Below are 72,089 nucleotides of genomic sequence, written 5' to 3' on the forward strand. Positions count from 1 at the left end.
ACTACGCTGTGTTAAAGAAGGATGCTTTAACACTGGCTGAGCAAAGGCCAGAAAGTCGTGGCAAGCAACAAACAGCGCTGTCGAAGTTGTGATCCATAGTCAATCCATTTCTTAAACCGAGCAAGGTGATTTATAAGAGCTTGGAGAAAGACGATGGAAGGGGGGAAATAGAGTACGTTAGAAAATACTTCAAATGGAAAAGCGACTGGGAGGGTGCACGCCTGCACATTCGCGACCATCTTGGGCTTTTGAAAGTTTCGTCTCGAGTGGAGTAACACGGCTCTGACAGCAGAGGGCCATCCTGGATCAATGTTGTCAACGTTTACTGCTCGGAGACGTGTTATCCTGACACGCAGCGGGTGCTGACCACTCGCTCTCAACCGCATCAGACCAAGAGGCTGATGCGCACATCTTCAGAAATGAAAGATTATAAACAAGCCACAGTGAGCTGCACTTTATTATTTGTATGATGTGAATCGACAACACCACGGCAACTTGATAAAATTACTTATTTTTTGAAACACTTGATCATTCTCAATGATTGCACTTACAGCAGTTTAACTACTCTACTATCAAATACATGTTAATTTCCCGAGTTCCCAGAGTAAAACATGGATATTGGTTACATTATATATTATCGATAGAAACTTCAGGGAAGTGCATACCGTTTAATTGTTTATGACTTGAGGTTTTGATCGGTACAGTACTACCTGAAAATACTGAAGCCAATCCAAGCGAGTTTGGTTTCTGAACCCAGCACATTGGCATTGAGTTCACATTTGAACCTCATGGCGAGACCCCGGGGTCCCATCAGTCCCCGGCTCTCGCATAAACATAATGTCAACAAAACTTGACTTTTTCACCAATGGATTTGAAGGATGGTGGCAAGTGTTGTCTTTTAAACTATGCCTTTAAAACTGAAAACTACTTACCCGCCGTACCTCTATTTAAATACACTATCGAAAAAAATATTTACACCCCTCTACCAATCATCGTGTTTCTCAGTGTGGATTTGTGAACACGCTTTGTAAACAGTACATCAAATAGTACGCGTTTTCAATGCGCTGTTCATATTGCAACAAGAGTTTATAGCAATGTTCCTCTACAGAGTAGTGGGTTGCCGCTAATCTTATTATTGATACGAACGGTATGTGGGGACTATGGCTTAATCGCAAAAACAAACTTTGCACAGATGCATACGGACAAGAGAAGTATTATCAAACAGGAGGAATAAACGGTGCAACGCATCTCATCTGTTAAATATCTGCAGGTGAAAGGATTGTAATCGATTGATCCTGGCTGCAGACATTGGTAGGTCACATAATAATGAAGAGAGCAATTTCACTGTATTATGCATCCCGTTACGACAAATAAAGGACTTGAGTCGTGTAGGCAGTTTGATCAGCTTTGCATAAGACTTATGATCCTGCCCATACCCGAGCATGGAGTGCATTCGCTAGTTCAGCTCTTCTGCGCATTCGTCCTCACTGTGCTTGGACGACATGACAACAGAATGATCTGCACCAGGTGGGTCGCGGCGTTTATGTGCGCGGTGGGACGGAGTCGGCAAAATTTAATTAATTACGATTTTGACTTCCATTTATTCGGGACCCCGGGGTCCCGCCATAAGGTTAATTTGCCAAATTCCAAAAAAGCCATTGCAAATTGCTAAACTGGGATCGCAGCAGTAGCAATCATCGCCCCCTGCCGGCAGACTAATGCTCCGGGTTACTCTTGCAAATAAAATGTATCCTGGTCTCTTGAGTTCTAACCTGAGTCAACAAAAGCACACCTTGTATTTAAAGTACTGCATCCATCGATAAAACAAACACGCGTGTTAACGTTGCCACGCGTGTAAATGGCTGGAGGGAACGCATTGCAGCAGCCGTGACTGATGCAGGCAATAACGTCCACGCCGCAAGCAGTCTCGTACACACATTCACACCATTGCTGTCGACAATCACTTTCGACACAACAAAAATAAATCACGAGACCGTTTTCACAACGATTGTGCTTCAAGTGACAAGTTCAAGTCCCTGATAATGATGAACCGCGATCCAAGCCTGCAAACCTCGCCCAGGGCGGTATTATCCAATAAACTAAAGGGCCTACGAAAAACGATGTTGACTTTTTTTGTTTGTATGATAAAAAAATGTAACCAAGATATCTTCTTGAATAAATATATTCGAATGGCTGCTCGTTGCAATTTCTTTGGGGTGGTAGAAAATCGGTGACTCGTGAGGCATATTACACCGAAAATAAGTCAAACATCTTTAAGCTTTAATGAAAAAGTAAATCAATATGGCACTCGCCATGCGGTCGTCCTGTCAGGACATTGAAATTGATATTGATGAAAATGAACAGCATTATTATAAAGCTGCGTCATATGATGATAATGATAGTAAAACATTGTTGAACATTTTTCGCTCAATATTTGAAAGTTTACCTTGTTTTTCTTCTCAATCATTTCAAATGAGATCTGCCTATCTGCGGCACACGGCAGACTCCCATCGGATGAGGGCACAGACTAAATAATGAACGTATCAGCAGTAACGACATCTGCCCAGCGGCAGGACCAAAGTAGGCGTGAAACAAGCGAATGACAGCGGCGGTAGTCGTAACATGGGGCAGCAGCAACTGTGGACAGTTATCACTGAAGGCCTAGAAGGACCTTAATCTGGCCCTGACCTATAGCCCCATGTGCACCCTAGGCCACTGCAGACCAAACCCAAACATGTCTCTCAGCCCAAGTCTATGCCGTGCACTGCAACGGAGTTCAACACAACACAACACGATACCGGCACCAGGTCACGGTACAAATCAAGTCCCACCAACCATGTGAGGTTCTTGGCTACAGGGTAGCCACCTGTCTGGGTCTGACCCAGACAGTCCTGGGAATCGACATGTTCGGATTTGAATCGTACCGAGATCTGGTGAAATTATTTGACCTTGGGATCGGTCTCCTGTGGATAATAAGGCAGCAACCCCATCCTTGGATTCCTAACATCCAGTGCTGCCAGCAGTGAACGTGGCTACAAGTCGTAACACTTGAGGTGGTTCTTGAAGAAGAGAGCGCGCACCGTGCGACTGTGGGCGTCCGGCGCTCGGCGGAACTTGTTGTACTTCTGCTGGGATCCGGGCATCTTGGCTGCGTGTCCGATGGAGACGTCGCTGCACGTGGCGACGCGCAGCTTGCCCAGCCCGTCGATAAAAAACTCTGTGAGGGGTTCAAAAAATTAACCCGTAAAAAGAAAGTTTTTCACTATAAATCTTTTATATGCGTGTTCAATGGGCCACAACCCAGCCCACATTGGTCTTTGAAACGGGCGGCTAGAGTCCTCTCGTCCTCTGGCTTGAGATGGCTGCCACCTATGGGTCAGATGATTGTCTGCCACCATTAAGCAATTGGTAATTAAATATAAAAAAAAATTCCTAAAAGGTGTAAAATTTTGTAAAAAAAATTTCACGAAAATACATTGTCACGCACAACGAGTCTGTGTGCAAAATGTCAGCTCGATTGGATCACGGGAAGTGGGTTAAAAAACGACCGAAAGATTTGCACGGTCGTAAGCAAGCAAGCAAGTGAACTTAATATAAATGATTTAATAATAAGTATAACCCGTAAAAACAAAGTTTTTCACTCTAAATCCTTTATATGCGTGGCGGCTAGAGTCCTCTCGTCCTCTGGCTTGAGATAGCTGCCACCTATGGGTCAGATGATTGTCTGCCAGTATTAAGCAATTGGTAATTAAATATTTAATTTGTTTTCCCTAAACAGTGTAAAATTTAGGAAAAAATTTTCACGAACATGAATTGTCTCGCACAACGAGTCTGTGTGCAAAATGTCAGCTCGGTTGGATCACGGGAAGTGGGTTAAAAAACGACCGAAAGATTTGCACGGTCGTAAGCAAGCAAGCAAGCACGCAAGCAAGCAAGCGAACTTAATATAAAGGATTTAAAAATATCACACACTCAGGAAGGAAAAGCACCCAGCAGAGAATTGCGCTATTGCGGGTGCCTGGCCGGGAGTCGCGATTCCCTGAATGGATCGTCGGAATTGTGAAATCGTGGAGTTGAGTTGAGGCTGGCACGGTGCTTCGGTACATGCTGCTGTGTGTGATCCCTATTCAATAAGTTGTAGGTGACTTATAGTAATAGGTTTTTACCCTTTCAACTGGTACAAAACTGACACCTTTATACAAGGCATCATGTTTGCAATAACCACAACACAAGCAGTCAAAATGCAAACAAAAAGAAACAACTCTGATGATGATAATGATATGCACTGTCCTTGAAGTTGATTGGTCCACACCCGAGACAGCTTTCCTTAGAGCCTAGTCTCACATTGACAGCTTTCCTTAAAGCCTACGTTTCACAGTGGATGGGGGTAAATATCCCGTGACGTTATTTGAAGAACAGGAGGCCATTGCGTGCTGGTATCGTGGACCAAGTATGAAATATTACACCGCTAATTAGTGACTGGGGAAGCATCGCATCGTCGCCCGTGGTAACTCCAAAGGAGCCTCCTGAAAAAGCGGCGTTGAAACTGGTAGGGGCCGTCCATAAATGACGTCACGCGATTTTTGACCTGCCCCCCCCCCCCCCCCTTCGTCACACGGCGTCACAAAAAGTCATACCCTCCCTCCAATATGACGTCACAAAGCTCTGCCCCCCCCCCCCCCCCCCGAAAAAAAATAAAAGATGCTTCAATCGCTTTAAACTATTGTCATTGTAGTGCGTATTTAATGTGGCGCTGCACTCTGATGTTGTAGGAGAAACATTTATTAAAAAGTCGATTTAATTAAGTAGAACGTGTTGTCTATATTTATTTAAATTTGCGCATTTTGATGTGACGTCACGTTTCTCACACATCGTCACAAATGTCTGACCCCCCCCCCCCCCTGTAGGTGCGTGACGTCATTTATGGACGGCCCCGTAATCGTGCGGTGGGCGTGCGTGGCGCGGGTGCGGCTGGTACCCGTGTGGCCCACGCGGCTGAACTGGGGGTCGAACCCAACAGCGCGCACGCTCGTGGTGCGAGCCATGAAGAAGTTGACCACGACGTCCACGATGTCGCAGCTGGGGAAGCCGTCCAGCTGCTGGTAGGAGCCCGAGAGGCGGAAGAGGCAGTCGCCCTCCTCGGGGCTGCCCGCCACCACCTTCAGCTTGTGCTGGAACGCGTTGTTGGCGACTTTGCCACCCACCTGGCGCCGGAGAGAGTTTTGCTTTCACGGAGTGCAGAATGATGATCATCTTCTTGGTTCTTTCGGTTAAAGTCACGTAGAATGGAAATAATAAAATAGCAACAATAAAACATAATAAAATATTTTATTTTATTATGTTTTATTATGTTTTATTGTTATTATTCTTTTATTTCCATTATACGTGACTTTACCGAAAGAACCAAGAAGATGAATCCCTGCAGTCACGAAAGCCTTTAACTCGAAATTTAATGATGATCATCTTTATTTAATCCTGCAGGAATGCCGATAAGCCAGGAGGCTCGTTCTCACAGATGTCCAGATGCTGAGCACGGGACCCAAAGGACCGAAACGTCAATCGACCGCTACACTACCGCTCCCCACGTCCAGTATTGGAGCACTCACCCAGTGGTTTACCAACGCACCCCGAGTTCAGTTCCTTGCCAAGGCTGTTATTTTGTTATCAGTGGCAAGTGATATCTGAACCGGTGCTGGATCTCCCTGTACCCAGTGCTGTAAAATCTTAATATTACCCAAGTATAATAATAAGCAAGTTGGCCATGCTGAAGTATTTCTGGAAAAGGCTTTAATGCCATCTTCATTTGATTAACCAGAATTCCACAACTTTCCTTGATTTTACTTCTGTTAACATGCTTACGTCAACGCAAAAGTTATTCAGTAATTTTAAGTGTTTTATGCACCCAGACAGGATATTAAGAGGCTTCAATGCAGCAGGCCTCACCGAGCCTAGGCAGTGGGGCTCAGGGTGGCCCTGGCAGCGCACAGCGTCACACTGCGTCACAGTGTCACACCGTCACACCACGTGACAGCATCACACTGCGTCACAGTGTTGCACAGTGTCATACGGCGTCAAATAGCCTCACACCGTGTCGCACAGCGTCACACCATGTCACAGTGTCACTGCGTCATACCATGTCACAGCGTCACACCATGTCGCACAGTGTCACACAGTGCCATACCGTGTCCCACGGCGTCACACCGCGTCACACAATGTCACACTGTGTCACGCAGCATCACATCACACAGCGTCACACCATGTTACACCGCGTCACACCGTGTCACACCGTGTCACACCGTGTCACACAGAATCATACCGTTTCACACAGCATCAAGCATCACACCTTGCCATACAGTATCACCCCATGTCACACAGCGTCACACCGTGTCACACCATGCCACAGCGTGTTGCACAGCGTCACACTGTGTCACGCAGCATCACTGTGTCACACCGAGTCGCACAGCATTACACCGCGTCGCACAGTATCACATTGTATCACACAGCGTCAAACCGTGTCGCACAGCGTCACACTGTGTCACACTGCGAATATGGAATAGTGGCTCAGCGGCAGTACCACGCACGCCACTCGATTGCGCTGATGATTATTAAGATAACGATTTTTCGCGCGTGGCAATCAAGGCACGAGAGGAAAACTCACGACGTCGAACAGCGTCTTGTCCAGCACCTCCACCATGCGCTCCAAGCTCGTGCCCTCCGTGAACAGGAAGTCATCGTCCACCCACAGCAGGTACTTGGTGGTCACCTGGGAGATCGCCAAGTTCCTCCCGGCGAACCAGCCCTGAGCGGAGCGAGCAGGGGAACACGCGAAGCCATCTGCTGTGTGAGGCCCTCTGGATGGGCTGCAGGCAGTAGAGCGTCACATTGAAGGCGGGGGGGCCTATGGCCCGTGGGTTAATTTTGTACGATCACGCGAGACCTAACATTCTGGCCGTACTGATCGGGTACAAGAGGGCAGTGTTAAGTCAACATTGTGTTTATTTGAGTCCTAGTCTTAGTCCGGTCGATGACGATTTATGCAACTGAGTCAAGTCTCTCGTCTGTTGCTTTAATTTGGTCATTCACTTGCGCAAAAACGTCGGCCACTCTTCGTTCATGAATTTCATTTCGACTACCTGGATCTTATATCCTGATGATTTTTGATGCAGTTTTAAACGAGACGTGCGTACCTGGTCGCTGCTACATCTGGGTGTGAGCATCGTTAGTTACCTTCCCCCGTGTATGAGCTGGAACTGTAATTGGCGTGTTTAACGCTCGCGTGCGCGCGTGACAATTTAATTTGTTTGGATGCATTTGGTGGTGGAGGTTTACATAACACAATTGGACAGGATCATTTCCTAGCCTAACCCAAAAATCTATGATGAATATTGGCCGAGTAAACATATACGTTCCGATAATTTAGTCACGTGACTAGTCACAAGACGCCAGTGCACCGAGGATGACCAACCATGGTAAGTGCCTGCATACGTAAACAAGCACGATCTATGGAGGCAAGCACTTTCAAGGTCGCGACAGTTAGTTACGATTTCGATTTAAAGCTTTCGTGACTGCAGGGATTCATCTTCTTGGTTCTTTCGGTAAAGTCACGTAGAATGGAAATAATAAAATAATAAAAATTAACATAATAAAATAATTCTCACGACGTTTCGGCCACAACGCAAGCAGCCGTCCTCAGGTGAAGAACAGGTCTGTCAGAAAGACAGCGTCTGAATGAACACCACCAGGCTTGGCAGCGTATATATCCCCTCCTTTTGATGCTGCTAATCCTGAATAATGCACGGGCATAAGTAGTACTAATCACATACCTGCATTTCCCATAAATATGCTAAATTCCTCTTGATATGCAAATTCCTTTGTCAAGGCGCTCTTCCCCCTCCAACCCAGCTTAAATATACGCTGCCAAGCCTGGTGGTGTTCATTCAGACGCTGTCTTTCTGACAGACCTGTTCTTCACCTGAGGACGGCTGCTTGCGTTGTGGCCGAAACGTCGTGAGAATTATTTTATTATGTTTTATTTTTATTATAAAAATAAATGGTGAAAGCTCTCAGCCTGCGTCTCCACGTGGATTTCAGAGCCACTGCCCACCTTTCCGAAGGGCATGATGTACTGCTCCACGCGCGGCTCCTGCACCATCTCGGTCTTGTCCGAGTCGTCCGCCACGATGATGGTGACGTTGGGGTAGAATTGGCGGATGCTGCGGATGAGTCCCCTCAGCTTGTCGTAGCGCAGGAAAGTCTTGGTCACCACCGTGACGAGTTTGCCGATGTCACCATCTGGTCGCGCGCGGTCACAATAATAAAGGTCACGACCCCCCGTGCGGCCAGTGCTGTTGGTGAACACCCATTAATGGCGCACGAGTGGCTGGTTTGGCCAGAACCACACCCGGCCACATTTTTCTCCTCGGCGCTGATAATCACAAGTCGCACAAGGTACTCGTTGAAGGCCGAGCCAAACTACGGGGAGGCCCAGGACGCGTTCCGACATCGTTCACGGACGACATTCGCTGTCACCAGGAGTCAGGTCGCCTGCTCCCCACATTTATGACGAAAGTAATTTAAACGCAACGACGAAAACTTCCGAATAGTGAGCACCTACGAAGGCCGGCACGGCACTCAAGGGGGTAGGTGGCCAGAACCACGCCCGGCTGCCTTTGTTTCCTGAGTGGCGACGTTAACACATTGCACGAGATACTCATTTTAGGCCGAGTCAACATATGGGAGGTACCAGGCCCGGTTCAGATGTTCGTCACTGTTGGTGGCCGTGAGCGGGAATAGATCTCGGGTCGCCGGGCTCGTAGCGCAGCGCACCGGATTCACGGCCACTGACAACTCCCGTCAAGTGGTATAACTTTAAAAAAAATCCCATAATGTAATAATATTTAACATTTGTAAGGCACATTTCATCCGTCGGTCCCAATGCGCCATAAGCCACATGGATTTCGGGAAGTACCGTAACTTCAGGATTGTCAGTTCAACAAGGTGAACTTGGTCCACCGAGGCTGGTCCTGATGGTGCCAGTGACTGGGTCTGCCTATGGCTGAGAGTCTTCACGCTCCAACGCCGCTCACCAGCGCCGCCGTCGTAGAGGCGCGGAATCTCCGGGTGCGCCACGCGGATCGGGATCTCTGCTTTGTGGCTCCCACTCCTCATGAGCACTAAGGGAGTGGGACGGGGGGGGGGGGCAGCAATAGGGAAAAGAGTGGAATGGTGGTGTGGAAGAAAAAGGAGGGTGACACCGTGTCGATGCGTTTGTCTCTCCGCGTCTGTCTCTCTGTGCCTGTCTCTTATTTAGCATGGCCTAATCCACTGGGAGCCTCTCTTCAACCCTACTTTACAAATCTTCATTGTAATATTGGACGACGCGATGTGACAAGATTTGAGCCGTTCTGAAATCGCCCAGGACCAGTGGAAGGCCGGTGAGCTTGCTTGTCGGTGGCCGTGGGAACGCGGCATGGGTCTGCACGTGGGATCGTGCTGGACACCGTTACACAATTAAGGGTCACGGTTTCGTTGGTTAATCCACGACCTTTGTTTCGTTTCCGTCGTCCCGTATTGCCCCCTCGTTTGTTCTATCCGCGCTAATGGTCGCATACAATTCTCCCGAATCTGAGGTGATACATTATTGCATGTGCGACGTGACGTACAGTTTCACCGTGGGAGTAACACCATCCCCAGGAGTTCAGTTGAAAGTTTAAAGGTGCGACACGTGTCGAGAGTGAGAGCAAGACGCAAGCTAACGCCGTACCCGTCTCAGGCCGTGCCGGGCAAGTATGCCGTGTTGGTGTAGGTGACCGCTCGCAGCTGCACATTGAGGCTGGGCAGGTGATGGCTGCTGAGCGAGAGGCGTTCCGTCTGCAGTCCCTGCACCTCCACTCCTTCCACCTCGGACACCGTGTCGAACACGCCGCGCTGGGCCCAAAGCGTCACCTGGGCAAAGGGAGTCACGGGGGCGGCACGGCGCAGTGGTGATGCTCAAAAATGTTTATCATCTGAAGGTAAAATTGCCCTCCACCAACCTGTCACTCACCCTGCCCCACGACCTCCACCAACCTGCCACTCACCCTGCCCCAGGACCTCCACCAACCTGTCACTCACCCTGCCCCACTACCTCCACCAACCTGCCACTCACCCTGCCCCACGACCTCCACCAACCTGTCACTCACCCCGCCCCACTACCTCCACCAACCTGTCACTCACCCTGCCCCACTACCTCCACCAACCTGTCACTCACCCCGCCCCACGACCTCCACCAACCTGTCACTCACCCTGCCCCACTACCTCCACCAACCTGTCACTCACCCCGCCCCACGACCTCCACCAACCTGTCACTCACCCTGCCCCACGACCTCCACCAACCTGTCACTCACCCCGCCCCACGACCTCCACCAACCTGTCACTCACCCTGCCCCACGACCCCCACCAACCTGCCACTCACCCCGCCCCACGACCCCCACCAACCTGTCACTCACCCTGCCCCACCACCTCCACCAACCTGCCACTCACCCCGCCCCACGACCTCCACCAACCTGCCACTCACCCTGCCCCACGACCTCCACCAACCTGTCACTCACCCTGCCCCACGACCTCCACCAACCTGCCACTCACCCTGCCCCACGACCTCCACCAACCTGTCACTCACCCTGCCCCACGACCTCCACCAACCTGTCACTCACCCTGCCCCACGACCTCCACCAACCTGCCACTCACCCTGCCCCACGACCTCCACCAACCTGCCACTCACCCTGCCCCACGACCTCCACCAACCTGCCACTCACCCTGCCCCACGACCTCCACCAACCTGTCACTCACCCTGCCCCACGACCTGCACCAACCTGTCACTCACCCTGCCCCACCACCTCCACCAACCTGTCACTCACCCTGCCCCACGACCTCCACCAACCTGCCACTCACCCTGCCCCACGACCTCCACCAACCTGTCACTCACCTTGCCCCACTACCTCCACCAACCTGTCACTCACCCCGCCCCACGACCTCCAACAACCTGTCACTCACCCTGCCCCACGACCTCCACCAACCTGCCACTCACCTTGCCCCACTACCTCCACCAACCTGTCACTCACCCCGCCCCACGACCTCCAACAACCTGTCACTCACCCTGCCCCACGACCTCCACCAACCTGTCACTCACCCTGCCCCACGACCTCCACCAACCTGCCACTCACCCTGCCCCACGACCTCCACCAACCTGTCACTCACCCTGCCCCACGACCTCCACCAACCTGTCACTCACCCTGCCCCACCACCTCCACCAACCTGTCACTCACCCTGCCCCACGACCTCCACCAACCTGCCACTCACCCTGCCCCACGACCTCCACCAACCTGTCACTCACCCTGCCCCACGACCTCCACCAACCTGTCACTCACCCTGCCCCACCACCTCCACCAACCTGTCACTCACCCTGCCCCACGACCTCCAACAACCTGTCACTCACCCTGCCCCACGACCTCCACCAACCTGCCACTCACCCTGCCCCACGACCTCCACCAACCTGTCACTCACCCTGCCCCACTACCTCCACCAACCTGTCACTCACCCTGCCCCACCACCTCCACCAACCTGTCACTCACCCTGCCCCACGACCTCCACCAACCTGCCACTCACCCCTCCCCACTACCTCCACCAACCTGTCACTCACCCTGCCCCACGACCTCCACCAACCTGCCACTCACCCTGCCCCACGACCTCCACCAACCTGCCACTCACCCCTCCCCACTACCTCCACCAACCTGTCACTCACCCCGCCCCACGACCTCCACCAACCTGCCACTCACCCCTCCCCACTACCTCCACCAACCTGTCACTCACCCTGCCCCACGACCTCCACCAACCTGCCACTCACCCTGCCCCACGACCTCCACCAACCTGCCACTCACCCCTCCCCACTAGCTCCACCAACCTGCCACTCACCCCTCCCCACTACCTCCACCAACCTGCCACTCACCCTGCCCCACGACCTCCACCAACCTGCCACTCACCCCGCCCCACGACCTCCACCAACCTGCCACTCACCCTGCCCCACGACCTCCACCAACCTGCCACTCACCCCGCCCCACGACCTCCACCAACCTGTCACTCACCCTGCCCCACGACCCCCACCAACCTGCCACTCACCCTGCCCCACGACCTCCACCAACCTGTCACTCACCCTGCCCCACGACCCCCACCAACCTGCCACTCACCCTGCCCCACTACCTCCACCAACCTGTCACTCACCCCGCCCCACGACCTCCACCAACCTGTCACTCACCCCGCCCCACGACCTCCACCAACCTGTCACTCACCCCGCCCCACGACCCCCACCAACCTGCCACTCACCCCGCCCCACGACCTCCACCAACCTGTCACTCACCCCGCCCCACGACTTCCACCAACCTGTCACTCACCCCGCCCCACGACCTCCACCAACCTGTCACTCACCCTGCCCCACTACCTCCACCAACCTGTCACTCACCCCGCCCCACGACCTCCACCAACCTGTCACTCACCCTGCCCCACCACCTCCACCAACCTGTCACTCATCCTGCCCCACTACCTCCACCAACCTGCCACTCACCCTGCCACACTACCTCCACCAACCTGTCACTCACCCCGCCCCACGACCTCCACCAACCTGTCACTCACCCTGCCCCACTACCTCCACCAACCTGTCACTCACCCCGCCCCACGACTTCCACCAACCTGCCACTCACCCTGCCCCACGACCCCCACCAACCTGCCACTCACCCCGCCCCACGACCTCCACCAACCTGTCACTCACCCCGCCCCACGACCTCCACCAACCTGTCACTCACCCCGCCCCACGACCTCCACCAACCTGTTACTCACCCTGCCCCACGACCCCCACCAACCTGCCACTCACCCTGCCCCACTACCTCCACCAACCTGTCACTCACCCCGCCCCACGACCTCCACCAACCTGTCACTCACCCTGCCCCACCACCTCCACCAACCTGTCACTCATCCTGCCCCACTACCTCCACCAACCTGTCACTCACCCTGCCCCACGACCTCCACCAACCTGCCACTCACCCTGCCCCACTACCTCCACCAACCTGTCACTCACCCTGCCCCACGACCCCCACCAACCTGCCACTCACCCTGCCCCACGACCTCCACCAACCTGCCACTCACCCTGCCCCACGACCTCCACCAACCTGTCACTCACCCTGCCCCACGACCTCCACCAACCTGTCACTCACCCTGCCCCACGACCTCCACCAACCTGTCACTCACCCTGCCCCACTACCTCCACCAACCTGTCACTCACCCCGCCCCACGACCTCCACCAACCTGCCACTCACCCTGCCCCACGACCTCCACCAACCTGCCACTCACCCTGCCTCACGACCCCCACCAACCTGCCACTCACCCTGCCCCACGACCCCCACCAACCTGTCACTCACCCTGCCCCACGACCTCCACCAACCTGTCACTCACCCCGCCCCACGACCTCCACCAACCTGCCACTCACCCTGCCCCACGACCCCCACCAACCTGTCACTCACCCTGCCCCACTACCCCCACCAACCTGCCACTCACCCTGCCCTACGACCCCCACCAACCTGCCACTCACCCTGCCCCACTACCCCCACCAACCTGCCACTCACCCTGCCCCACTACCTCCACCAACCTGTCACTCACCCTGCCCCACTACCCCCACCAACCTGTCACTCACCCTGACCCACTACCCCCACCAACCTGTCACTCACCCGGCCCCACGACACCCACCAACCTGTCACTCACCCTGCCCCACTACCCCCACAAACCTGTCACTCACCCTGCCCCACTACCCCCACCAACCTGTCACTCACCCTGCCCCACGACCCCCACCAACCTGCCACTCACCCTGCCCCACTACCTCCACCAACCTGCCACTCACCCTGCCCCACTACCCCCACCAACCTGTCACTCACCCTGCCCCACTACCTCCACCAACCTGCCACTCACCCTGCCCCACTACCTCCACCAACCTGTCACTCACCCTGCCCCACTACCTCCACCAACCTGTCACTCACCCTGCCCCACTACCCCCACCAACCTGCCACTCACCCTGCCCCACGACCTCCACCAACCTGTCACTCACCCCGCCCCACGACCCCCACCAACCTGCCACTCACCCCGCCCCACGACCTCCACCAACCTGTCACTCACCCTGCCCCACGACCCCCACCAACCTGCCACTCACCCTGCCCCACTACCTCCACCAACCTGTCACTCACCCCGCCCCACGACCTCCACCAACCTGTCACTCACCCCGCCCCACGACCTCCACCAACCTGTCACTCACCCCGCCCCACGACCTCCACCAACCTGTCCACTCACCCCGCCCCACGACCTCCACCAACCTGTCACGCACCCCGCCCCACGACTTCCACCAACCTGTCACTCACCCCGCCCCACGACCTCCACCAACCTGTCACTCACCCTGCCCCACTACCTCCACCAACCTGTCACTCACCCCGCCCACGACCTCCACCAACCTGTCACTCACCCTGCCCCACCACCTCCACCAACCTGTCACTCACCCTGCCCCACTACCTCCACCAACCTGCCACTCACCCTGCCCCACTACCTCCACCAACCTGTCACTCACCCCGCCCCACGACCTCCACCAACCTGTCACTCACCCTGCCCCACTACCTCCACCAACCTGTCACTCACCCCGCCCCACGACTTCCACCAACCTGCCACTCACCCTGCCCCACGACCCCCCACCAACCTGCCACTCACCCCGCCCCACGACCTCCACCAACCTGTCACTCACCCCGCCCCACGACCTCCACCAACCTGTCACTCACCCCGCCCCACGACCTCCACCAACCTGTCACTCACCCTGCCCCACGACCCCCACCAACCTGCCACTCACCCTGCCCCACTACCTCCACCAACCTGTCACTCACCCCGCCCCACGACCTCCACCAACCTGTCACTCACCCTGCCCCACCACCTCCACGAACCTGTCACTCATCCTGCCCCACTACCTCCACCAACCTGTCACTCACCCTGCCCCACGACCTCCACCAACCTGCCACTCACCCTGCCCCACTACCTCCACCAACCTGTCACTCACCCTGCCCCACGACCCCCACCAACCTGCCACTCACCCTGCCCCACGACCTCCACCAACCTGCCACTCACCCTGCCCCACGACCTCCACCAACCTGTCACTCACCCTGCCCCACGACCTCCACCAACCTGTCACTCACCCTGCCCCACGACCTCCACCAACCTGTCACTCACCCTGCCCCACTACCTCCACCAACCTGTCACTCACCCCGCCCCACGACCTCCACCAACCTGCCACTCACCCTGCCCCACGACCTCCACCAACCTGCCACTCACCCTGCCTCACGACCCCCACCAACCTGCCACTCACCCTGCCCCACGACCCCCACCAACCTGTCACTCACCCTGCCCCACGACCTCCACCAACCTGTCACTCACCCCGCCCCACGACCTCCACCAACCTGCCATTCACCCTGCCCCACGACCCCCACCAACCTGCCACTCACCCTGCCCACGACCTCCACCAACCTGCCACTCACCCTGCCCCACGACCCCCACCAACCTGTCACTCACCCTGCCCCACTACCCCCACCAACCTGCCACTCACCCTGCCCTACGACCCCCACCAACCTGCCACTCACCCTGCCCCACTACCCCCACCAACCTGCCACTCACCCTGCCCCACTACCTCCACCAACCTGTCACTCACCCTGCCCCACTACCCCCACCAACCTGTCACTCACCCTGCCCCACTACCCCCACCAACCTGTCACTCACCCGGCCCCACGACACCCACCAACCTGTCACTCACCCTGCCCCACTACCCCCACAAACCTGTCACTCACCCTGCCCCACTACCCCCACCAACCTGTCACTCACCCTGCCCCACGACCCCCACCAACCTGCCACTCACCCTGCCCCACTACCTCCACCAACCTGCCACTCACCCTGCCCCACTACCCCCACCAACCTGTCACTCACCCTGCCCCACTACCTCCACCAACCTGCCACTCACCCTGCCCCACTACCTCCACCAACCTGTCACTCACCCTGCCCCACTACCTCCACCAACCTGTCACTCACCCTGCCCCACTACCCCCACCAACCTGCCACTCACCCTGCCCCACGACCCCCACCAACCTGCCACTCACCCTGCCCCACGACCTCTACCAACCTGTCACTCACCCTGCCCCACGACCTCCACCAACCTGTCACTCACCCTGCCCCACGACCTCCACCAACCTGTCACTCACCCTGCCCCACTACCTCCACCAACCTGTCACTCACCCTGCCCCACGACCTCCACCAACCTGTCACTCACCCTGCCCCACGACCTCCACCAACCTGCCACTCACCCTGCCCCACGACCTCCACCAACCTGCCACTCACCCTGCCCCACGACCTCCACCAACCTGCCACTCACCCCTCCCCACTACCTCCACCAACCTGCCACTCACCCTGCCCCACTACCCCCACCAACCTGCCACTCACCCTGCCCCACTACCCCCACCAACCTGCCACTCACCCTGCCCCACCACCTCCACCAACCTGTCACTCACCCTGCCCCACTACCCCCACCAACCTGTCACTCACCCTGCCCCACTACCTCCACCAACCTGCCACTCACCCTGCCCCACGACCTCCACCAACCTGTCACTCACCCTGCCCCACTACCCCCACCAACCTGCCACTCACCCTGCCCCACGACCCCCACCAACCTGCCACTCACCCTGCCCCACGACCTCCACCAACCTGTCACTCACCCTGCCCCACTACCTCCACCAACCTGCCACTCACCCTGCCCCACGACCTCCACCAACCTGTCACTCACCCTGCCCCACGACCTCCACCAACCTGTCACTCACCCTGCCCCACTACCTCCACCAACCTGTCACTCACCCTGCCCCACGACCTCCACCAACCTGTCACTCACCCTGCCCCACGACCTCCACCAACCTGCCACTCACCCTGCCCCACGACCCCCACCAACCTACCACTCACCCTGCCCCACGACCCCCACCAACCTGTCACTCACCCTGCCCCACTACCTCCACCAACCTGTCACTCACCCTGCCCCACGACCCCCACCAACCTGCCACTCACCCCGCCCCACGACCTCCACCAACCTGTCACTCACCCTGCCCCACTACCTCCACCAACCTGTCACTCACCCTGCCCCACGACCCCCACCAACCTGTCACTCACCCTGCCCCACTACCTCCACCAACCTGCCACTCACCCTGCCCCACGACCCCCACCAACCTGCCACTCACCCCGCCCCACGACCTCCACCAACCTGCCACTCACCCTGCCCCACGACCCCCACCAACCTGCCACTCACCCTGCCCCACGACCTCCACCAACCTGCCACTCACCCCTCCCCACTACCTCCACCAACCTGCCACTCACCCTGCCCCACGACCTCCACCAACCTGTCACTCACCCTGCCCCACTACCCCCACCAACCTGCCACTCACCCTGCCCCACTACCCCCACCAACCTGTCACTCACCCTGCCCCACCACCTCCACCAACCTGCCACTCACCCTGCCCCACCACCTCCACCAACCTGCCACTCACCCCTCCCCACTACCTCCACCAACCTGCCACTCACCCTGCCCCACTACCTCCACCAACCTGCCACTCACCCTGCCCCACTACCCCCACCAACCTGCCACTCACCCTGCCCCACCACCTCCACCAACCTGTCACTCACCCTGCCCCACGACCCCCACCAACCTGCCACTCACCCTGCCCCACTACCTCCACCAACCTGCCACTCACCTTGCCCCACGACCTCCACCAACCTGTCACTCACCCCGCCCCACTACCTCCACCAACCTGTCACTCACCCTGCCCCACTACCTCCACCAACCTGTCACTCACCCCGCCCCACGACCTCCACCAACCTGTCACTCACCCTGCCCCACTACCTCCACCAACCTGTCACTCACCCTGCCCCACCACCTCCACCAACCTGCCACTCACCCCGCCCCACGACCTCCACCAACCTGCCACTCACCCTGCCCCACGACCTCCACCAACCTGCCACTCACCCTGCCCCACGACCTCCACCAACCTGCCACTCACCCTGCCCCACGACCTCCACCAACCTGTCACTCACCCTGCCCCACGACCTCCACCAACCTGTCACTCACCCTGCCCCACGACCTCCACCAACCTGCCACTCACCCCGCCCCACGACCCCCACCAACCTGTCACTCACCCTGCCCCACCACCTCCACCAACCTGTCACTCACCCTGCCCCACGACCTCCACCAACCTGCCACTCACCCTGCCCCACGACCTCCACCAACCTGTCACTCACCCCGCCCCACGACCTCCAACAACCTGCCACTCACCCCGCCCCACGACCTCCACCAACCTGCCACTCACCCTGCCCCACGACCTCCACCAACCTGCCACTCACCCTGCCCCACGACCTCCACCAACCTGCCACTCACCCCGCCCCACGACCTCCACCAACCTGCCACTCACCCTGCCCCACGACCTCCACCAACCTGTCACTCACCCTGCCCCACGACCTCCACCAACCTGCCACTCACCCTGCCCCACGACCTCCACCAACCTGTCACTCACCCTGCCCCACGACCTCCACCAACCTGTCACTCACCCTGCCCCACCACCTCCACCAACCTGTCACTCACCCTGCCCCACGACCTCCAACAACCTGTCACTCACCCTGCCCCACGACCTCCACCAACCTGCCACTCACCCTGCCCCACGACCTCCACCAACCTGTCACTCACCCTGCCCCACTACCTCCACCAACCTGTCACTCACCCTGCCCCACCACCTCCACCAACCTGTCACTCACCCTGCCCCACGACCTCCACCAACCTGTCACTCACCCTGCCCCACGACCTCCACCAACCTGCCACTCACCCTGCCCCACTACCTCCACCAACCTGTCACTCACCCTGCCCCACGACCTCCACCAACCTGCCACTCACCCCTCCCCACTACCTCCACCAACCTGTCACTCACCCTGCCCCACGACCTCCACCAACCTGCCACTCACCCCTCCCCACTACCTCCACCAACCTGTCACTCACCCTGCCCACGACCTCCACCAACCTGCCACTCACCCCTCCCCACTACCTCCACCAACCTGCCACTCACCCTGCCCCACTACCCCCACCGACCTGTCACTCATCCTGCCCCACTACCTCCACCAACCTGCCACTCACCCTGCCCCACTACCTCCACCAACCTGCCACTCACCCTGCCCCACTACCTCCACCAACCTGTCACTCACCCTGCCCCACGACCTCCACCAACCTGCCACTCACCCCTCCCCACTACCTCCACCAACCTGTCACTCACCCTGCCCCACGACCTCCACCAACCTGCCACTCACCCCTCCCCACTACCTCCACCAACCTGTCACTCACCCTGCCCCACGACCTCCACCAACCTGCCACTCACCCCTCCCCACTACCTCCACCAACCTGCCACTCACCCTGCCCCACGACCTCCACCAACCTGCCACTCACCCCTCCCCACTACCTCCACCAACCTGTCACTCACCCTGCCCCACGACCTCCACCAACCTGCCACTCACCCTGCCCCACGACCTCCACCAACCTGCCACTCACCCTGCCCCACGACCTCCACCAACCTGCCACTCACCCTGCCCCACGACCTCCACCAACCTGTCACTCACCCTGCCCCACGACCTCCACCAACCTGCCACTCACCCTGCCCCACGACCTCCACCAACCTGCCACTCACCCTGCCCCACGACCTCCACCAACCTGCCACTCACCCTGCCCACGACCTCCACCAACCTGTCACTCACACTGCCCAACTACCTCCACCAACCTGCCACTCACCCTGCCCACGACCTCCACCAACCTGCCACTCACCCTGCCCCACGACCTCCACCAACCTGTCACTCACACTGCCCAACTACCTCCACCAACCTGCCACTCACCCTGCCCCACGACCCCCACCAACCTGTCACTCACACTGCCCAACTACCTCCACCAACCTGCCACTCACCCTGCCCCACGACCCCCACCAACCTGCCACTCACCCTGCCCCACGACCCCCACCAACCTGTCACTCACACTGCCCAACTACCTCCACCAACCTGCCACTCACCCTGCCCCACGACCCCCACCAACCTGTCACTCACACTGCCCCACTACCTCCACCAACCTGCCACTCACCCTGCCCCACGACCCCCACCAACCTGTCACTCACACTGCCCAACTACTTCCACCAACCTGTCACTCACCCTGCCCCACGACCCCCACCAACCTGTCACTCACACTGCCCAACTACCTCCACCAACCTGTCACTCACCCTGCCCCACGACCCCCACCAACCTGTCACTCACACTGCCCAACTACCTCCACCAACCTGTCACTCACCCTGCCCCACTACCTCCACCAACCTGCCACTCACCCTGCCCTACGACCTCCACCAACCTGTCACTCACCCTGCCCCACGACCTCCACCAACCTGTCACTCACCCTGCCCCACGACCTCCACCAACCTGTCACTCACCCTGCCCCACTACCTCCACCAACCTGCCACTCACCCTGCCCCACGACCTCCACCAACCTGTCACTCACCCTGCCCCACGACCTCCACCAACCTGTCACTCACCCTGCCCCACGACCTCCACCAACCTGCCACTCACCCTGCCCCACGACCTCCACCAACCTGTCACTCACCCTGCCCCACGACCTCCACCAACCTGCCACTCACCCTGCCCCACGACCCCCACCAACCTGCCACTCACCCTGCCCCACTACCTCCACCAACCTGCCACTCACCCTGCCCCACTACCTCCACCAACCTGCCACTCACCCTGCCCCACGACCTCCACCAACCTGTCACTCACCCTGCCCCACTACCCCCACCAACCTGCCACTCACCCTGCCCCACTACCTCCACCAACCTGTCACTCACCCTGCCCCACTACCTCCACCAACCTGCCACTCACCCTGCACCACGACCTCCACCAACCTGCCACTCACCCTGCCCACGACCTCCACCAACCTGCCACTCACCCTGCCCCACTACCCCCACCAACCTGTCACTCACCCTGCCCCACTACCCCCACCAACCTGTCACTCACCCGGCCCCACGACACCCACCAACCTGTCACTCACCCTGCCCCACTACCCCCACAAACCTGTCACTCACCCTGCCCCACTACCCCCCACCAACCTGTCACTCACCCTGCCCCACGACCCCCACCAACCTGTCACTCACCCTGCCCCACGACCCCCACCAACCTGTCACTCACCCTGCCCCACTACCCCCACCAACCTGTCACTCACCCTGCCCCACGACCCCCACCAACCTGTCACTCACCCTGCCCCACTACCCCCACAAACCTGTCACTCACCCTGCCCCACTACCCCCACCAACCTGTCACTCACCCTGCCCCACGACCCCCACCAACCTGTCACTCACCCCGCCCCACGACCTCCACCAACCTGTCACTCACCCTGCCCCACGACCTCCACCAACCTGTCACTCACCCTGCCCCACTACCCCCACCAACCTGCCACTCACCCTGCCCCACTACCTCCACCAACCTGCCACTCACCCTGCCCCACGACCTCCACCAACCTGCCACTCACCCTGCCCCACTACCCCCACCAACCTGCCACTCACCCTGCCCCACTACCCCCACCAACCTGCCACTCACCCTGCCCCACCACCTCCACCAACCTGTCACTCACCCTGCCCCACTACCCCCACCAACCTGTCACTCACCCTGCCCCACTACCTCCACCAACCTGCCACTCACCCTGCCCCACGACCTCCACCAACCTGCCACTCACCCTGCCCCACTACCTCCACCAACCTGCCACTCACCCTGCCCCACGACCCCCACCAACCTGTCACTCACCCTGCCCCACTACCTCCACCAACCTGTCACTCACCCTGCCCCACTACCCCCACCAACCTGCCACTCACCCTGCCCCACGACCCCCACCAACCTGCCACTCACCCTGCCCCACGACCTCCACCAACCTGTCACTCACCCTGCCCCACTACCTCCACCAACCTGCCACTCACCCTGCCCCACGACCTCCACCAACCTGTCACTCACCCTGCCCCACGACCTCCACCAACCTGTCACTCACCCTGCCCCACTACCTCCACCAACCTGTCACTCACCCTGCCCCACGACCTCCACCAACCTGTCACTCACCCTGCCCCACGACCTCCACCAACCTGCCACTCACTCTGCCCCACGACCCCCACCAACCTGCCACTCACCCTGCCCCACGACCCCCACCAACCTGTCACTCACCCTGCCCCACTACCTCCACCAACCTGTCACTCACCCTGCCCCACGACCCGCACCAACCTGCCACTCACCCCGCCCCACGACCTCCACCAACCTGTCACTCACCCTGCCCCACTACCTCCCCCAACCTGTCACTCACCCTGCCCCACGACCCCCACCAACCTGTCACTCACCCTGCCCCACTACCTCCACCAACCTGCCACTCACCCTGCCCCACGACCCCCACCAACCTGCCACTCACCCCGCCCCACGACCTCCACCAACCTGTCACTCACCCTGCCCCACGACCTCCACCAACCTGTCACTCACCCTGCCCCACGACCCCCACCAACCTGTCACTCACCCTGCCCCACGACCTCCACCAACCTGCCACTCACCCTGCCCCACGACCCCCACCAACCTGCCACTCACCCTGCCCCACGACCTCCACCAACCTGCCACTCACCCCTCCCCACTACCTCCACCAACCTGCCACTCACCCTGCCCCACTACCTCCACCAACCTGCCACTCACCCTGCCCCACTACCCCCACCAACCTGCCACTCACCCTGCCCCACGACCTCCACCAACCTGCCACTCACCCCTCCCCACTACCTCCACCAACCTGCCACTCACCCTGCCCCACTACCCCCACCAACCTGCCACTCACCCTGCCCCACTACCTCCACCAACCTGCCACTCACCCTGCCCCACGACCTCCACCAACCTGTCACTCACCCTGCCCCACGACCCCCACCAACCTGCCACTCACCCTGCCCCACCACCTCCACCAACCTGTCACTCACCCTGCCCCACTACCTCCACCAACCTGCCACTCACCCTGCCCCACTACCTCCACCAACCTGCCACTCACCCTGCCCCACGACCTCCACCAACCTGTCACTCACCCTGCCCCACGACCCCCACCAACCTGTCACTCACCCTGCCCCACTACCCCCACCAACCTGCCACTCACCCTGCCCCACCACCTCCACCAACCTGTCACTCACCCTGCCCCACTACCTCCACCAACCTGCCACTCACCCTGCCCCACGACCTCCACCAACCTGCCACTCACCCTGCCCCACCACCTCCACCAACCTGTCACTCACCCTGCCCCACTACCTCCACCAACCTGCCACTCACCCTGCCCCACTACCTCCACCAACCTGCCACTCACCCTGCCCCACCACCTCCACCAACCTGTCACTCACCCTGCCCCACCACCTCCACCAACCTGTCACTCACCCTGCCCCACTACCTCCACCAACCTGCCACTCACCCTGCCCCACTACCTCCACCAACCTGCCACTCACCCTGCCCCACGACCTCCACCAACCTGTCACTCACCCTGCCCCACGACCCCCACCAACCTGTCACTCACCCTGCCCCACTACCCCCACCAACCTGCCACTCACCCTGCCCCACCACCTCCACCAACCTGTCACTCACCCTGCCCCACTACCTCCACCAACCTGCCACTCACCCTGCCCCACTACCTCCACCAACCTGCCACTCACCCTGCCCCACGACCTCCACCAACCTGTCACTCACCCTGCCCCACTACCTCCACCAACCTGCCACTCACCCCTCCCCACTACCCCCACCAACCTGCCACTCACCCTGCCCCACTACCTCCACCAACCTGCCACTCACCCTGCCCCACGACCTCCACCAACCTGTCACTCACCCTGCCCCACGACCCCCACCAACCTGTCACTCACCCTGCCCCACTACCCCCACCAACCTGCCACTCACCCTGCCCCACGACCCCCACCAACCTGCCACTCACCCTGCCCCACGACCTCCACCAACCTGCCACTCACCCTGCCCCATGACCCCCACCAACCTGTCACTCACCCTGCCCCACTACCTCCACCAACCTGCCACTCACCCTGCCCCACGACCTCCACCAACCTGTCACTCACCCTGCCCCACGACCTCCACCAACCTGTCACTCACCCTGCCCCACTACCTCCACCAACCTGTCACTCACCCTGCCCCACGACCTCCACCAACCTGCCACTCACCCTGCCCCACGACCTCCACCAACCTGCCACTCACCCTGCCCCACCACCTCCACCAACCTGCCACTCACCCTGCCCCACGACCTCCACCAACCTGCCACTCACCCTGCCCCACTACCTCCACCAACCTGCCACTCACCCCGCCCCACGACCTCCACCAACCTGTCACTCACCCTGCCCAACGACCTCCACCAACCTGCCACTCACCCTGCCCCACGACCCCCACCAACCTGCCACTCACCCCTCCCCACGACCTCCACCAACCTGTCACTCACCCTGCCCAACGACCTCCACCATGAGGGCCATTAATTAATCTCCCCTTCTTCAGTTTGGGCAGGGATCACCAAAGCATCGCAAACTCCAGAGAGGGAACACGTGGACGACTCACCTCGTACTTGTCTCTGGAGACGGTGTACAGCCCCAGGCCTGCGAGCGAGAGAACCACGTGAGCGGGGTCAGGGCAGGAGGGCGCTGCTGTTGCTGCTGCTGCCGCTGCTGCTGCTGCTACTGCTGCTGCTGCTACTGCTGCTGCTACTACTGCTGCTACTGCTGCTACTGATGCTGCTACTGCTACCGCTGCTGTTGCTGCTGCTGCTACTGCTGCTACTGCTGCCGCCGCTGCTGCTACTGCTGCTGCTACTGCTGCCGCTGCTACTGCTGCTGCTGCTACTACTGCTGCTACTGCTGCTACTGCTACTGCTGCTGCTGCTACTGCTGCTACTGATGCTGCTACTGCTGCTGCTGCTACTGCTGCTGCTGCTACTGATGCTGCTACTGCTACCGCTGCTGTTGCTGCTGCTGCTGCTACTGCTGCTGGTGCTACTGCTGCTACTGCTGCTGCTGCCGCCGCTGCTGCTGCTACTGCTGCTGCTACTGCTGCCGCTGCTGCTACTGCTGCTACTACTGCTGCTGCTACTACTGCTACTGCTGCTGCTTCTGCTACTGCTGCTGCCGCTGCCTCCACACGACCCTCTGACGCCAGTGCCGCCCCGACCTCACCGTCCAGGACCACGTCCTCTCCCCGCTTACACCAATCCAGTTCGACCAGCGTGGTGAAGTATGGTCAAATATCCCCCGTGACCCACCATGGCCTTGGGAAACCCTCATCCAGCAGTGTATTGACTAGGGGGCTGTAGCACATGTACAGATCTGTATGGTTTTCCAGAGTATACTGTCAAGGCGACACGTGCATGTGCCCAGTAAGGGTGTGCACAGTCGTACGCGCTCTGATGACACCGCTGCGATGTCGTTGTCACATCGCACACTGCACGGATGCCAGGGGGTCTTGTTTGAAGTCTACTTGGGGTGACGTTGGCTGGGTTGCCGTCGAGAAATAGCTTCTAAATTTCGATTTAAAGCTTTCGTGACTGCAGGGATTCATCTTCTTGGTTCTTTCGGTAAAGTCACGTAGAAGGGAAATAATAAAATAATAAAAATTTAAATATAATAAAATAATTCTCACGACGTTTCGGTCTGTCGGGAAAACCTGTTCTTCACCTGAGGACGGCTGCTTGCGTTGTGGCCGAAACGTCGTGAGAATTATTTTATTATGTTTTATTTTTATTATTTTATTATTTCACTTCTACGTGACTTTACCGAAAGAACCAAGAAAAAGAGCTTCTATATAGGTCCATGGGCCTTACCCGAAACAAACATCCCACGGAATATTTCATAAACACAAGTGCCGCGTTGTCTCCACAGCGTAATCTGACAATTCATCGAGAGACGAAAACAGTGCACTCGGAACCACACTGATCGTATCGCTGACTGCATCCGTGCGGTTCCAAGCGATGCTGCTGAGTTTGCAGTGCGGCGCCTTGTCGCAAGGCTCAGGGCTCAGGGTGCAGGACTGTGACACAGGCGCTGTCTATCGCAGACGGGTATTGTCTGCCAGAAGGGATTCGCTACTGCGTCTGATCCCAGTTGTTGTAGTTCGTGGGTAAGTTTCAAGTTGCTGATGACGATTGATGCATTGAAGCGCGAAATATATTTCATACTAAGCCAACATTAAAGTTGCCCGGACTTAGTTCAGATGCCACTTGCCATGGGCATGCATGTATGTCATGGCCAACTCAGGTTCAAAGACAATACACTGGCATCACCATGATGATGGTGCTGTTGAAGACGATGACGATGATGACGGTGGTGGTGATAATGACGATGGCAGGGTAATGAGAATGGTGACGATGGAAATGGTGATGGTTTTGATGAAGGTGGTGGTGAAGATGAAGATGGTGGTGGTGATGATGACGATGATGGTGGTAGTAGTGATGATGATGAAGGTGGTGGTGATGAAGGTGGGGCTGGTGGTAGTGATGATGATGGCAGGGTGATGGTGATGACAATGGTGGCTTCCTTGCGACCGCTGGCTATAGGCCAGGGTCCTCTCTTCGTACCGGGGATGAGGATGCTCTGCTGAGGCCGCACCTCCACGCCCCGAGTGGGGTAGGCGAGGGGCGAGTTGGGCTCCGCCACCAGCACCTGGCTCAGCTGGGACTCTCGTCTGACACACGCACAACGAGAGACCAACCCTCTGAGTCTCCACCATCCAACCTACAAATACTTCACCGGCAATCGCAGTACGGTGCTTGGAACCACTTTCGCCGCCGCTGTGAAGCATTGCGTTGTGGCCGAAACGTCGTGAGAATTGTATTTTATTGTGTTTTATTTGTATTATTTTAGTATTTCCCTTCTACGTGACTTTACCGAAAGAACCAAGAAGACAGTTTGCAGAGACCCTGTGCTCAAGGTGGGACATATCATCATCATCATCGCTATTCAAGTTTAGCTTTTTACCCAGAACCTTAGTTGTGTAGCAGAAGAAGAGAAGGAGGAGGATGAGTATCTAGGCAGGGAAGGCAGGCTGAGTGCATAGACTCCTTTCAGGAGGCGTGTGCATTGGTATGTGTGGCCAGCACCAATGGCGTCATTTGGTGCTGCTCAGTGGAGGCTACCCACACTGCTTATTGTTGAACTTCTATCGCAACAATGCGTAGCCAACCGTGCTCATCGGACGCGCGGAGGACAAGCTAAAAACAAAACGCAGTTCTAAAGAAATTCGTTTTCAAATCTAGATTTAAAAGTGCATAACTCCAGTGGTTTCCTAATATCGGAAAAAAGAGCGTTCCAGACGGCCGCAGAAGTGCATCTGAAAGCGCATAAAATCGCGTTTACAGGGAGATTGCCGCATACATTCTGGAATTACGTCTTAATTGAAGAGTAAGGATGGTTAAACTATAAATGGTTCCTATCTTACGGTTCGTTGATGGAATTTATTCTGTGAAAAGTGTGCCGAGGTGAGTAAGCTTTGAAATGTGTAACCATATTTGTTTAGGATGAATAACACCTTCAAATAATACAGTGTATACTCATACCACGGCTTAGCGTGTGTGACACAATGTGTGTCTGTCCGAGTACGTCTGGATTACTCCATTCAAGCCGAGGGTTGGGAAACTGTCAAACAACTCTTCTTCTGAATGGAATATGAATGGGGCACAGCACCGTAGTGGCGAGGTATGGTAAGCCGCCTATTACTTCGATTGTGTGGACTCCCTCCCCGTGGTGGTGGTGGTGCGGCATTCCACCCCCACGCAGTGGGCTCCTCTTGCCTCATCACGTGGTTGTCACGGTCTCGAACATGTAAGGGGCCGTCCATAAATTACGTCACGCGATTTTGGACGATTTTTGACCCCCCCCCACCGTCGTCACATGGTGTCACACAAAGTCAGACCCCCCCTCAAATATGACGTCACAAAGCACTGCCCCCCCCCCTCCAAAAATATAAAACATGCTTCAAATCACTTTAAACTATTGTCATTGTAGTGCGTATTTAATGTGGCGCTGCACTCTGATGTTTATTAAAAAAGTCTATTTAATTAAGTAGAACGTGTTGTCTATATTTATTTAAAGTTGCGCATTTTTACGTGACGTCACATTTCCCACCCCCCCCCCCTCGTCACACATCGTCACAAATGTCTGACCCCCCCCGCCCCCCAGGTGCGTGACGTCATTTATGGACGGCCCCTAACGCCGTAGGGGCGCAGCTTCGTCTTTACAAAACGCAGCCACTGCTTCTCCGTGGCACCTCTTTGTAAAAAATATTGAAAGGTTGTCCCTTGAATTCGGCAACAAGTATTCTTGAGTTGACTGGTTTGTATCCTAATAAAGATGTTTTTTTGCTCTGGAACTTATATGAATTCTACTCCTCCAATCTGCTGATTTTATTCTCCGAACCAAATTAATTCACCTTCGCCTATCTCCCCTGCACCCGTCCATCTAATTTCTGAAAGTCCTAAAAGATCATACCTTTCTATTTCTCTCATGAGTAACTCTTAACTGCCCTGTTGCTCGGAACATTATAACATTCCATGTCCCTACTGTGATTTATTATGTTGTCATTTTGGGCTTGTGCTCGCTGTGCCGGTTGTGCTAGTTACCCGGTTGGGCAATTGGAAACACGGACCTTGTTGACCCGAGCGACGTACGAGCCAGTATTTTGTTGCTATGTTTGTCATTGCATAGGATTTCGTCTGTGTTTTTTCTTTATGGCCAAAGTATCAGCACCCATTCCCCCGACCCTCCTCCGTTATCCAGGCTTGATGCTGGCTCAAGTACCCACTGGCTTGTGGAGCCCCGAGGCGGAGAGAGGTTTTACGATATTTTTAATTATACTGACCTCGTGGGCAGTCGAGTGGCGCTGCCGAAATCCACAACAATAAATTGCCCGTCCCCACGAGTTCCTCAATGGCCGTGTCTGTGTGTGTCTCCGCGTCTCTGTTGGTGTCTCTGTGTCGGTACAAATTAACGTCTGTCTCCCGAACACAGATTCCAATTTCCGTATTGACTGGGCCAAACCCGAACATGCGGCAATCCTCGGGTGGCGGGTGGGATGCGTGAGCGGGTGTTGCAGTTGTGATCCGAGTTCGATTCCGAGTCTTCAGCACACCACCCGACCCCCACTGCCCCCCACCCCTTACCTAACCCGAATGGGAACCCTACACAGAACAGCAAGTAGAATACATCTTCTTGGTTCTTTCGGTAAAGTCACGTAGAAGGAAAAAAAATAATAAAATAATAATAAATAATAATAAAAACATAATAATAAAATTCTCGCGACGTTTCGGCCACAACGCAAGCAGCCGTCCTCAGGTGAAGAACAGGTCTGTCGGTAAGACAGCGTCTGAAATAATAATAAAAAATAAAAAATAATAAAAATAAAACAGAATAAAAAAAATGTTTTATTATTATTTTATTATTTTCCTTCTACGTGACTTTACCGAAAGAACCAAGAAGATGAATCCCTGCATTCTCGAAAGCTTTAAATCGAAATGTAGCAAGTAGGATGATAGTTGCTGCTGAAGCACAGGCCGCGGCTGACCTCTGCAGGAACTCCTGGAACTGGAGATGGCGTCGCAGTCTGATGACCTCGAGCTCCGCGGGCGGATAGTCGGTGTGCAGTTGCAGCGCGTTCCGTCTCTCGCACACGCACGAGTTGCCGGACGAGGACCGCAGCAGCCTGCAGGACACCGCGGGCACGCGCGTGGTGTGCTTTAAAGAAGACGTGGGGAATACTTTGTGCAGTTGATGTGCGTGAAAGACCCGAGGCTCACGGGGCCACGATCCCTGAACCGCGTCCTCTGCACGATCCATGGTAGCAGCAGATGTAGCTCTACCAGAGGTCGCAACCGGGTACCCGATACCCGTACCTTACCCGATACCCGGCTACCCGTACCCGGATGGGTACGGGTACGGGTAGCCGTTTGCGACCCTGGTGCGGCCGGGTACGGGTACGGGTAGGCCGTGAGTCACTGGTGAGTAACCGTTTGTCACTCATTTCGGGTAGGGTACGGGTACGGGTAAGGAACGGATACCCGTACCCGGCCGGGTACGGGTACGGGTACCCATTTGCGACCCTGGTTCGGCCGGGTACGGGTACGGGTAAGGAATCAAAACCCGTTTGCGACCTCTGAGCTCTACTCGGTGATGGTGTTGACGATGTACAGATGGGAGATTAAAAACTTTCTGGCAGTGTGCGGCGACTGTGGTCACCACCAGATGCAGAACCATGAAACAGATAACGTAAATTCAATGTCCCGATGTACAAACACAAAGGAATCAGCATTACAGCAATGCACCACTCCGATGTCCCTGACGCAATCACCTGGCTTAACCACATCAATGTAAAATCACAGTTGCTGCTCTACATCGACATCAGTCATAACAAGAAGAAGACAATGAGTACAATCAATCATCCTGCGGTTTATGACTCTGGTCATACCACAGGCCCCCCTACAGCTCCTTTCGGATGGGTGGTGGGGCAGTGAACTACAGCGATTCACCGCTAAGGAGGACATTGAACTGCGTCCGAAGATTAGGGCTGTGAGCCATATTTGTTATGGGTTGGGCCACATCGAAGTTAGGCATAAAAGTGTCGCGTGACTCAGTCAAATAATAATCAAGACATTGATCTGTATGTGTGTCTCAAACATCTGTAGGGTACTTCCCAACGAGGTAGCAAGCTGAAATTTGGGACACAGGTAGCTTTTAGTACACAAACAACAGGTCCCCAAATCTCGATTTTAAGTGCCCCATAAGCATGTTTGTACCTCGCGTCATTCAGAAACCGTTTGTTTGATAGAGTGTTAAAAAAAAAATATCAAAGTGAGAACAATTGTTCTATCTGTTATTGTTTTTTGAGATATTTAGGATTAAAGAGCTTTTGAACAAAAAAATATGAATTTTATGATGTTCAAATGTGAATAATTCGAAGAAGGTAAAAGTTATACATTTTTTGTTATTTTGCTGAGGATTAGTCAGCCCTCGGGTCAGCTGTCTCGCTGGCTCGAAGTGCTCCAGGATTACCCCTTTGATGTAATCCACAGGAAGGGGACACAACATGGAAATGCGGACGGTTTATCCCGATTGCCGGCAGGCGGCGGGTGTGCTTGCGCCCTGGGCTCTAGCCGTTGCAAGGTCCCAGGGGACGTCGCGGCCCAGTTGGTCGCGTCGGCCGAGGCGGCCACCCCTCCAGGTGCGGCGGTGCCCGCGGATTTCGGCCTTGAACTCCTCCGGGAGGTATGGTCCAGCTTGCAGATGGAGGATTCCTCTCTGCTGAAGCTACGGCGCCGCGTCGGGCGTAAGGCCCGGAGCTCAGCTTCGTCGGCTTCCCCGGCGATCGCCGTGCATGACGGACTCCTCATGCGTTGGGATGCCCAATTGGAACGCTATTGTGTGGTTGTGCCCACTAGCCTGCGTGGTAAATTAACCCGAGCCATTCACGAGAAGCTTATGCACCTTGGCTACCACAAGACCTTATTGACCCTTAAGCGGGACTATTACTGGCCGGGTGTTGAGGGTGACGTGGCACTGATTTTGAAGGGTTGCCACGACTGCGCGCGGAGGAAGGCCCCAGTTGTCCGGGACCGGGCCCCGCTGCAGTCCATCCGGGTTTCTCGTGTTAATGAGCTCGTGGCGCTCGACATTTTGGGGCCATTCCCTGCATCCCAACGGGGCCACAAATACCTCTTGGTGGGCGTTGAGTACCTCACACGTTGGCCCATGGCATGGCCTTTGGTCGATCAGTCGGCCTCTTCTATCAACGAGGCCTTCGTCCAGGGGTACGTGTTTGACAAGGACGTGCCGGAACAATTGTTGACTGACCAGGGGCGGAAGTTCTCGTTTAGGTTGCCCAAGGAGGTGTGTGACCGCCTTGGCACCAAGAAAATCCGCACCTCGCCCTACCACCCCCAGTCAGACGGGATGGTAGAGCGCTTGAACCGCACCCTTACGTCCATGCTGTGCCACTAGGTGAACACGTCCCAGTCAGACTGGGACCTGTTCGTCCCGGGGGTCTTGGCGGCGTATCGGTTGGCCCCTCATGCCTCCACGGGATTTTCGCCTTTTTATTTGATGTACGGTAGGGAACCGGAGCCCTCGGTGCACGTCCAGATGGACGTTGGCTCCTCCAGGAAGGGGTCGGCGGTGCTGGCCCCTTTGAAGGTCGCGCTTGACCGGCTGCGCGAGGCGCGACAGGCGGCTGCCGAGAATTCCGCAAGCCGGCAGGCGGCTAATGAGCGGCTGCCCAAACACCAGGCAGCTGGCCTCCCGTGGGTAGCGGGTCAAAAAGCGTGGCTGCATTGTCCCCAGGTCCCCGTTGGCACATCGGCCAAATTGCATCGCCCTTGGCAGGGCCCCGTGGAGGTTGTGGAGGTCCGCCGGCCGCAATGCGTGGCAGTGGATAGTGCACCCGTCCCGGCTCAAACGTTATGTTCCATCTACCCTGGGGGATCCACCCCCAATTCCGGAGCGGCTGACTGATGATGTATCCGGCGTGCCTGACCGGCCGGGTCTCGTTGACGGAGGTGACGTTCGACCTGTGTGTGCGCCCCCAGGCCCCTCCCGAGTGAGGCCGACAGAGACCCCCCGGTCACCGGAGGCCACGGCGGTGGGCCTGTTGCCCGCTGACGGGCCACCTGCACGGGTGGCGGACGCCGCACGGGGGAGCGGGCCAGCAGCGCATACACGCTCGAGGGGGATGCGGCTCCGGTGATGTTCGGCGCCATCCGGCGGATGAAGCCTTCGGGCTCTATTTGTTTTGTTTTGTTGTTGTTGTGGTTGTTGTTGCTGTTCTGCTTGAGGGGCCGTGCTGCCCTAAGGTTGAGTTGTCTAGCAGCCGGTTTTACCTTCAGGCACACGTACTCTTGATTGTTCGGTCTTCGGTCCGGTGTGGGGCCCCGCTTGCGGGGTGATTGCAGCCGGGTTGGCTGTTTTTTTCTCACGGGGGGGGGGGGGGGGGGGGTGATGTAGAGGAGTAGAGGAGAGTAGTGGCGTCGTGTGCGCTGTCCAGTGCGATGACGTCACGAGACATGGGGTCACGCGCGCTGGACAGTGCACATGACGTCACGTCTCCTAGGGTACTTAAGGGATACTCCATGACGTAAGCGGGGTCACTGTGGGAACGGGTAGAGTAAGAAGGGTGAAGAGGGAACCAGGGGTAGAGAGCGGAATCGAATAGGGAGTCTGGGGAGAAGCCGGTGGTAGCCGTAGAGGTGCTTCTCTCTCCGCTCGGTGGAGTCGGCAGAGTCCACGATCCGACACGAGAGAGAGAGACCGGAGCTAGCCGGCAGGGACCCGGACTCAGAGTAGGACCCCTAGCCCCTGGGAGTTGTGTACCCTGGTGTGCAATATTGTAACAGCTTTAATAAACCCTGGCGGAAGCCCTTAACTTACCTCCGTCTACGAGTACGTCCGTCGGAACTTCTCTACATTATAAAAAAAATAATGGAATCTTTAAATTGAGCAGTTTCCGATGGGTATGTCTTTAAATATAATTAGTTGAATCAAGTCATCAATAGTTTTAGTTTTTTGAAAAAAATAAAATATTTTGGAGTAGTTGTTACTGTATATTCGTAGATAAAAATGTAAAAAATAATATCGGGTTAATTAATATATTAATTGAAATTTTTTTGCCTGTCGAAGACAGGCTTCATGAACTAGTTATATATATTTGGAAAACTATTTGCTGGCTGCTTGGTAACCCCCCCCCCCCCTCCACACCACCTCGGCGCTCAACATGGGACCGAAATCCCCACCCAGGGGGCAGAGGTCGCAACCGGGTACCCGATACCCGTACCCTACCCGATACCCGGCTACCCGTACCCGAGCGGGTACAGGTACCCGTTTGCGACCTTGGTGCGGCCGGGTACGGGTAGACCGTGAGTCACTGGTGAGTAACTGTTTGTCACTCATTTCCCAACGTCTTGTCTCTTCTCACAATTCAAGTTCCTAGAATCAACCCACCCGCGCCTGCAACATGGCTTCATCCCAAAGGTCGCAATCAGGTACCCGATACCCGGCCGGTTACGGGTACCCGTTTGCGACCCTGGTGCGGCCGGGTACGGGTAAGGAATCAAAACCCGTTTGCGACCTCTGCCAGGGGGCATCTCCGCATTCTCGACGAGGGTGCGATGTTCATGACGCATTCGGGCACGCCACGTGGACATCTGTGAAATCAATATTCTGATGCTGTTTATGAACGCTCGGGCAGTGGCGGTGCTTTGAAGTTCGTGGCGTCTCACGCCACTCACCTCTTCGTCTATAAATCAGCGATACACTATTTTATAAAACTAAAAAATTCCATTCAAATCAACGTCACGCATAGCATTCGGGTGATTTTGAAATGTTGAATACGAGGTTGTTTGTTTGTGGAACTGCTTGGATTTTTCACAGCACACATATCCACTTGATCAAAGCCGTGTTGTGGCCTCATCCTGGAAATACGGGACTGGGTGATTATAGAAGAAAGCGGGGGCTATGTAAATGCAAATTATTAAATGACCGAAGATGTATGGTGACGATGCGGTTGATGATGAACTAAGGTGAAATTAAGGATTATAGTGAGTGGTGTTAATGATCAAGGTGCAGGTGATCACACTTTTGAAAACGGCGTTGTTATTATTCGAGATGAGGGATAGTGAAAGGGTGTGTAATGGAATGCATAATGAGGAACTGGTAACAGGGAGTGGTGCCGGAGGAAGAGGTGGCGGGTGAGCCATGTCGAGGCCTCAAAGCACAGCTCAGAAGAATCATTCATGGAGCTCCTTGCATCAAGGAGCTCAATGCACGCTATAAGACAGCAGCATAAACACTAGGCTTGGACAATAACTCATGAAACTAAACACTAATACACGTCTAACTCATATTTAAAACATGCTAAATGCCATTTACTGAATGAGCTAATGTCAAATAAACGCATTAGCGACGCTTTGTGAGAAAGTCTCCAGTCGTGTATCCTGTGGATAATAGACTCGTCCCCACCATCTGACTCTAGAATTGCCGTATTTATCTCAGGGTTTGGAATGGGAGACTTTGCACCTTCTCGGATGCGGACGTGAGCAGAAAATCCACCCTTGATCGGCGTAACATGGTTCACAATGAATAATAATTTAATTTTATATAGCGTCAAACATAATAATAAACAAAGAAATGTCTGAACAATGCTGGCGTTTACCTGTGAGTGGACGTGCAGGTGGAGCAAGCGCAAATACGTCAACTGTGGGCCACAGTTACGAAACACGGCCGCTGCTGAATGGCCTAGGGGGACGCGAGAGCTCAAAGCGGGCGGTCATGTGATGAGGTGTGACCGCATTGTGATGTGGGTGTTGCAAAAGCACCCAACATTTCATGCCTGCACGCAACAGCATCGCACTCGACTTGGTGAAGCAACTGCATGGCCGCTGCTACGCGCCCACGGTACTGCCATTGACAAAGCCTTGACCTTCAATGAAAGGTCTTGTACGCCATCACTATGAACTCCCCGGGCCAATTTAACTGAAAAGGAGGTGCATTGATAATTGTTCTTTTACCCTTTTATTTGGCAACAAAACTGACACCTTTTTTTTACGAGGAGTCATGTTTGCATAGACCACAATACCTGCAGTCATAGTGCAAACAAAACACACAACTCTGATTATGTATGTATGCACTGTCCTTGAAGTTGATTAGTCCACACCCGAGACAGCTTTCCTTAGAGCCCAGTCTCACATGGGTTGGACCAGATGACGCCAAAAGGCGCACAACTCAAAGACAATGCACCATCAGAGTACGAGAGCTCGGGGTAAGCATTTACACCATTGGAACCTCATTTGCCAGCAAAAAATATGATAATTGTTTTTTTACCCTTTTATCTGGCAACAAAACTGACACCTTTTTTACGAGGAGTCATGTTTGCATAGACCACAATACCTGCAGTCATAGTGCAAACAAAAAACATAACTCTGATAATGTATGCACTGTCCTTGAAGTTGATTGGTCCAATCAAATAAAAGGGTAAAAAAACAATTATCATATTTTTTTGCTGGTAAATGAGGTACCAATGGTGAGGAGGTGCATTCTTAAAAAAGCATGCTATATCATGGTTAAATCTTGACTTAAAACTTTCGTGACTGCAGGAATTCATATTCTTTGGGTCTTTCTGTAAAGTCACCTAGATAAAACAAATCTTTGTTGATAGCCAGTGGGTTTGCAGAGTACCTTCGTTTTGGAGAAATCAATTTTGTGTGAGCCCACCGCATTAAAACAATGATCAGCCACGGCTGAGGTATTAGTCCTACCGTACTCTCTGGTTCTTTCGGTAAAGTCACGTAGATAGAAAAAATAATAAAAGACAACGCGACGTTTCGGTCGCAACACAAGCGTCCGTCTTCAGGTGAGAAAATTATCCGCTGTTGTGGTTTTCTATAGGCACTGTCATCATAGATAAAACCACATACAACAACAAAATCCAAGACCTTCACAATGGTGGCTGCTATACCAAAATTAACAGAGACCCTACCAATAGCTTGGCTACTAAAAACAACAAAATCATCACTAATTCGACTTCCCTAATCGAACGCACCAAGCAGCTCTCTCTAAAACCTTCAGCTGCTAGACCACCCAGATTTTACGGCCTTCCAAATATCCATAAAGAGGGTACTCCACTCCGTCCTATCGTATCCACCATCAACTCACCCACTTACACACTGGCACGATTTCTGTCTGAGACTCTGCTTCCCAGATTTGAAGCTTTCGTGACTGCAAGGATTCATATTCTTAGGTTTTTTCGGTAAAGTCACGTAGGTAAAAACATTAAAATTAATTAAAGTAAAATAAAATAACAATCACGACGTTTCGGAGGCAACACAAGTCTCCGTCATCAGGTGGGACCGTCACAGCCAGATTTGCTGCATCAAGATGTAAGGGATTACATCTTGAATCATTGCCTCACTTGATGCAGCAAATCTGGCTGTGACGGTCCCACCTGATGACGGAGACTTGTGTTGCCTCCGAAACGTCGTGATTTTTATATTATTTTACTTTAATTAATTTTAATGTTTTTACCTACGTGACTTTACCGAAAAAAACATAAGAATACTCTGCTTCCCTTCATGGGCAAGACCGCCTCAGCTGTACTTAATTCGGCCCACTTGGTTTCACAAATCAAGGACATATCACTGTCCCCGGAGGATTTGCTTGTCAGTTTCGATGTAGTCTCCCTCTTCACCAAGGTACCTGATTCTATTGCAATCATTGAAGACCTAGTCCAACAGGGATTGGATCCTGATGTTCTTCGTTGGTAAGGCACTGTCTTACCAACACTTACTTCACCTGGAATGGTACTTTCTACACACAGAATGAAGGTACCCCAATGGGCTCTCCCCTATCACCAGTGGTAGCGAACATTTTCAAGGAGAAATTTGAGACAGACGCCATCCAGACATCGACCCGACATCCTTCCTTGTGGAAGAGATACATAGATGACACATTCGTCATCTGGCCTCATTTCTCAACCACATTAATTCCTTACACCCATCTATCAAATTCACCATGGAAGTGGAAAATGATGGCAAACTACCATTCCTGGATGTTTTGATCGAGAAGAGACCTGATGGCTCGTTGGGACACTATGTCTATAGAAAAACCACCCACACGGATTCCTATCTAAAACCTGACTCCCACCACCATCCAGCCCAAGAGAATGCCCTCGTCAAAACACTACACCATAGGGCCCATTGCATTTACGACCAGCACCACCTAGCCAGTGAGCTTGAACACGTATGCCAGGCTCTCAGGAGGAATGGACATTCTGACCGCACACTCCGCAAAGCTGCATCCCCAACCATGGGTAGATAACCATCTGAGGACCCAATCAAAACCATCACCTTACCATACATAGCAGGGGTTGCCAAAAGGATTGCAAAATTTTGAACAAAAACAAGATCCAAGTTCGGTTCAATACAGTACACAAAATCCCTGATTTTATCCCATCAGTGAAGGATGCAATCCGGACTTGCAATGTCCTGGTGTCTATAAGCTGAGTTGTGTCTGCGACAGCAGTTACATTGATGAAACGAAGCGACGTGTCTCAGACCAGATTCGCGAACACAAAACGGATTTGAAACACGGCAGAACCAACACTTCGGAGGTGGCGGATGATTGTTTCAACGCTGTGGACACACACAACATTGATTTCTCCAAGACGAGGGTACTCTGCAAGCCCACTGGCTATCAACAAAGATTTGTTCATGAAGCCATCCAGATATATAGACATAGACACAATTTCAACCGAGAAGATGGGTACAAACTGGGCAATCATTGGAAGGACGTTATTATTCATATTCTTAGGTTTTTTCGGTAAAGTCCCGTTGGTAAAAAAATAAAATTAAACTTCTTAGTTCTTTCGGTAAAGTCACGTAGAAGGGAAGTAATAAAATAATAAAAATAAAACATAATAAAATAAAATAATTCTCACGACGTTTCGGCTACAACGCAAGCAGCCGTCTTCACCTGAAGACGGCTGCTTGCGTTGTAGCCGAAACGTCGTGAGAATTATTTTATTTTATTATGTTTTATTTTCATTATTTTATTACTTCCCTTCTACGTGACTTTACCGAAAGAACTAAGAAGATGAATCCCTGCAGTCACGAAAGCTTTAAATCGAAATAAAATTAAAATTAATAAAAGTAAAATAAAATAAAAAAAATCACGACATTTCGGAGGCAACACAAGCTTCTGTCTTCAGGTGGAACCGTCACAGCACGATAGCTGTATCAAGTAAGAGAAATTCCAAGAAAACAGTCCTTGTATATATATACTGTTTGAGGGTGGGAGGAGCCAAGGTAGGCCCTGGATATTATTATTGTGAGGTTCGGTGAGGCTGAAGCACGCTGTTAGGAATAAGCCTTTGTTGTGTAGACTGGTTGAACTCGGAGGTTCCAAGAGTTGTTAAGGTGATTAACCAGTTGAAGTCATAACTGGCTGTGATGTTTCCAGCCTACCTACCGATATTAGCAGTTATTTTCGACTCTCTGATTTTATATTTACAGGTTCACACTAACAAAGCCGCCGTTTACATTGACATGCTAATTTCTTACATTGACATGCTAATCTCTCTCACTTTAACATCACTATCCCCGCCCACTTCGTTTATGACCCTTGGGTTACACCTATTTAAAACCTTTAAAACAGCCTGCCTCAGCAGCTTTCCCCCTCTTTTTTCACCTGATGAGGATTGCCTGTGTTGTGATCGAAAAGTCGTGATATTTTTATTATTTTTTATTCACTTTATTTTCATTTTTATTTTTATGATTTTATTGTTCTATCTACGTGACTTTACCGAAAGACCAAAATAATATATAATGGTTACTTGAGGAGGGTATTGTCTAATCTGTTGATGGTGGTGTCGCTTTGCAGAAAGAAATAAAAAATCCGTAGCATCGTCGGAAGGCAAGGTGCTAGAGGCGGCAGTGATGTCTGCTGATGTCTGAGTTGGCGAACCGCACATACACCAACAGAGACACAGCAGCTTGAATACAGGTGTAATGAGAGCACCATCGCCTAGATTATCGGGGTGGGCGTACATTACTTATACAGTCCATGCTTATCCACAGTGAGGTTTATATCTGGGGTAAAGGTGAGGGGCGGCTCCACCAGGGAAGCCTCTGGAACGTTCTGGAAGGTTCCAGGAGGGGCGTGGCCAGAGGTGGGGCTTAGCCTTCGGAGGGGGGATATAAGCGGGACACAGGGCAACGCGAGAGGTCGGAGCTGAAGACTGAAGAGGAGCTCGACATCGCTGCTGCCCCGCCATCTCCATATTCTTAGGTTTTTTCGGTAAAGTCACGTAGGTAAAAACATTAATAAGTAAAATAAAATAAAAATCACGACGTTTCGGAGGCAACACAAGCTTCCGTCTTCAGGTGGTACCGTCACAGCCACGACAGCTGTATCAAGTAAATGAGAGATTGCAGGAGCTACCACTCCGTTTATATAATGGTTGGAGAAGGTGGTGGGGCAAGGGCCGCATACTTTTTATTAATATGGTAAGGTGAGGCTTAAGACTAAGAATAGACTGCATAACAAAGGCTGAGCCTTTGTTGTGGAGAGGTGCGGTTTGTGACTCAACCTGTGACAGGGAGACCACCACTAAGCATGGCCACGTGGCAGCTTGTCCTCCAGCCGCTCAACCGCTCCCTAGCGCACCATCAGCCAGCAGCGGTGCGTTGGTGAGCGGGTGAGCGCCACGTGGCGCGGGGCAGCGTAGCCACACGAGGGGTGGACGTCCGTAAAAGAAAGAGACGAAGACAACGTGGCTGTACCGAGCTTTTATTGAGTAAACAACTGAAGTGACTTACCGTGTCAGAGACCACTCGTTACACAGGTGTCGCGATTGACTGTGGGATACACAGGCATGCGGGAGACACGCCCAGCCGCATTTGTCTCCCCAATGATAATGTTTACATTCCATATTAGGAACTAATTTAAGAGTGAGTCGATCTGGGAGAGGCCCGACTGGTTGAAATATTTGCCACTATTGTTAGTCGTGAGTGCAAAATCGAAGTCGGTTTGGAGTGCAGTGCACTAACCACTGCACTCCCAGCTCCCCACATCACCACTACCATCACGTGATAGCCCCCCCCCCACCTCCTGTGCTCCAGCCCCCCATCTCGACAGATTGGGGATGGCTGTAGACAGGCAAATTACGCCCAGCTTCAGATCGTCTCGGTTAGGGTTGGGGGGGGCATTGGAGAAGAGTGAACCGGGTGGGCCACACAGGGACATTTGGTGGCCAGGGCCCATTCCAGGACATGCCCCGAAGCGCCGGCCCTGCAGGGGTAAACAAGAGCCCCCACAAAACAAAATTCCCGTGGAGTGGGAACAGAGGAAGAAGCAATCACGTGACTCACATCTGCGCGTTGGGCTTGAGCCGCTGGCGGACCTGCTCCTCGTCTCCGGCGGGGCGCGCGGCGCCATTCCCTCCGAGCGCACTTCTGTAGACGGTCAAATCGATTCCGACCGTGCTCCACCTCGTCGTGTGCTCTCGCAGGATCGTCATCATGAAGATGAGGACGATGAGCGAGGTGACCACGATGAGCGAGCACACCACGTACTTAAGATACTGCATTCCTTCACACAGAACCGCTGCACACACAACAGCAGTCGCCACGTCAACTCGACCGACGGTGATGGTACCATGCATGCACTCACGTCAGACCGAATCACCTGGAATTCGCCCTCTCGGAAGCCAAGCGGAGGTGATTCTCGTGGATAGTGCAGGTGTAGTGACATATAAAGGGAGGGGCTGCTGGGGGCTCTGGGACCCTGGGTGGCCCAGGCGCTTAAGCCGTTTGGCGCCACCAACGGGGGGGGGGGGGGGGGGGCTGTGTGTGCTCTGTGGGATATCTGGGGGCGCACACTGCCCCACCCCTCGTTGGGGACTAGGCATAAAAGGGGAGCTCCCTGGACGATCAGGGCCAGTCGTAGCTCAAGACCCAAGACCCAAGACCAGCCATCTGAGGACCCTGGGACGCTGTGAGAGCCAGTGGTGGGACTCTGGAACTCCCGACTCTACGACCTTGTGAGGGCGAGTTCCGGAGCGTAGCCAGAGTAGAGTATCTAGGCTGTGTACCTAGGCTGTGTACCTGGGAGTTGTTACAGAGTATCAGGACTGTTGGACTGTTGGAGTGCTGTTGGATCGTAATAAAGAAGTTACCTCTGTAAGTGTCTCCGGAACCCGTTACACAGGCATGTGTGACCACCATGCGATTGTGGTGCCACGGCCGCTGAGCAAGTGCCGCGACTCCCCAAAATGTTGATACTCCGACTGATGCTCCTGCTATTGTGGAGTGACTCATGCAGCCAGCTATGGCTGCAGAGTGTGGTAGTACATGTTGTTTACGTCGTTTATTGTGAAAATTCGGTCACAGTTCCTATGATCACTGTTTCATTGCTTTTATGGCTTTATTTTGGTGATTTTTGAAAAAAAAATCGGTTTGGCCATGTTTGTTTGTTGTAGTACGGAGTTAGACTGATGGCCTTAATCTAAGTTGTCTTGTGGTTGTTGTTGTTTGACTTGCATCCCACTGGGATTTTTGCACACAGCGTTGGTGTACGGTGCTTTTTCTGCAATATTTTGCTTTGGATTTTCTGTTTGCACATAGTCACTTTAAGATGTTTTCTTGTTCATGTATTTTGTTTTTTTGTTTGTTGCTGTTGCACCTGATTCAAGAGCCGAATGGCTCACAGGGCTATACCTAATAAATGAAACTTGAAAACTTGAAAACTTGGCCCACACCCTGAGCACGCACACACAGCGCACACACGGAGTGTCCGGGCGGGGGATCGCCTGGCTCAACGGGGTTTCATCCGAAGCATCCCTAGGAGGAAAGTCCCGCGGTTTCCCGGTGCCAGGAGATTGACCGACCCTCACAGGACAAGTTACATTGCGGTGCCCCTAAATTGGCTTACAATTGTATGGGCGCAGATTCAGTGGGGCAACCGCAATGAGTCATACACGACATCGGGGAGGGGGGCTGGATGAAATATTAAGCGAGCAGAGCAGACCATGAGGTCATGGCAACGCAGCGCCACGACCTCCCCCAGACCAAGTACACATCAGCAGAGTGTGTATTCGCCAGCCGGACGCCCTTCCAGATTAAACGTGTTGAGACAGAAATTAATGAGTACAGGCACATAGACAATAGGTCGCGAAGTAACCGTCACAACGCTCCGTATGACGGAGGGGAAACCAGCGAGAATCACAGGTAGGCGCACGATGGGCCGCGGGGAGATAATGCGACCCCTGGTTTTTGAAGTGAGGGGATTTGAAGTGAGGGGATAATAAGTATAACCCGTAAAAACAAAGTTTTTCACTATAAATCCTTTATATGCGTGGCGGCTAGAGTCCTCTCGTCCTCTGGCTTGAGATGGCTGCCACCTATGGGTCAGATGATTGTCTGCCACCATTAAGCAATTGGTAATTAAATATTTAATTGGTTTTCCCTAAACAGTGTAAAATTTTGGAAAAAAACATTAATTGTCTCGCACAACGAGTCTGTGTGCAAGATGTCAGCTCGATTGGATCACGGGAAGTGGGTTAAAAAACGACCGAAAGATTTGCACGGTCGTACGCAAGCAAGCACGCAAGCACGCAAGCAAGCAAGCAAGCGAACTTAATATAAAGGATTTAAAAAGGGCAACCCGAGGCATTCAAGACAGAACTCTTATTCAACATCTTGATCGCCAAGCCCCCGCTCTCCCTGGTGTCCTGCCTCCTCAAACCACTCGCAGCATCCGTGTGATGCCAGCGAGTGCTGCTACGAGGCAGTGATCTTATTTGTATTTTTGTATTTTAAGATTGCTTAATACGGCTAATTAACATTTTACATTCGAATTTTATAAGGTCTACTTATTCATAATTTTAAAGATTTTAGCCCTTTGGTATTACTTATACTTTGTAACGTTAGTATAGTTAGAGTGTATACCTTTTATATAAGTTAAGATTCCTACTTGTTCCATGTATGCACCGTCCCGCCATAGTGAATTCCTTGTTTGTGCAAACTTACATGGCGATTAAAACCGTTTCTGATTCTGATAAGCAAAGTTTTTTTCGTCATCCTCCCTCCGACTCTCACAGCGTCTGTGCGACGCCGTGAGTACAGCTGCGAGGTATGTGACGGGGCGTGAGTGTTTTTGGGGACTTGGGTAGCAGTTGGCCAGGCTCTGCTCGTAGAATATTCCCTCCGGGCAGTGCGTGGTTTGCGCGGCTGCGTGGGCGGACGCTGCGGCGAGAGTGAGGGCAGAGCAGCAGCAGCACGAGCGCTCGTTGAGATCATCGCCTGCAGGTGTGCGTGCGCGGTCGTGCCGCTGCGTGCCGCGTAGCGTGAGTGGTTGGGGGACGAGGCAGAGTCATCCCGCAGCGCGCGCGTGCGTGCGTTCAGCAGTGGCAATCGAACGCAGGTGTGGCCGTGAGCGTGCCGCTGTCCGCTTCGACGCGGTGGAGGAGAGAGTGGAGGGGCGGACGTCACGCCCCACCTGCCCAGCAAGGGCGGGGGGATGGACGCCGGCACCCCACACTATCAATGGAATGATTTAATCTGACCAGACGAAAACTGGCAAATGTCACAGTATAGTAGTAGGTTTTTTACCCTTTAAACTGGTACAAAACTGACACCTTTATACAAGGCATCATGTTTGCAATAACCGCAACACAAGCAGTCAAAATGCAAACAAAAAGAAACAACTCTGATAATGATATGCACTGTCCTTCAAGTTGATTGGTCCACACCCGAGACAGCTTTAGAGCCTAGTCTCCATTGGTGTTGGACCAGATGACGCCAAAAGGCGTACAACTCAAAAAACATTGCACTATCAGTGTAAATGCTTACCCCGAGCTCTCAATACTCTGATAGTGCACTGTTTTTGAGTTGTACGCCTTTTGGCGTCATCTGGTCCAACACCAATGGAGACTAGGCTCTAAAGCTGTCTCGGGTGTGGACCAATCAACTTCAAGGACAGTGCATATCATTATCATTATCAGAGTTGTTTCTTTTTGTTTGCATTTTGACTGCTTGTGTTGCGGTTATTGCAAACATGATGCCTTGTATAAAGGTGTCAGTTTTGTACCAGTTTAAAGGGTAAAAACCTACTACTATATTTTGCCTCTGGTAAAGGAGGTCTCATAGTGTAAATGTCACAGTCTCAATCATGTCTCTGTCCTACCGGAGACTTGCTCTTCGTTGACGGTTGGCAGGAAAGTGTCTCACTCGATGAACAAGCACAACGAGAATGGGTGAATTACCCAGAAACTGGCTGCTACCAGAGGCGATGGCTGCGAAGAAAATGCAGTGGAGACTGCAGCATTTTGGAAGAACACTGGTTTCGAGACTGACTCGCTGACAGAGAGATTTGCCAACAGATTAATGAATGAATGTCGCAGATCGTTCTAAGGATATCGAGTCTCGATGGAGTACTCCGACTTTACTTAGCGACAGCGTGGCTCAAATTTTCATAAAATGATGGCTGAACATATTGGGAGGCCGATACGACACACACCTCCGATTAGCACGGTTAGCTACGTACGGTGCGAAAGAAGTTTTATATACATACATACAAACACAGTAACCTGTCGCTCTACACCAAACTGTACAATTTAACACCATAGGCTTTCGTGACCAACGTGATTCGTACTTGATTTTTTGGGTCACATAGTGAAAGTGAAATAGCATAACTTATGTGAATATATTAACCTCTATCACTCCTTGCTCCCTTGTGGGTGCACATTAGTGACACCGCAGCCCATAAGACTGGAGAACATTGTCACAATTCTGGCCTCTGACTGATGATGCTGGTTGTGACCATCAGTGTAACGACCGATACCCAATTTTAATTTTGATTTAAAGCTTTCGTGACTGCAAGGATTCATATTCTTGGTTCTTTTGGTAAAGTCACGAAGGAGGGAAACAATGAAATAATAAAAATATAAAACAATAAAATTATCACGACGTCTCGACTGCAATGATTGCTTGTGTTGCAGTCGGAAACGTCGTGAGAATTTTATTTTTTTATACTTTTATTATTTTATTGTTTCCCTTCTACGTGACTTTACCGAAAGAACCAAGAATACGATACCCGATTGTTAAGGGTTGTGACATTGCTCACCACCACCACACCGGCAGTGCTGCTGAAGCTGGAATGAATTGGCACGTTGGTTCACCACGTGATAACTTTATCAATTGGCTGTAAGGTGGAGGGTTTACGGCACGCATTTTATTCACGGGATCTCACTACAAAAAATATAAATATATTTTGGCGTCCTCTGGTCCAACACCGTTTGAGACGAGGCTCAAAAGAAAGCTGTCTCTGGTATAGACCAATCAGTTTCAAAGACAATGCATATATTATCAGAGTATGTTTTTTTGTTGGCATTCTGACCACAAGTATTGTGGTTAATGCAGACATGATTCCTTGTAAACTGTTTCAGTTTGGTGTTTTAACATCTTAACACCTGTCTTGTTGCCAGAAAAAAGGAGGAAAAATATATGATCACTACTGAATCCTGTTTGTATACTTAAAAACGACTTCACCCTCATGAGGTCTCCCCACATCATATTTGTGTATGTGTACGCGTGTATGGATGATGTACAGGATATGTTGTACCTGTTTGTGTCGTGTTCCTCGTTGTTTGCGCCGCCCGTGACAGGCTTCGAGCCGTAATAATCATGAAATTACATTCAGTTGACAGCATTTGAATCCCTTTATCCATAAAAATAAATTCACATATTCTATTCTCGTTTTACCTGTCCATTCTTATCTTGGCACAACAATTACGTACAATTCCATAGATAAGAAATCGCACTGTAAAACCCAGAGCCCTGGATTATTTGTGTGTGTCGGTATCATGATTACAAATTTGCCAAAAATGAAAACGACACCGTAACGTGCTCAAGTTGTATCACACATCGCAACGTCGCGCCCAACTCTGCAACGACTGCAGACCGAATCCCAGCCGCGCCTTCCTTCGTGATGACCGTTTTAGGGGAGAGAATATTCGTCAATACTTGAAGTTCCCCCCCCCCCTCCCCATACGGCTGCCGAGTCATTAATATTCGCAGAGCAGCATCAGGACAAATTTAATTCGTGAGAAATGCAGCAAAGTAAAGTTATTGCGCATTTGTGGTGTGACCAGTGGTGGAAATGTGCCGACACCCGTTCATCTTCCTTGGCCGCGATGTTTTTGCAGACGCTAAACGTCAGGTGTCGTTGCTGCAGGACTGAGAGCGAGTCGCTGTCGTACAGGCAGCGACCTGGCATGGCTGCTCTCAGCTCGAACAGTACCCGGGGGAGGAGGAGGGGAGTTCTCAAGTGGAGTTCAGCGTGGCGGAGTCGGCTGTTAACCACTGGGCGAGTCAGATTCAGACGTCATGGTGTCTACGTATGTTGAACGGAACAAACGATGCTAATCGGACACGTGGCGGAAATACAACAAGTTAAACACAAAAATCAGTTGGAGAAATTCTGTTGTCACGGGGCTGTTTCATTTTGCAATTCACCGTTCACCAACCACGCACGGGTCGAGACATTGTGAAGATTCTGCTTCGCGATTATATTATAGGAGGATGTTTTTTTGTTCTTGCAATACTTTGTTTCGTTTTAACAGTCTCGTTTGTGTTATCTCCTGGGCTGGGCACTTGCGCCACCAAACATTTCAGTGGCACCACGCAAGTTCACTCCGCGTTGGCGTGGTCCGTCACACAACGGCGCTATTGTGCCCAGTATCTCGACAGGAGCTGGCGACCTTATTGATTGTTCCCAACGAACTCTCCCGTGTTTGTACAACTGAGCGCGCTCGTTTTGAACTGAACGTATCGTGAGCGTTCAATTGTTCTTGTTTAACCAGTTTGGAGCTCAGGATAAATGTGTCGCATTCGCGAGTACACAGCGGTGAAGCAAAAAAATACGGTTGATAAAATAGAAATTCACAAGAAATGGAAAACATATTCTTAGGTTTTTTTTTCGGTAAAGTCACGTAGGTAAAACATCAAAATTAATAAAAAATAAATAAAATAAAACAAAAATCACGACGTTTCGGAGGCAACACAAGTCTCCGTCATCAGGTGGAACCGTCACAGCCGGATTAGCTGCATCAAGTGAGGCAATGATTCAAGATGTAATCCCTTAAAAAGCAAGTTGAGGGGGAGGAGAGGGGGGAGCTAATCAGAATGTGGTAGCCAATAAATGGAACGTATCGGGAGGGAGGGGGGCGGAGCTCAAGCTTCAAATCTAGAATAAATGGAAAACACTCGGTGTACGACGACCACAAGTACTGGGCCAGATGGCCAATTCTCACGACAACTGCTTGGCTGTGTGCGTCGCGAGTGTGAGGTTCGATTATAACCGCGGAGACCGAGACCGAGGCAAAACACCTCCTCGCCATATTCCACTTTCCACATATAAGTTTTCTCCATATATATATAAAAGGCAAAGTAGTGAATATGTGTGTCTGTTCAAATTGTTTAGCGTATTTCCCGACATGCAACAAATTGGAAATTTGCCATGTGGGTACTTTCCAGACTGTATACCATGCAAAAATGATAGAAATAGACTTTTGGGTTTTTTGTGGGGTAGGGGAGCTCAATAATGCAAATATTTTTTGCACAGCAAGTGAGCTGTGACGTCAAATCTGTCACGTGACCCGCGCATGTGGAAGCGTAACGCGTTGTAGTGTCGTGATTAGCGCACCGCGCTACGAACCCTGTGACCGAGTTCGATTCCCGCTCACGGCCACCACCACCACCCGTGACGATTATTTGAACCAGTCCTGGGCCTCCCCTAGGTCGACTCAGCCTCAAGCGAGTAACTGGTGTGTTGTGTGAACATGACCACTGGGGAGACAAAGGCGGCCGGGCGTGGTGAATCCAAGTCCCGGGCGAAGCCGGGTAGTACAGCCAGTTAGATATATTTATGCATCCCATCCGCAGAACAGCCTTCTGAGATAATTGGTTTTTTACCCTTCTATCTGGCAACAAAACTGGCACCTTTTTACAAGGAGTCATGTTTGCATAGACCACAATACCTGCAGTCATAATACAAACAAAATACATAACATTGATAATGTGCACTGTCCTTGAAGTTGATTGGTCCACACCCGAGGCAGCTTTCCTTAGAGCCTAGTCTCACATGGGTTGGACCAGATGACGCCAAAAGGCGCGTGTATACATAATTACCCACGTCTTCTTGTTTCTTTCGGTAAAGTCACGTAGAAGGGAAGTAATAAAATAATTTATTATGTTTTATTTTTATTTTTATTATTTTATTACTTCCCTTCTACGTGACTTTACCGAAAGAAACAAGAAGATGAATCCCTGCAGTCACGAAAGCTTTAAATCGAAATTACCCACGTGTTCTTATGTTTAGAAATAACGTCATACTGTAATGTATTCACTTACAACGTAGTAACCCTTAAAAAAAGTTTCATCCGAGTCACTTGCAATCACGATCAATCAGAGGGATTGATTTTTTAAATAGTTTTTTGCAACACAACAAGAGCCCGATACAAAGGCACAAACTGCAAATAGCAGTGGCGGGGGGGGGGGGGCAACTCCATGGACTAAAGCACCAACTCATTACTCCTGGGTCTAAAGATTGAGATGAGATCGGGATGCGGGAGCATCGGTTTTTATATGGGGGAGGGAGCGGGGTATCAAATGTAGTGAAAGCCGACACGCGCCAAGTGGACTCATGCGCAGAAAAAGTCCCACAGGGCGGTGATTTGTGGAGCCATACGCTGAACCCAGCACGTTATTTGCCGATGTGGGTGGGGCAGGCGCCCCATGGGGGAGTAGCTATAGCATATTAACATAAGCGCATAGCCCATAGTTGCTATTGCAGCCACGCGGTACGGCAGGGGACAACGGAACCTGGGGTTAATGGTCCCTGGGATAAACGGAATGTGGGAGACTTGGTTGTAAGTCTGAAATTGGTGTTTCAGCCAAGTCACTCCAAGTTGGTCGCTTGACAATGTGTTTTCTTAATGTACGAGGTTCAATTTGATCGAATAGATGGCGGTCCCCAGCAGAAGTAAGGAAATGGCCGCACACCCAAGCCCGTGGGAACGACCGCTTCTCGCTGGGAGTAATAAAAAAAGTTGATTAACAGGTAGCGGGCGTTTGAGGGAGGTGGGAAGGGGTGAAATGGGAGTGTTGGGGCCAGGTGATTGGCGCTGGCAAATCCCGTACCACTGCTCCCTTGTCGGTAGCAGATCAGGGAGCTCGGGCGCAGAATGGACGGAAACAAGGAAAGAGAGGCACGGGGCATGGACCACAGAGTCTGGAGGGAGAGCTGGAAAGTCGTCATCTGTGGACGAATGTGAAGGTGTGGAGTCCCGTGGGAACTCTCACCACCTTTTGGGTTCTAGTGCCACCGCGCCGTGCACACCACGTCGAGTTACCCCAGCAAGTCTGTCGATGCCTAGCCAAACCCGAGGTGAGAGATTAAACGTTACAAAGTCTGTATTGTCTTTGTCTTCATATTGTGGGTGGTGCATTGTGGGTGTACAAGTGACTAGACAAAGTCCCATCAGTGAGCTCCTCCAGCAGGCAAGGCTGTGTTGGCTGGGTCATGTAGCCCGCATGCGTAGCCTAAACAGCTTTTGTTTGGCTAGATAGAGGGGGATAAATGGGCGCGGCACGGTCTAGAAAAGTGATGGAGTGATGTGGTACAAGAGGATGTGGAGCTGAGTGGACTTGTCGATGACTTGTACCAACAATGTCAAGATCGGCCTCTGTGGAAGAGGCTCATGAAGGATGCTACTGGGCAGTTGGAGGCAGTCGCCCTCCAACAACAATGGAGGAAAGAGGAGCGATGCTCACAACAACGTGTGAAGCACTGGGTGGATGTCACAGTAGGGGATACAGGTGGTACATCGGCCAGTCATCTCAGTTGACCCATGGCACCAGGGTCTGCCCTGGCGGGCATTAGACACTTCACGTGGCCTCAACGTGCACATAGCCTGACACAAGCGCCGTGGTGAAGTCACCGCCACATAGTGGCAAATGGCGGTTGTTGTGATTAGGCAGGTAGCTAACTCATGAGGGAGCTCGGGCCAAACGGGAGGCCCTCAGTTTAGAAACCCTCCCCTGCCGCCAGCGAGGCATGCACAGGGTCTTCACCCTGAGGAGCCGTCTCCCTAAGCCGTGGGAAGGCCGTATAACCTCGGGTGGAGTGTACGTGAGGCAAGGAGCCAACTTTAGGCGTAAGTTTACTTATAGGTACATACACGCATAGAGGCACATACTTAAAGTGACGGTTGCACGGGCGCTTCCGACTCAGCAAATTGGGGTGTGGAGTATTAACCCTTGGGTGAGGTTGGGAGGTGTGGAGTGGTCGCCCAGCCGGGGTGTGGGATGACAAACCGGTGGCGCACTCGGAGGTGAAATGCCCTCCAGGAGGGTGTTGCTTGGAGGAAGGACTGTCGTATACAGGGGACGAGGATACTGAGGAAGAAATAGAGACCTTCCAGAGGTGGACCCATCGAGTTCGCAGCCAGGCCCGGCGACATGGGGTTCCACAGGGTTCAATCCTCGGCCCCCTCTTGTTCTCTCTTTATGTCAATGAATTGGACACTGACCTGGATCATTCCAGGTTAAATCTTTTTGCAGATGACACGATACTGATTACTGCTGGCCGCTCTCCGGATGACGTGATTGCTAAGCTCCAGGGTGATTTCAACAAACTACAACATCAGCTAGTTGCTCTTAAACTAGTCCTGAATACCTCCAAAACCAAGGTGCTATGCTTCTCACCAGGACTAAAGCAGGAAGTTATTTTTCCCCAATTACATTCCTTAAATAATTATCAAATAGAGCAAGTCAAGGTCTATAAGTATCTTGGGGTCATTATTGATTCAAAACTGAAATTTGAAAATCACATTGATTATATTGGTAAAAAGACAAAAATAAAAATTGGTTTTCTGTATCGACACAAGCACCGGTTCCCCCCTATGTTCCGTTTGGAATTGATAAAAGCTACCATACTGCCTCCACTTGATTACTGTGACATTGTGTATAAATCAGCCCCAAGTACTGTACTGAAGAAGCTTGACTCAATGTATCACTCGGCCTTAAGATTTGCATTGAACTGCCCATATAGGACTCACCACTGTGATCTCTACATTGGGTCAAACTTAACATCTCTCAATGTTCTACGGCTTGTGCATCAGATCTTATTTATTCATGATGTACTTCCAAAAAAATCCGCAGATTACCTGCTGGATCTCCTCTCTATTGCCGTACAAATACTGGAGGAAGGGCCTTTGCTATTGATGCCCCCAGGGTCTGGAATGCTATTTTCAATAAACTGCAACTTGAATCACTACCTATGAGATATTCACTGAAAACTGCTCTAGAGGAGTTGTACACCCCTAGCTGCCACTGCAATTTAGTGGCCTAAAATACAATGTTTTGCTCCGGGTGATCGCTGCAAAGTATGCAAAGTATGATCTGTGTTTTGATTTAGTGTGCTGATCTTAAAGGTGCATTGAAAAATGTTGATACTCCGACTGATGCTCCTACTGTTGTGGAGTGGCTCATGCAGCCAGCTATGGCTGCAGGGTTTGGTAGTACATGTTGTTTACGTCGTTTATTGTGAAAATTCGGTCACAGTTCCTATGATCACTGTTTCATTGCTTTTATGGCTTTATTTTGGTGATTTTCGAAAGTTTTTTGGTTTGGCCATGTTTGTTTGTTGTAGTACAGTTAGACTGATGGTCTTAATCTAAGTTGTCTTGTGGTTGTTGTTGTTTGACTTGCATCCCACTGGGATATTTGCACAGGGTTGGTGTACGGTGATTTTTCTGCAATATTTTTCTGTCTTTTCTTGGATTTTCTGTTTGCACATAGTCACTTTAAGATGTTTTCTTGTTCATGTTTTTGTTTTTTGTTGGTTGCGGTTACACCCGATTCAAGAGCCGAATGGCTCACAGGGCTATACCTAATAAATGAACTTTGAACTTTGATGGGAGAGGGTCGCGCGATGTACCCCCTAGGTATGATGGTGCATGAGGGACTGGCAATGGCCTGGAGCTGCCCCGGTCAGGCAGTCGCCATGCCAGCAAGGCCTCAGGTGGAATCGGCCCACCAATTCACCCACACTGCTCGCGTAGACTTCACATCATGTGACATATTAACTCCTCCTGTCTATGCCCAGAGGAAAGTGGGGGATACCCCAAGCGCCCGTCTCCTCCCCCCGACATCCCTGCAAGCGCATCTCCCGATAGGCTCTGTGGGAACGGGACTATCTCTGGCTTCGAACTCTCTGCCTTTAAGCTTGTGGCTTAAACGTGGTGCCATACCACAGCTTCCATAAGGGAGACCTATGATCCCTCCAGTTTGATGGCTTACCCAGCCAAAAGTCAAAGGTCTGCAGTAGTGCATGATGGAGTTTTGCATGCACCATTGGGTTTCAGGCCCCACAGGGTTGTTTCGATTGAGGAGCTGGACTTCATGTCACAGACATTATTAAAGAGGTTCATTGTATCCGAGCAAATCCACCAGGGGTTTTGTCGCTATTAGCGGAGGTCTGGTGAGGAGTCTCAAACCCATCATTTCAGGCGTTATCGGCATTGAATAATGTCTGCACTGTCCCAACTTGCACACAAGGACTCAGGCACAAAAGGGATGGACAAGGGAAGAAGAAGGACAACAACAAAGCCAACAAACTTGAGCCCAACACCGAGCCTGAGAAAAAAAAGTCCTCCACGGACTCCCGGTGAAACCAGAGTACAGCCCTCGAACCGTCCACAGGAGGGGACAACAAAAGAGCAACATTATTGATGACTACTCATTACATATTACCCCCCAAGGGCCGCAAGTCCACCGCCGCAGTTTGCCACTCCAAGAATGCGTGGTCACCATGGCACCAATGTCGCGGTCCCAGCCCGCCCCGCTGGCGCCGTCCGATGGGCCCCCACCTCTGGCCAGAGGTCGCAAACGGGTTTTGATTCCTTACTCGTACCCATACCCTGCCGCACCCGTACCCTACCCGAAATGAGTGACAAACGGCTACTCACCAGTGACTCACGGCCTACCCGTACCCGTACCCGGCCGTACCAGGGTCGCAAACGGCTACCCGTACCCGTACCCGGCCGGGTACGGGTAGCTGGGTATCGGGTAGGGTACGGGTATCGGGTACCCGGTTGCGACCTCTGCCTCTGGCTCACAAATCCATCTCACGTCCCCCTTGGGCCTTGTAGGATTTCCTGAATTATTTTACTTGCCATTGCCTCTCCCGAGGTCATAAAGTCAAGTTTTTTTTCGCTGACAAACTCGTAGCTTAGCCGGGTAGAACGGTTGAGAATGTATCCCCTCTCTCCCCACCCGATCCCTGTACAAAGGCAGAATAAGATCCCCGAATCTGCCGGAGTTAGATCTGGGGTGATGAAGTTATCCTCGATCAGGGCACTTTTTCCTTGAGTTATTGCTGCCTTCAATGCCTCAGAGGCTGAACGACGGGTCGCAAACAAAATCATTGAGGGGGCCAGGTCTTGGGTTGTTCGTCTCAATCAGATCCCTTACATCTCTCTTCCCCACTCAGTAAGAGTGCACAATATACTCTGCCTTGACGAGTTGTAGGTCAGGGAATTACGGGCTTCTTAAAGCAGTGGGTCGATTTTAACTTTCGATTTAAAGCTTTTGTGACTGCAGGGATTCATATTCTTGGATCTTTCGGTAAAGTCACGTAGAAGGGAAATAATAAAATAATAACAATTAAACATAATAACATTCTCACGACGTTTCGGCCACAACACAAGCAGCCGTCTACAGGTGAAGAACAGAGCTGTCGGAAAGACAGCACCCTAATGAAACACTGCTAAGCTTGGCAGCGTATTTTAAGCTGGGTGGGAGGAGCAGAGCGCCTTGACAAAGGAGTTTACATATCAACAGAGGAATTTAGCATATTGACGCTAAAGAACTGCTTCTACCCTACTACCATACAATAAACCGATGTGAAAAAAACTAGGTTTAAACTACATCAATATAATCAATGTACTCAATATACTCTCCAATAAGCTGAGCTATTAACATTATGTAATGGGTATACACTACACTATATAATGGCTACCATATAATAATTGGTTTTTTACCCTTTTATCTGGCAAAAACTGACACCTTTTTTACAAGGAGTCATGTTTGCATTGACCACAATACCTGCAGTCGGAATGCAAACAAAAAACACAACTCTGATAATATATGCACTGTCCTTGAAATTGATTGGTCCACACCCGAGACAGCTTTCCTTAGAGCCTAGTCTCTGGTCCAACACCATGTGAGACTAGGCTCTAAGGAAAGCTGTCTCGGGTGTGGATCAATCAATTTCAAGGACAGTGCATATATTATCAGAGTTGTGTTTTTTGTTTGCATTCCGACTGCAGGTATTGTGGTCAATGCAAACATGACTCCTTGTAAAAAAGGTGTCAGTTTTGTTGCCAGATGAAAGGGTAAAAAACCAATTGTCATATTTTGCTACTGGCAAAGGAGGTTCCAATGACTACCATATAGTGAACCGATAATAAACTAAAATATAAACTACATCAATATAATCAATATAGGAGAGGGCTCCTTGTGGATCATTGCCCTCGGCTCCCTCCGGGAGGTTGTAGGCCTTTAGTTGACACCCCCACCCCTTACCATCCAGTGTATTGTAAGCTTCTTCTAGTCCCAACAGTCTGGCTTCATGTATCTTGACCAGGTCGCCTTACTCCACTTTTGTGGCTTGGAGGGTCATCGTAAGAGATTTCTGTCTCTCCTCTCTCTCCCGGACTAGGCTCAAGTTTTAATCGAGAACCCAAGGCAGGGCTGTGTTTTCCTCTGCCGAGATAACTGTTCAATCTTCTTCAGAACGGTTTGAGGCAGCTCCCTAGCTCCTTCTGGGAGGATTTCTGGTCTCACTTTGACCGGGGCAGGGACGAGGCGGCTCTTGACGGGGGATGATATTAACCTCGACTAACCATAGGCTTCGGTTGCACAAAGAAGGTCTTAGGCCTCGATGGTCAATTATCAACTCAGCTAAATACATTAAAGAAAAATAACTCCCTTTGAGGTCTTGGGACAAAAATAATAAATGAAAAATCTGTAATAAAAAAGAAAGGTAGTGTAATGGGTATACTGGGTTGAAATCTGAAGTAGAGGTTAGAGAGGCCCAGTCAGCGCTCCTTACTCAGCCGCGAAGTTGCCAGTAGTCAGGAAAGTTGCTTGTTAAACCCGAGAATAAGAAACCGCCGATTATCACGGCTGGAATATTTTACTATGTTACACGTGTAGTGACGTAAATGGAGTCACTATGGCGTTTAGCGCCAGCTACTGTCACAAGAGTGGAACTATGCGTCTTGAGCCTCTCTCTGGCATCAGAGTAAGTATGGCATGGAAGCGGGCCCTAGGGGGCATGGTTCTGGTGACGGTCAAAGAGAGGGCAAGTAAGGACGTGACAGTCTGGGTGAACTCGAGAGGGCACGTGACTGGGACAGGGTAGCGAGGGGGCCCAAAGGGGGGCTTGAGGGACACGTAATGCTCGGTCGAGAACCTTCTGGTGAGATCCATAAGGGGGTGTGGCCGAAGGAGGAACGAGGCCACGTGCTCGGGAGCATAAAAGGGAGGTCCCGAGAGCAATCGCGGCTGTCTGCTGGAATGTAACCCTCGGTGCTACGTTTCTTCGGGCTTTGGTCGGCATCGTGGATCAGGCAGTGTGTTGCTGACCTGACATGTTAATGTAGTTAACCTGTTGGGGTCAAGTAACTGTGTACGTTTATGTAAAAACCCTGTTGGGGTGCTGTAATAAACGTGTTGCCTCTAAAGTCAAGTGTGTGCCTCCGTAGAACCCACTACACACGGAATAAGTGATCCCTTAGGAACATCTCTCCAGCCTCTTTCCACTCCGAATAAAAACAACGATTTCAACTTGTAATACTGCGCCATTGCACAGCATCCGCTCGCTCTCGTAGAGAGAGGACGACCCAAAGAGAGAGACAGGTCGATTCAGATGCGCTAGGGGGGAGGCAGCAGCAGCCATATGGTGAGGAGCCGACGATACCAAAAATTTCCCAAACTCTGCGGCCCCCTCTATATATTAAGGTGTTACAGGCCAATGAATGATTGTTTACATGTGGCACCGGGAGAAAACCCAAGCGTGCGAGGGGAAACACTATCCTGTACAGACGGAACAGATGCAGTCCACATTTTTACCGTACTTCATTCTGACGCATTGGGATCTAGGGATGAAATGCGCCTTACACCCGTAATTGATTGTACGACTCATCCTTGAGGCCCACGGGAAGAGAGTTTCACGACATCCGCGTGTGATTCACAAACCCTAGCTGTCGCTGGGTTACAGGCCCCGTGCAGCAACGTAGCCACCACCGCCCGATGGCTCAGCCTCCACATCTGCTTCAGCAATGGAGACGCGAAATTTGACTCGAGAGCCGTTCGTGTTTTGTTCGCGTGAACATGATCTTCTAAACATGCACTGTCGTTTATTTTTTATTGAGTGTTAACTCAATGTCTGAGGTGTTAACTAAGTGTAAATGTAATTCGAAAAAATATTTCTAAATCATGTGATGTCTTTTTTTTATCGTGGTGTATCTGCTGTAGGGATACACAGGTAGGGTAGATGGGGCTGATAGGGATACAGAGAAGGGTTGATCGGGTTTGTACGTGTACAGAGGGGGTAGATGTAGGGGTAAGAGGAGGGTTGATATTGCGATTATGGGTACAGTGAGGTAGATATGACTGGTAGGGTATCTGGGGTTGGTACGGATGCAGAGGGGGGTAGATGGGACTGCAAAAGTTCGGGTACCACTGTTGTTTCGGAAATTCAAAGTGCAGACAAAACTTCTCGTCGGCCACACAGCGCGTCAAGGGCCACGCGGCACGACAAGGGCCACACGCCGCGTCGTATGCGAGGTGTCGACTGCTCGGGCCCGTCCGGCCGTGGCCACTGCCGTGGTCATCACGCAGTGAGAAGCCCTGTGTCACTCGTTCACCTCCCAAGGCGCAGTCGCGTCGGTTTGTGACATTCGCCCGCAAAAGGTCAACCAATTCGCCCGCAAAGATCAACTCAATCACCCGCATAATCGACCTGTAAATACATCGACACTCATACAAAGGCGAATACGCGCATTACAACTCACATTCAGATGCAAATTTGCACGCAAAAAAATACCTTGTGCGGATGAAACATTCCACGTTTAAAGGGACCATCCGATCATTTTTTCAGTGTCAATGAGCGCGCTTGTAATAAAGTAACCAAGCAGACAATTCCCCCCCCCCCCCCCCATGTCTGTACCTGCACGTAAAGAACACAAGTATGTTGCACGTACCATTAGCCACACGGGCTTCTGCGAGTGCAACATTTTTGCAGCATTGGTTCAACGAAAGCAATCTGGTTTCGACATTTAGTGTCTCATTAGCAGTCAGCCTTAGATGAATTAATGCTGGGGAATTACCAGATGCGTATTGGCAAACAGCCTCCTTCTGTTAGATAAGCGCCCTTGTTCGACGTAAATCTCCACGGGGCACAACACAGAATCACGATTATTTTCAAGGCGCCATTGTAACTCGGTGATTATTCGTCGTTATCATTTGTCGCAGCTAAAATGGCGCTCAAATCCCCGCCACGTTCTGTCCAATGGCAGTGAACGGCGAGAGGCGTTCACCCGACACGGCGCGCCCCTTCCCCGCACCTCGCCCCCCCACGGCTTGGTCGGATTGGAGTGTGTTTCGGTGCGCTCGCAATGCGGGGCACGCAGCCGGTTACCGGTTAAAGGTTCAGCACTGCAGCGTGGGTGGGAGGTTTAAGAAACTTGTTTTGTTTTAACTTCTGCGCCGAGAGAATAAATTAACCCGTCGACGTCTGGATTGTCACTCAAGTCCACCGAAGCAACACTCCGCTGTGGCAGCTCCCTGTTTCTTTTCATTTTTTATTTATACTTGTTATTTCATTTTTTATTTATACTTGTAATTAATATCCTAATATATGCAAGACTATGTTGGCATATGATATGTAACAAAGTACGAGAGAATGGCGTCAGGGTGACCGCAATATCTTAATGCTCAAGACACGATGCCGTGTTGCACACGTTGAGATTGCCGCAATATCAGAGGTTCCCATTATACTCTGACGTTGCTGTACCGTGTTTATTAATCGTCGTGCTTCCTTCCAGTACCAATTTAAATGTAACTCAGGAGTTATCCAAACTGCGGTTCCCTTACTGCCAAACGTCTTACTTTTGGCAGCGCGTCGATTGCTGCTGCTGTCACACCTATTTACCCAGTCGAGCCACACTTTTTCAGAAGAGTCCTGCTACGTTGGGTTGTTATTTTAAGATATTTTCAGATAATTCATAAATTCCACGAGTGTCTCAGCTCCTGACGAAGGACAAATATGAGCCTGACCCCATTCCGAAACGTGCAGATAAACTTGTATCATCTTTTCTCATCTCCGGCGAGCGTTTCCTCGTTGCAGAGGCGTTTCGCAGTGTTTTTATAATCGTAACGTCGCCATATCGCGGCGGCCCTCCGTAGCAGAGTGTATCTGTGGCGCTGACCCTGCGTTGGCAGTGGTGCACAAAGCACAACCAAAAACATCAACAACTCACTGTCGTCAATAGCAACACAAACAACACTCTGGCCTAAAAAGGAAACGTACGGTAATTAGCGACGTATCGAGCAATGGCCTTTCTTCACAGGGCAAAAAGAGGTTCAGAGGGAAATACCTCTAAATATGCTACGAAGGGTCATTGCCCAAAACGTCGCTTATATCCGTTTCTTTTTAGGGCCTTTTTGTTACGGACGAATGGTTGACCACTTGGTAGATACCAAGAGTATTCACTGTATGGGTGCGGTAACACGCTATGTGACCACAGCTCACTTCGCTGGTCAGTGCGGGTTAGTGAAGGCGGGGAGCGTAGAAGAACGGTACAACAATGGACGCTGCTGCACTGGCCTCTGCTGCCCGGCAGGTAACGAATATACTTGACAGTGAATTGGCCGAACAGTGCAAAGAATATGAAATGAAGACAATTCACCTCCTTCCCATATCTGCTCCTCCATATTAATTATATTTTATACGTCCGTAGGGAGCGCGTAATTTCAGCAGCACGGGTTAAAAACTATTTTCAATGTCAATCTTAATTTGGAGCTGTCGTGACTGCAGGAATTACTCTTTGGTTCTTTCGGTAAAGTCACGTATAAAGATAAAATAATAAATTAAATAATAGCATACGACGTTTCGATTGCAACACAAGCAATGTGTGTTCTCTCTCTATGTATCTTTGTGATATCTGTCTGCTTATATGTCTGTCTATAGTTTTCTGGTTAGATTTTTGTTGCTATTTCTTTTATACCTGATGATGATTGCTTGTGTTGCAATCGAAACGTCGTATGCTATTATTTAATTTATTATTTTATCTTTATAGGTGACTTTACCGAAAGAACCAAAGAGTAATTTTCAATGTCTCATCAGCAGTCAGGCTCGCTTAAACCAATGCTGGTGAACTGTGGGAAATACAGCTGCTGGCTGTGAAGGTCGCCGAGACAGGAGCACGGGTGGGATGGGAAAAAGCCATGAGCGCCGCCAGAGAGAGAGAGGCATGCAGGGCGCAGGAGGGTGATGATGGCGATGATGCCTTGTCCGAAGGGACGCGCTTCACGAGCGAAAACACGGCGAGGTACGCAGTGGGTGCGTTATTATCAGAGGACGTAATTTATCCACCAGCTGGCATAATTTCGTGGGATTAGACGGAGAGCGTAATTTAACATTTTAAGTCACACACTCGTGTCCTGTTACAGTACTTACTTTCAATACGAACGCTCTCGAAATACCTGTCCCGTCCGTATATTTTTTTTATGCGATCTACCTCCATGTCACTGTGTAAATCCGCGCTGTGGGTGACACGCTGCATTGTTTTACAACTGCCGAATTGGAACAATCGCCGAGCTACAATGTGGAATGGCGGATTTGACATGTTTTTTGCGATAAATAACTTTCCACTTACCCGGTGCAGAAGTTTTATGTTCGCGGGGTTCTTTCGAACACGTTTCAGCGTTTCAGCTCTCCCAGGACTGTCCAGCAGCAGGAATCGGGGACCCCGCAGCAGAATGCAACCGTCGCTATCGTGACTCGCGGTTGCCAGCCTCCCCAGTGTCCCCCACCCACCCAACTCACCCCGTACCAGAGCACCTGCGGACACGCGGGCACACCTGCGTGCCGCTCCTCGGGGGCGGTGCTGCCGTGAAGCTCACCGCCACGGCAACGCCACGGCCACCTCGTGGCGCGTTGCGCCATGCTGATGTGTCACTCTGACCGCGAGTATCATTTTCTCTCGACCACGTAAGCAGCCCATGCGTTCCATTCATGAGAATGACACATGGCGATGCAAGTTCAGTGTCACCTATAAATAGACTACGCCCCGGAGGTGGTTACTTCGAAACAGCTCCTTTAGCAATCGCTCTCCTTGATTGACATCATCTCGAGCATCAGCCCGGACGGGCGCTAATGTCCACGTGGATTTCGAAGCGACACTTTCGCTCGCCTGCAAGGCAATAGGGATCGCCGCTCGCGGCTCTTTCTCCGTCATCGTTGCGCCGCGCGCGTCGCTCCCAGTTCCACTTCACTGCGCTCTTGGCGTCCGCGGCGAATCGCTTCGCTAATTGAGAACGGAGCGATGTTATTCCCTTCACTAAATCTGCTGCACTGACGCTCGAAGTGTGAATACATCACAACACCATTGTCCACTTGTCTTATTTAATGTCAACTGTGATAATTGGTTCTTTACCCTTCTATCTGGCAACAAAACTGACACCTTTTTGCAAGGAGTCATGTTTGCATAGACCGCAATACCCGAGGTGTGGACCTTCAAGGACAGTGCACATTATCAGAGTTATGTTCTTTTGTTTGTATTATGACTGCAGGTATTGCGGTCTATGCAAACATGACTCCTTGCAAAAAGGTGTCAGTTTTGTTGCCAGATAGAAGGGTAAAGAACCAATTATCATATTTTTACTGGCAAATGAGGTCCCCATAGTGTTAATGTCAACTGTATTTAATAATATATTTATACAACTTTATAGATCTTACATGCACCTGGACCTAACTTTCTCGTGTTACACGTCCACCCCGCGTGTTCTTGCTACGGAATTCCTTCAAGAGCCGCAACTCGTTCTCTGCGATGTTGAAGTTTTTTGGCTTTGTTTTATTGCTGCTGCTGCTACTGTGCTCACGAAGCACCACGGATCTCCCGTGTAAAATAGCCGGGTAACTAACTGGTTAAACTCAATCATCCGTGTGACAACATTAAACTTAAATAATGATCATATAATCTTGATTTGAAGCTTTCGTGACTGCAGGAATTCATACTCTTTGGTTCTTTCGTTAAAGTCACGTAGGTAGAAAAACAAAACAAAATAAAAATAATATATCACGTGACTTTACCGAAAGAACCAAAGAGTAATGATCATATATTTATTATTTTAACACTTGTTAAATTGGCTCATACTAAGAGTGTGTGTGGCGTGTCCCTTATTAATGATAATTTTGACCATTATCCATGATCAGTTCATTGCTGGATGAAAGCCCCCTTTCTTGTCCTCGCATATCATCATGCGATGTAACGATTCACCTGCAATCCATGTAAAGTTAAAGATCCCCCGTATAGCCTTAACAGACATTTTGAGCAATTGCTGTTAGCGAGCACCTATGAAGGCCGGCACGGCACACGAGAAAGTGGGTGGCCAGCATCATGCCAGGCCGCCTTTGTCTTCCTAACAGCGATGTTTACACACCGAACCAGATACTCATTTGAGGCTGAGTCGACCTAGAGGAGACCCAGGGCCGGTTCAGGTAACCGTCACTTGTGTTGGCCGTGAGCGGCACTCGGGTTACCGGGTTCGTCGTGCAGCGCGCCAACTACTCCACTAGCGCTCCCTACACCATTATATAGAAACACACACACACATGTATGTACATATGTGTATGCACACATGTACACACACGAGCTGATTTCATCGCTGTATCTCCTGTCTTGGCTGACCCACTTTGCTGACGTCATTCTTCCCCCAGCACGGCCATTGTCGGCCCATCCTTTGACGTGTCCCAACTCGACGGAATTCGGAGATTTGCGCCTCTCCCCACGTTCCCACGCAGCCCACGACAAACTGATTAGACGTCCACGTGCCGCTAATTATCATCGCCGAGTTGAGCGGTCCACAAGCGCAGCAACATATGCAGCAATCGCTCTCCATGTGGTCACCGCGCGGTGGTACGCGCACACAGCCTCCTCCACGCAGCGATGTTCACGGCTTCATCTCACACCTGCTGAATATTCTTCTTGGTTCTTTCGGTAAAGTCACGTAGAAAGGAAATAATACAATAATAAAAATAAAACATTATAAAATAAAATGTATGTATTATTATTTTAAAAAAAAATGTAAATTATTATTTTTATTATTTTATTACTTCCCTTCTACGTGACTTTACCGAAAGAACCAAGAAGATGAATCCCTGCAGTCACGAAAGCTTTAAATCGAAATTCTGCTGAATATTGTTTAGTGTTGTGGTGTTTATCGGTAGAGAGACCGTTGTTTGCTCTACAACGGGAAAATAACATACAGCTGTCCGGGTCCACTCGTCTTTCAAACCTCCTGTATTCGGATAACTAAAATTAGTCTGCTTTTTACGTAATAACACAATGCCAACAATACGTTTTGTAAGGCTTTTTGTATATAGGATTTAAATACCAAGAAGCGCATTCATAGAGGACACATTTAAAAGGGAGCAATTTAAAATTAACAGTGGTCCGTTTTCTTTATTCCTTACTCCCCCATCTCTGGGGTGTGGCTATTTGTTAGCTGTCTTTCAAACTTCTTCCGTAGTTACAATTAAGCTGAATGTTTGGTTGTTAGACGGCTATTTTATTTATACCCCGTGACATAGGACATTGCGTGTGGCCAGTGACCCAGCTAGTTTCAGTAGCAACGGGTGGAAGGAGCCACAACCAGCAGCCAGCCATAACACTCGAGGCATAGATTATTTTTAATATCAGCATGAAATGTTTATCTCATCACTATAATAATCGGCCATGATTGATCCGCTGCTAGCTAAAAGACTCCTCCCAAAAGCTGCCAGCATCTCTCACGTTCCTGAGATGCGACAATCCACCGAGTGGCAGTTGATTTAATCGCTCCATCTCCTCCCAGTCCGCGGTATCACTTGATCACTACCGATCCCGTAGATATCTGCGCTCTCAATTAACTTTAATTGCAAAATAATATATTTGTAATGCGGGCGCGGGCGACCTCCCGGATGTGACGTCACGGAGAGGTGGAGTTAGGTGACGTGGGAGGAAAGGTTAAGGTTCTTAAGGGAGGAGACCGGAAGAGGAAGGCAGAACGAGTGGGACTGGACCAGAGTAAGGCCACGTGGGCAAAGCCAAGGGGTGGCAGCGGCGGCCAGCGGTGGCCAGCTAAGGGAGCAGCCAGCGGAGCTGCGAGAGAAGACAGCGGTGGGGCGGCTGGAGAGAAGGCGGACGAGGAGCTGCGGGGAACACAGCCGGCGAGGCTGTGTGTGAGGGAGAGGCTACGAGAGCGACGAGAGGAGAGAGAGGCTGAGAGAACGACGAGGGGAGAAACTGCAGGAGAGCAGTATCAGTGTCAGTATAGAGTCTTATAGAAGGACAGCCGTGCGGGTTAAGAGAGAAGAACCGAATAAAGGACACCAAGCCAGACATCGTGGTCGAGTCCTTTATTACATTGGTGTCGGAAGTGCAACGGCATGTCGAAACAAGTGAGAAAGAAAAATGTTCCAGCGCCGGCATCGGCTTCTTCGTCGGAAGACGAAGACTTCCCTCCAAACATGGATCCTGCCAGGGTGGTGGAGGAGAGCCCTGCTGAAACGAGTGCGGGGACGGGAGTGGAAGATGTAGCCACAGTGTCAGGGCCGCCGACACCATCAGACGCTGATCGGCGATGGCTGCAGGTGGCTGAGCAACTGGAGACTCTCAAGGACGCCCTGGGCCAATTGTGTCATCTCGTCACCCCAAGCACGGCGACGGAGAGAGCGGAGAGTGCTCCACAGGCCGCCACGGGTTCTTCACTCCCGGCGCCATGGGCCACGCGGCAGGAGGCCGCCATCTTGCGCGTGCCGCGGCGGGAATCCGCCATCTTGACCACGCCGCGATTCGACGCCATTTTGAATTTGCCTCCGGAGGAACCATCGGCGGAGAGCGGAGTGAAGCGAAGTCGGAGTCGCCATCTCACCACGGTCAAGGAATTCGCCATTGGGGGCGACTGGAGCGCTTTCGCCTGCAGATTTTTAGCGGCGGTCCGTTCTGCGAGATGGACCGATGCTGAGGCCTTGGAAGTGTTGCCGACTCTTCTGGACGACGAATCTGTTCGTTTTTTTCGCTCCATTAAGGCCGAGAAGAAGAGGACATTATATGGAGTTTTTCAAGAAATGGCCGACGCCTACGAGCCACCTGACGACGCGCATCGGCGATTCGCTCAACGACAACGAGCGCCCGAGGAGTCGCCTGTGGCGTACAGGGGTGCAGTGCTTGATTTGGCTATGGCCGCGTATCCAGATACAACACCTGACCTGCTCGAGCCTCTCATCTTGGGCAAGATGCTCGAGCTGTCGCGGGATCTTGGGATTCCCATGCCGGTGTGCGGGCATGAGAAGCTCACCTCCCGGGCGGCGGCGAAATGTCTGGATGCACAATTCAACCTACGACGATGGAAACAGGTCACGGCGTGGACAGGGGGGCCCGACGCGGAGGGTGGCGCTCTGGGTTGGGACCCTACGAAGTCGGTATACGTGCCGGATGAGCGGGGCCCTCAGGAGCTGACGGCCGCCTCGGTGCCATGGTCAGGCCGCGGTGGACCGGCCTCTCGTGCTGCACCGCCGATACGCGGGCGGCGCGATGCAAGGCCTGCGCTTCGGCGCAACGACGCCGATTGCTTCCGCTGCGGACGGAAGGGCCACTACGCGAAGGACTGCTGGGCCCGCATCCCGGGTCCGCCACAACAGGAGGCCTCATTACCGGCCAAGCCGCCCAAGGATCCACCGAAACAGGCAAGTCGGCACGCACCAGACACCCGGCAAGGCTTTACACCTCACCCATCACCTTCGTTGTGCGGTCATAGTGTTGTTGTTAAAGAGGGACCTTCGACGGGGCCTTGTCGCTCTGTGACGCAGTGGCGCAAATTGGCACGGAGGGTTGTTGCGGCCGCTACGGGTTCGTCCACCGTGCCGGGGTCTATACAAGGGGTGGACGTGCGCATTTTGGTCGATTCCGGGGCGTCCGCGACTATTATTTCGGATGTCATTTTTCATCTGTTAGGCATCCCACCCGGGGCCGTGCGTCCGGTTTACGGGTCGTGCGTCGCTGCGAACGGGGGTAGTATGGGCATCGTGGGCCAGGTGGACGCTAAAATATCTATTGGGGATGTGTCGGCCTCGGGCGTTGTGTTGATTTCAAGATCCTTGGCAGTTCCCTGTTTATTGGGCACTGATTTTCTGGCTAAGATGCCTATTTTGATCAAAATTAATGAGAATTGTATTGAACTGCCGGGTGGCCGTCAAATTTCGTTTCTGCCGTCGCCCTGGGGGCGACCTGCTTCGGCCGTACAAGTGCAGGCGCTATCCGTGGCATCTGTTGATATTCCACCTGGTTCACAGATGCTTATTCCCCTGCGGTATCGGAAGCCCCTGCCTGGTCGGCTGGGAGCGGTTGGGATCTTGTTGTCACCTTCAGCCTCGATAACGGCCGGATCGGCGCTGGTCGGAGCGCAGACCATCGTCCGGCCAGATCAATTACCGTTTTTGCAGGTGCTCAATGCGGGTACGGAAAATGTCTGTGTCCCAGCCGGCACGGTTGTGGCACATGCCACCACGGCATTTACGGCTCACGATTGTTCGCATAGCCAGGGAGTGGTTGCTGGTGTTTCCGAGCCTGTGGCTTCGGATGACCGCTGGATTGCTAGCTTATGTGACGGAAATTCTTCCCTGTCTGTGGATCAACGGGGTGCGCTTCATAAATTGTTATTGACGTATTCCGATGTGTTCAGCTCCAATGATTTGGATTTGGGACGCACCTCATTGCTTCACCATCACATTGCTACAGGCGACGCTGCCCCTATTCGGTTGAATTCGCACCGAATGAGTCCGGCCGAGCGAGAACACGTTCGGGGGGCAGTGGAGGATATGTTGGCTGCGGATATTATATCGCCGTCGAACAGCCCATGGGGCGCGCCTGTGGTTTTGGTTAAGAAAAAGGATGGCAAATTGCGATTCTGTGTTGACTTTCGAAAATTGAATAAGATATCGGTGGCAGATGCGTATCCCCTGCCGCGTATGGACGACTCCCTCGACGCATTGTCGGGGGCTAAGTATTTCTCTACACTGGACCTCTCTTCGGGATTTTGGCAGCTTCCCCTTGACGAGCCCTCACGGGAGAAGACCGCATTCCGTACGCCGCAGGGGTTGTTTCAATTTAACTGCCTTCCGATGGGGCTGAATGCGGCCCCTGCCACATTTCAAAGGCTCATGGAACTCGTTTTGACGGGGTTGCAGTGGGAGACATGTCTCATATATTTGGACGATATCATCGTCTTCAGCCGCACATTTGATGAACATTTAAGGCGGCTGGAGACGGTGTTCGCGAGGATGCGCTCCGCGAACTTGAAATTTAAACCAAAGAAATGTCACCTACTGCAACGGTCCGTCCGTTATTTGGGGCACATCGTGAGTGCTGAGGGGGTGTCTACGGACCCGGAAAAAACGGCGTGCGTCCGAGATTGGCCGACTCCGGTCACCGTGGGGGATGTACGTCGCTTTCTGGGATTTGCCTCGTATTATCGAAGATTTGTACCGAATTTTGCGACCATCGCGAGGCCCTTGCACCTCCTTACGGGTAAGGGACGTAAGTTTGCGTGGGGACCGCCGGAAGAGGCGGCCTTTCAGAGTCTGCGTAATCTGTTGGCTACCGCCCCAACATTGGATTATCCGGATTTCAATCAACCGTTCATTCTTGATACGGATGCGAGCGACACAGGTATTGGCGCGGTGTTGTCTCAGTCTAAAGGGGGCGTAGAGCGCGTCGTTGCGTATGGTAGCCGGGTCCTGTCGCCCGCGGAAACACGCTACTGTGTCACTCGCAGGGAACTCTTAGCCGTCGTTTTTTTCCTACGTCAGTTTCGACCGTACCTGTACGGCCGTTCCTTTATCGTACGTACGGATCATGCGGCCTTGCAATATGCCCTTAAAATGGATCAACCTTCCGGCCAGCTGTCGCGTTGGTTGGACACGCTGCAAGAATTTTCATTTCAAATTCACCATCGTAAAGGGGTGCGCCATGCGAACGCAGACGCACTTTCTAGGTTGCCGCAGCGCTCCCCTTGCAAATGTGCGTCGGGGACGCAGAGATGTGCGCCCAGCCTACCCCCCCCTCAGCCGGTGGTATTGGCTGTGGAGAAGTCGGATGCTACTGTGGAACCGGGGCCGACTGATGGGGTTTTGAATCTGCCACGGTCTGTTTGGATAAGGGAGCAAATGATGGATGAGTCGTTAGTGTCCTTGCGGAAGCGATCCAAAGTGGAGGTTGGGGGTCCGGTTACGGAGGGTGCGCCGGAAACCGCGGTCCGAGATGGTCTGCTTATGTGGAGGGAAAGTCTCCAGGAACACTGGCGTCTAGTGGTGCCTGCGTCCCTCCGATACGAGTTGATTAGAACTCTCCATTGTGACACGCTATTACATCTGGGTGTGCAGAAGACCTTGTTGACGTTGCAACGTCATTATTTTTGGCACGGCATGTCGACGGATGTCGTGGGGCACGTCCGCGCGTGCCCTGACTGTGCCCGGCGTAAGCCTCCTAAACATCCTTATGTGCCACCCTTACAGTCAATTCGGGTGTCTCGGGTCAATGAATTGGTGGCACTGGACATTTTGGGACCTTTCCCACCTTCGGCGAGGGGTAATAAATATTTGCTGGTCGGGGTTGAGTACCTCTCCCGTTGGCCGATGGCCTGGCCGTTGCCCGATCAATCGGCCGCGGCCATTACCGACGCCTTTTTGTTCGGATATGTTATGGACAAGGGTGCGCCGGAGAGACTCCTTACGGATCAGGGCCGAAATTTTTCTTCGAAATTATTGGCGGAAGTATGCGCGGGCCTAGGGACTAAGAAGGTCCGGACATCCCCATACCATCCGCAAACGGATGGTATGGTTGAGCGGCTAAACCGGACATTGTCTGCCATGCTGTGCCACACGGTGAGTGAGCAACAATCGGATTGGGACCTGCACATCCCGGGGGTGCTTTCGGCGTACAGGATGACTCCTCATGCGGCTACGGGTTATTCGCCATTTTACCTTATGTATGGTCGGGAAAACGTGCCGCCAATGGATGTGCAGATGGGAACCGGTGTGAGGGGACCTTGTAAACCGCTTCCTGACTACATTCGTGACACTGTTCGCCGGGTCTCGGAGGCGCGGGAGAGTGCCCGTGTGGCTACGGCCAAAGCTCAGGCCCGAAATGAGAGGTACGCACGGCGTTCCAAAGGGGAGTGCCCCTGGAAGGTTGGGGACCTGGCCTGGCTCCATTGCCCGCAGGTGCGGCCGGGTACCTCTCCCAAATTTCACAAACCTTGGCGAGGGCCTGTCCGCCTCATTGAGGTTCCTAATCCTCAGTCGGCGCGTGTTCAAATTGGTTCTCGCCGCTGGTTTGTTCACACGTCGCGCTTGAAACCGTATGTTGCTCCCCTACATGATGCATCATCTCCCAATGTTGCCTTGCCGGGGTCTGTTGCTGCCGACTCTCCCCCGCCTGCGTCCATTGATCTTGCTAGAGCGCCTGTCGTACCTGTTCCAGGCAGGCCGGCCTTGACGCCGGAGGGGACGAGGCGCTCTGCTCGGAGGGTGCCTGCCAGATCTGCGGGTCCTTCGAGCCCTGCAGCCCTTCCGACCCCGCTGCAGACGCATCCGCGGGACAAGCCCAAGACTGATCCTTCAAGGACACGGGACGTTGGTGGACTTCCAACAGCGACAGGGGGATTTCACCCTGTCGCTCCTCAAACTCAATCACGTTCCCGTTCCGCGGATGGGCCGCCGACCGTCCGGGACGGGCCGGCGACCCGCACACGCTCTAAATCCCTTGTGTTTCGTTGATTGTTATGTTGTATTGTTCTTACTGTGTATTTATTGCCTGCTTCTGCTACGTTATTGATTGTTGAGTTGTGTTGATTGTTCTTACTGTTATATTGCATGCTTGGTGTCCTTTGGTGTGTTACGCTCGGGTTTGCCCGCATTACTGTTGGTGTTGTTCAGCCGAGGTCGGCTGGGTTTTTCTCCACGGGGGAGGGTGGTGTAATGCGGGCGCGGGCGACCTCCCGGATGTGACGTCACGGAGAGGTGGAGTTAGGTGACGTGGGAGGAAAGGTTAAGGTTCTTAAGGGAGGAGACCGGAAGAGGAAGGCAGAACGAGTGGGACTGGACCAGAGTAAGGCCACGTGGGCAAAGCCAAGGGGTGGCAGCGGCGGCCAGCGGTGGCCAGCTAAGGGAGCAGCCAGCGGAGCTGCGAGAGAAGACAGCGGTGGGGCGGCTGGAGAGAAGGCGGACGAGGAGCTGCGGGGAACACAGCCGGCGAGGCTGTGTGTGAGGGAGAGGCTACGAGAGCGACGAGAGGAGAGAGAGGCTGAGAGAACGACGAGGGGAGAAACTGCAGGAGAGCAGTATCAGTGTCAGTATAGAGTCTTATAGAAGGACAGCCGTGCGGGTTAAGAGAGAAGAACCGAATAAAGGACACCAAGCCAGACATCGTGGTCGAGTCCTTTATTACATATTTATTAAAACTCCTTAGTTTAACACGCTTTACATGGGTTTTTTCTACATTTATTTTACTAAGTGATTTAGATGGCAGAGAGCGTGCAAGGGCCGTTGAATGAGTGACCGTAGCAAAGGCAGATGGCACATGCGGGTGGTCACAAAAGGGCTATGGGGGAGCGGAGGGCCGGAGTGGAGGGGCGAAAGGGAATGGGCAGTGGAGAAGAGGTGAATATTTAAGAGAGGAACGAAAGGTGGTTAAGGAGGGGGACTGCTTCATGTACAGGGGAAGTTTCCTGCAGTGGTGGGGCGCAAGGAGGGAAATGCAGGTGCGTGTTAACTGCGGAAGCAGTGTGATTAATTATGAATGGTGAGTAAAAACTGAAGACTCGGGCCGCGGGCGTATGGCTCCGCGATGGGGGTTGAATTACACAGCACAGTACGTACACTTTCCTCGCGATGCTGGTGGTGGTGGCTCCGTGTGGCGAATACAACGCGGCTGAAGGGAATTTCCGTTCTGAATGATGTAGCGAATGAAAGCCGTTGTCCAATGATTGAAGCTGCACCACCCTCCCCACTCACCTAACTCACGAGGCCACTCACTCGCCGGCACTTCACACAAACTCACTAACCGATCCACTCATCCAAAGATCTTCCGTATAGACTTCACAGATTATTAGCGAGCACCTATGAAGGCCGTCACGGTACACGAGGGAGTGGATTACCAGCTCCACGCCAGACCGCATTCATCTCCCCAGTGGTGACGTTTCACACACCATGCACGTGTTGGCCCTGAGCGGGAATTGAACCAGGGTTGCTGGAATCGTAGTCTAGCGGAATAACCGCTGCACTACGACACCCGCTCATCAGCCCGCTCACCAGCTCGTTCACCAGCCCGCTCACCCACCCACTTAACGACAAAGATCCCCCGTATAGCCTTAACAGACTGTTGGGGCAAGTGTTGTAAAGCGACCACCTATGAAGACCTGCACAGCACACGAGGGAATTGGGTGAACAGCAACACGCCTGGGCGCCTGTCTCCCGAGTAGCGACGTTTGCACATCGTACCAGGTACTAATTTGAGGTTGAGGCGACCTAGGGGAGGCCCGTGGCCTGTTCAGAAATAGTCACTAGTGTTGGGCTGCGAGCGGCAATTGAACTCGGGTCGCAATTGAACTCGTCATAGCCGAGCGCGCTTGCTGCTACACTACCGCTCGCAACTTCCACTCACCCGCCCGCATCCCAGGAGCCCCCAATAGGGCACCAGTGTCAATGTAGCGGTTGCATCGCCAAATCATTTGTTCATCGTGTGGCCTCTTAGGAGTGTGGGAGTGAACGGACACAAACTGTCAACAAAAGAGAGTCCCCGTACAAGGTAGAAATTAATTTCATGACCACCGCAGGCCATGAGAGCCGAACACGAAGCAGTCAATTCGACCCGGTAACTTGAAGACACACAGAGATAACTGTAAATTGATGCTCAGTAGCCTCCGAAATCATTAAACTAGCTCATGTATCGACTATGGCAGGAGCAGAAATGCGTCCAGGATCTTGATGCCAATGCCG

General features: G+C 52.5%; 1 pseudogene; it reads right to left on the bottom strand.

The window, feature by feature from the left end:
• Window positions 1-439: 439 nt before the first annotated feature.
• On the bottom strand, window positions 440-41,364 carry LOC133356403 (beta-1,4 N-acetylgalactosaminyltransferase 1-like; annotated as a pseudogene).
• Between the last annotated feature and the right edge of the window lie 30,725 nt (window positions 41,365-72,089).

Source organism: Lethenteron reissneri, chromosome 54 (genome assembly GCF_015708825.2).
Source record: "Lethenteron reissneri isolate LAM-NWPU_2019-01 chromosome 54, ASM1570882v1, whole genome shotgun sequence".
Taxonomy (NCBI): domain Eukaryota; kingdom Metazoa; phylum Chordata; class Hyperoartia; order Petromyzontiformes; family Petromyzontidae; genus Lethenteron; species Lethenteron reissneri.